General features: G+C 36.0%; 1 long non-coding RNA gene across 1 annotated transcript; it reads right to left on the bottom strand.

Annotated features, from left to right (window-relative positions):
- Nucleotides 1-41,373: 41,373 nt before the first annotated feature.
- Nucleotides 41,374-62,545, bottom strand: LOC309615501. The gene is made up of 2 exons (XR_014236882.1): nucleotides 62,154-62,545; nucleotides 41,374-52,616 (listed from the first exon to the last, which is right to left on the bottom strand). It is a non-coding gene; the product is annotated as an uncharacterized lncRNA (long non-coding RNA).
- Nucleotides 62,546-72,089: the final 9,544 nt, after the last annotated feature.

The following is a 72,089-nucleotide window of genomic DNA, read 5'->3' as shown; positions in this document are numbered from 1 at the left end:
GCACTCTTTATGAGTACTGCACTTGAAAATGATTATTCAATTATTGAATGAAATTTTGTTATCAGAATGACATTATAATAGAGAGCAATTAAATAATGTTTTGTTGCATGTTGCCTTAATGATTTGGGAGCTACTTCATGTAATAGAATGAAATATAATAGGCATGATTTTAAACTACATCTTAGTTAACTTGGTGGTTCATTATCCTGACATTTATAAGCCAGTGTTTATAAATATTTTTACATAAGTATCTTAGCTTGTAACTTATTACATGTTATTTCCCCATAGCTCTGAAGAAGGATGCATTTCTCTCTAAATTTAATACACAAAAAGGGAACAAAATATTTTAAAAATTGCTCCTCAACTGTCTAATTATGACAAATCTAGAGTGTAGGGTTGTATACATAGTTATTTTACTAAGTGCATTATCTAGTATTCATTATGATAATAATTCTTCAGGTGAAAAAAGGCAATCCATGTGCATAGGACTGAAGGCATTCACTGTCATGGAATGATATTTATTTCAAAATCTCTATAAATATCTTGAATCATCCACCATATATTGGTATTTTGTAGATTTTTTAAAGAATTCTTAATCTAAAGTTTAATATAAACTTGTAGTTAGAATATTGATAAAGGTATCTATAAAATATTTGACACATGCCACGCATCTCGGGAGTCCTATCTTAAAGGGAAATATATAAAAGTATATATTTTTAAGCAAGAAATTTACTAGTCAATGATAAACCTAAATATACATTTTAACATTATGACAAATGTTTAAGAACTAAACTGTGAATGTTTTTTCTATGAAGGAGTATACCTATATTGATATTGTTTTCAATATTGATAGATATATTTATAAATACTCATTAATAGTTATAGGTATAAAATCGTTAATTAAAAATTACCAAAATAGTCATTTTAATTCAATTATTTTTAGATAATTATAAATGGATAGCAATATTACATTTTTTAAACATTTTAAATTTAGTAAGTAGTTTCATGTGATTATTTTATAACATATAATAAATAAATTATATGATTATATGTTGCTATCTGCATTTTTCAGACACTCCAATTGAGGGTATGTGATTTTCCCAAGGTTCTATTCTTTTTTTTTTTTTAATATAAATTTATTTATTTATTTATTTATTTGTTTTTGGCTGTGTTGGGTCTTCGTTTCTGAGTGAGGGCTTTCTCCAGCCGCAGCGAGCGGGAGCCACTCTTCATGGCAGTGCGCGGGCCTCTCACTGTCGCGCCCTCTCTTGTTGCGGAGCACAGGCTCCAGACACGCAGGCTCAGTAGTTGTGGCTTACGGGCCCAGTTGCTCCACAGCATGTGGGATCTTCCCAGACCAGGGCTCGAACCCGTGTCCCCTGCATTGGCAGGCAGACTCTCAACCACTGTGCCACCAAGGAAGCCCCTATTATTCTTAAGAGGTAGAGACAGTAGCTTAACTTGAGTTGCTATGATGTCAAAATGTCATGATTATTCCATTGACCTATAATATGAATTTGTTAAGAGACTGTGTATGTAGAAGTAAATGTAATTATTTCTAGTACTATCTTTAAATTTCCACATTGCTTCTTCACTTAAAAAACAAAAGTTTTCACAACTATGCCTTTCATCACAATTCCCATTGTATTATTCTTGGAAAAGAAAGAAAAACATATCCCTGTCTACTCTGAGCTAGGGAATTTTACATATGTTATCTAGTTTAATTTTCATAATTATAAAATGTAAATGTTGCCATTTTTTATTTAATTAGCTGAAAAATGTTGATTAAATAACTCAAGGTTACAAGGGTATTAATGAACAGTACCAATAATCCAACCTAGGTCTGACTCAAAAACACAACGTTTTCTAGTATTCGTGCAAAAGATTAAAAAGTTCTAATCACATTCTCATTTCATAAATGCAAAAAGCAATAACTAAAATCATAACATATTAGAGTCTGGATATGTAGTAGATTAATTCAAATAATATTTGGAAGTACATGTCTCCAAGCATAATGAATTATGTAGGATAAAGAAAGCTTTCATTTATCGGTTTTCTATATGCTCATGACATTATTCATAAGCCTTTGAATTGCACCAGAAGCCAAACAGGCATTGTATTTGTACGTGGTATATGTACATATGCATTCCTTCAATCACCTGAATTAACAATTCTTCAATTGTTCCATTATTTCTTCTATCCACTCAATTAGCTTCTAAAAACTTGCTTTTTCATTCTGTTTGTTTTTAAGTTCTGCACTACATAAAATATCGATGCATATATTTATCCAATATGTTATTAACTACAAATTTTCAGTAAAGATATAATGACAGCAAGAGATCTTCACGTTAAGAAATTTAATACAATAGTAATGTTGGGCTTGTTTCACCAATGACCGCAGAAACATACAGATAATTTGTGATTATGACACAGTTAACCATCTATCAGTGATTGCAAATTTTTTTTTTTCCATTGTAGATATAAACTAGATTCTGTCTTGAGAGAACTAAACTCTAACCAAAAACTTGACTCTCTAATCATAATTAGCTCAAAAGACTATAATGTAATTTTTAACATAGTGTCATAGTTTTTTATTTGGAAAATTTACAGAATTTCTTTACTGGGCACATTTTGGATTTTACCATTGAAGTCAGACAATTGGATTATTTAACATAAAACTGTGCTAAACTCCACTAAAAATACAGTACAGTTTTTGTTCATCTCTATAGAGTTTATGCTTTACTAAATTATTTAATTAACACAAAACAAAATGTTAAAAAAATGAACTCTTTCTACCTTTGGTGAATGATTGATATGTTAACTCAGTATCAGTGTCTGTCATTGATTTACTCAAAATGATGAGCATTCACATTTGCCTCTACTCAGTCTATATATGAAATTTGTTAAAAAATACTACAAAATGAGAGGGGGAAAAAGCACTTTTTGATCATTTTAATATTGCTTTGAATATTCTTCTTTAAACTAACCTGCATGCATGGATATAGATCATGTGCCTTCCTATCCAAGAATGTTTGATTTGTAATTATTCCTCTTATTTGTATTACTTCTTCAGTAGGATTGAAATTTTTCTGCAAAAACTTGGATAATTTATCTGTGCCTCAGTGTACTTCTTGTACTTTTTAGAACACTCATCAAAATGCAATTTGTCTTGTGATATCCTGCCACTATGATCTTTATCTATAAGAACTATAAGATCTTTATCTATAAGAACTGAGTCATTCAGAGTTTTCTTTTTATATAGTAATAAGCATGTGGTAGAAATTCAGTCAATGACAGCATTTTTCAGAACTTCCCAGGTATCAAGTACTTCATATTTTCAGACCCCTTGTCAGCTGTTATGTCATATTTATGGGTTTCAAATACTGGGTTCCAAAAACATGACCATCTTACAACTTATATCCAAGGCCTAAATGTGTCTCAAACATGCCTGACAATGTTTTGATTCCATTAGATTATTTTCAGAAAAAAGTAGTTAAAAGGTTAGCTTCACTAGCTGAGATAATACATATGTCCCCCCCTGCCATCTTTAATGATTAGGACTGTCTAAGTACTCTACAGAGTCTCTATGCAGAAGCTACATTAATTTTTGGAATTTCAAGTGACTTATTAATTGAATTGAAGTGAATTTATTTAACAATAGTTATTAGTCATAAGATAAACCAAAGAAGTTCAAATATAGGAAGATGATAAGAAACTGAGTATTAGAGTAAGCCTAGATTTTTTTTAATCACCTCATGCTTTTTAAATTTTACATTTTACTATCTATTATATTACAATGTTTAAAATTTTGTATTGGTATCATTATATTTTTTAAATCAATTAAAAGAATAATGCAAAACATGAAACCGTATCATTTGAATTTAGCAATTAACAAACGAGTATTGCTTTATCATTAAATCAGTATTTTACTCTGTATGACTATAGATAAAAAATTATAACAACGTTCTGAAAGTGAAAAGATACTATGATCAGGGAATTTTTCCTCCTTTTTCAAATGTTATTAAATTTCAATAAAAGTGTCCAAATTAATATAATTTTTTAAAAAAACTATCTTATTCATCCTGTATTTTGAATTCTTTTTTAGTGGTCCAGTTTTAACAATTCACATTGTATGACAGATATCCTAAATTTTAAAGCAGAATGTCCTTTATAATAATTAGTAGCTAAATTAAACAATTTTAGTGTCACTATCTGTTTTGGTATTTTTGAAAAATTCTTGCCAAAGAGGGTTTATATTTTTTCAGAAGCAAAATGTGGTAAAATGATACATTCCAATTTGAGAATTATTGATATATACTTTGAAGTGGTATCTTGTCCTGTTTGATATGTTTCCATTACCTGGAAGCAAATATGTGTCAGTCCACGTTTCTGTAGCTCAACATTTTTTCAAGAAAAATGAGGTATTTTAGTTAATTCATTTCTACTGTGGTTCATACCTATCTTTCCCATCATTTCCAAAGTTTCCAGAAAAAAACCTCAAGTAATTTTGTAACACAATTATATTGAGAAATTTAAATCAAGAAAACATTATGCGCACAGCATGTATACCAAATATAAAGAGATTGCACTTTATAAAGTCAATGAGAAATTTGAAAATCCAAATTACCTCAACACCCATTCCTGGCACTCACAATTACTACAAGCTTTTTAATTTTCTTTCAGCAAAAAGTCTCATTTGATCGCTCTTCTGTTGTCATGGTTTCTGCCAACTGGAGTGCCACCTTAAAACCCCATGACTTCATGCTTTTTAAAACCTCTGATTCCAAAATAGAACACAGCAGGAATTCACCTAGAGGAGAAGCAGGGGTGGCCAACACCTTCAGTCTTGACAGTGAGTAGTTCCCAGCTTGTACCTCTCTGTTCTCTTCTCCAGCTTTTGAATTTCCTTCTCCGATCTGGTTTCTCTTTCTGCATGGTACTTCCCATATCACTCTGTATTGCTTCCTTATAGTCACTCTAGTATAGTAAAATATAACTACCTAATCAACAATTATGAAGTAAATAACTGCCAAATGTGATGCACTGTTCCAAACTTGTGGGATACAGTAAACAGGACAAATAAACTTCCTACCACATAGAGTTTACACTCTTGTCATAGCTGAATTTAATTACACATTCAATTTCAATGTATTGCAAAGCTTATTAAGATACATAGTTACAGATTATTTTAAAACATTAAAAAAAATCTACCAATATGTAAGCAATAGGCTATGTACTGCAAACATACATATTAAAAACAACTTTATTCGCATTTAAACAGTTGATAATATACTGGTCAGATGATAAAATGTGAAAAAATACTGGGATATTTATACCTTTGGAGATTCTAGACTCAAATGCTATTCTTGAATCTAAGCTCTGCTACTAATTGGTTCTTGAGACTCAACCCTCATCGATGATCATAATACTGAAAATAATAATGAGAATAAGAGTAATATTTAACTCATATTTAATGGAGTTAAATGAGTTAACTCTAACTCATAGAATTGCTGTGAAGATTAAATGGCATAAAAAAAGTTTTACATACAGTCTGGCACAGAACATGTGCTCAATAAATATATAATAACTTTTCTATCATAATGAGTTGAAAGAATAAATAAACTGAGCCATGTGAAAGTGAAATGTCCATTCCAAGCACAATGTACTTTTATCAAATAACCAAGGGGCATTTGAAGGTGAGTTATCTGAAAATCTAGTGTTTGATTTACTAGTTAGATACTCAAAGTTAAATTATAATATATTGTGAATTTTATGAGATAGCTGTGAAAAAGTAGAGAAATGGAAGCATTAGTGTCAGGAGTTTAAAATAAGAAAAGAAAACGAATTTCCATATTGCCAAATATTGGATTTAATAAATGGTGCTACATGTTCATGTTATCATTCTTTATGCCTCTCTGAACCTGAAACCCCACCTGTAAATGTGAAATAATGTCAACTCATTCAGTTGAGTTGATGAGTGGGGCTACAATGAGTTGTGCTACTCTGAACAACAAGTAAAATGCCTGCCTCATAGCAGACACTCTATTAAATGTCATATCCACTCTCATTTATTCTTTACTGCATCTTGTTGGCGGTAAGGGTGGAAGGGATGAGAAAGAATGACTGGAATAAGAAACAGGCTTCTTACAGCCACTTGAATTGCTTTCTCAGTACATAACTCTATTGCCAATATTGAAAATGCTTTTTTTCTATAAGCAAAAAATTATTTTTCCACTATAAGAAAAAACTCATAAATTTTGTTTATTTTATACATAAAGTCAAAAACAGAGAGAGAGAGAGAGAGAGAGAGAGATATCAACTTTATGTCAGAAAATATTATCACTGATACAACCATTCACCAGCCAATATACCCCAAGGTAAATCCCAGAATAAAATGCCTCATTTGTCTGGAGACACTGGGTTAAGTTTGTTATTTTCTGACAAACAATGAAATTTTCCTGGAACTGAGGAAGTACCATAAAATTTTTATTAGTATAGATATATAATTGAAATTTGTTACTTCTCTCACAATATTGTCAGAACTTGTAAATATGTATTTTCTTTGAATTTCTCTACCTTACAAACGATCGATCCATATAATGTACTGTGCATTTACTACTGATATGTCAGGATATTGTTGGCATTTAGCAAAAACTATACAGAAGAGATTTGTTTACTTTAAGTGCTTATATTTTTAAAAATTTCTTTAGTCAAGATTTTTTGAGTATATAAAATTTTTAAAAATCTTTTTTAAGTTAATATATGTTTCACCAACAAGAAGAGATCACAATTTACTAAAGGGCTAGAATATGTCTGTGATTATGTTACACAGTCTTCATGATAACCCTCTGAAGCATATGCTATCCCCATTTCATAGATGAGGACATACATTACAGCTAATGTAGAAATAAAACTGTGTATAATTGTTTAACAGTTATTTGTCTTTCTACATTGAAAATATATAAATAAAAAATGAGAGGATCAGAAGAAGAGAGGTGGAGAATGTGTCACCTCTAGTCAAGAAGATTGTGGGAAAATAGAAAAATGAGAGTTAATATTCACCTTGTGAAATCCATTGGCATAAAAGAAAAACAAAGAGGTCAAATTAATTAAATGTATCAGGAAGTTTTTACTTGCAATTAATAGAAATCCTAACCAAAACTGCACGTAACATGAAATGGGAAGTAGGTGCTACTAATTCTTAATAATTTCATTCAGGACCTCTTGGCTTTCTGTATTTCCTTTTTGCCAGTCCTAGAATCTCTTCTGTTATCCACAGGCTTGTTATATCACGATAAAAATGGCTACTTCACCTGCAGTCCACACTTGCTTATATGACTGCATCCAAAGAAAGAAAGGGGAATGTCTCTCTACACATTTTTTCAGTAATAGTGGAAATCCTTTTCCATAGACCAGACAGCCTAACACCCCTAATATATCTTTGGCCAGAACTGGGTCAACTTGCCAATCTCCTTAAACCAGTTTCTGGCAAAGGGGAATAAGATTGTCACAGTTTAGTTCAACCATCAGTTATCCCCTGGGCCTAGGAAGGGGCCCATCTTTCCTAGACACAGCACCTTCACATTCCTAAACTATATCTAAATTATTTAGCAAGAAATAAAAAGAAAATAATGGCTTCTGAATAGACAATTAACTGTGTCTGTCACTTTAGGTATGATTGTCTTGGAAACAGGATCTGATTTTGAGTTGGGGAGTTTCTGGTTTTACTCTGTTACAAGCTGACTAGGTTCAGGAAGTAATACATTGTACTACCTCAGGTGGTGCCATATATATTGTAATCTATGTGAATGATGCTGCCTGGAATTTCACACTATATAGGCTAGGTGGCTGTGTGCATCAGCTCTGTTAGGCACAGTGTCCTGTAATGGTCTTGCAAGAGGTGTTGTATAAAATACCATAAGATCCAAAAAAACTGATACTGTGTATTGAGCACTGAGTGCCACAATTCAATAACCATTTAATATTACTAAGATATATATTAAATGAAATGTGCCGCAAAATGAGATAGTCCTTTAATATGTTTTCTAATTTAATTCTATAACAGCGTTATGAAAAAAGTAATTTAATTTTCCCCACTTACAGATGAGGAAATTGAGTGCTTTATAGTTTAAGTATCTTTCCCAGTATCACAGTTATTAAGGAATAGAGATAAGGCTGCAGCTTGTAAATATCAATTACACTATCAAATCATTGCTGTCAAATCATTGCTGTTAAACACCATTCTAGCATGTTAAAGAAATATAAGTAGGGAAAAACAGGAGTAATCAACAGGCCAGAAGAATAAGAACTGGAATATAAAAGTAAATATATTGTCCATAAAAATGAGAAATAAGTAGAAAACAGTGCAGAGCTGAAAAATCCAAGGGATGTTCCTGTAGCAATACTAGCACTGATTATGAGAATGTTGGTTTCTATAAATGTTGAGAGGTGAAATGAGTCCAGAAATAGGCAATGTGTGTCTTCAATTCAAATGTAATCATAAGCAATATAAGCAAAATATTTCAGATCTCATTGCCCTTTGTATTCTATGTGATTGAAGTAGAAGCAGTGATAGCAAGAGTAGAAGCATTTACAATTTGTTTTAAAAATTAATAAATGTATTAACAAGGAAAGATAGGGGAATTTTAAAACATCTTATATCTTTATGCTTTCAGATTCAGATGATTTTAAACCACTTTTGAAAAGGCTGCTGATGCAAACTCAATCTTTTAAAGAATGGTGTCTTTTAGAAATATTGCTTTTGAGGCCTTGTAGTCCTAAATTGGAATCTTTTCTTTGTCATGTCCTAGCTCCATTACAGTAGGGCAAGTTAGCCCCTTGTGATTTCAAATTATCTGTTTATCTTGGTCATTTTGAGGCTGAAGTTCAGTAGATAATGTATGCCGTATGGCAATCCACTAGCCAGCTGGCTGCTTGGCACATACCAGGATAATTTCTCCCTCTTAATTGGAAGAAAAGCTATGAAAAAGATACCTAAATTTCTATTTGTGTTTACTTTCTTCTGTCTTTTTTTTTTTTTTAAACATCTTTATTGAAGTATAATTGCCTTACAATGGTGTGTTAGCTTCTGCTTTATAACAAAGTGAATCAGTTATACATATACAGTATGTTCCCATTTCTCTTCCCTCTTGCATCTCCCTCCCTCCCACCCTCCCCATCCCACCCCTCTAGGTGGTCACAAAGCACCGAGCTGATTTCCCTGTGCTATGCGGCTGCTTCCCACTAGCTATCTATTTTACATTTGGTAGTGTATATATGTCCATGACACTCTCTTACCCTGTCACATCTCACCCCACCCCCTCCCCATATCCTCAAGTCCATTCTCTAGTAGGTCTGTGTCTTTATTCCCGTCTTGCCACCAGCTTCTTCATGGCCTTTTTTTTTTTTCCCTTAGATTCCGTATATATGTGTTAGCATACTGTATTTGTTTTTCTCTTTCTGACTTACTTCACTCTGTATGACAGACTCTAACTCCATCCACCTCATTGCAAATACCTCCATCTCATTTCTTTTTATGGCTGAGTAATATTCCATTGTATATATGTGCCACATCTTCTTTATCCATTCATCTGTCGATGGACATTTAGGTTGCTTCCATGTCCTGGCTATTGTAAATAGAGCTGCAATGAACATTTTGGTACATGACTCTTTTTGACCTATGATTTTCTCAGGGTATATGCCCAGTAGTGGGATTGCTGGGTCGTATGGTACCTCTATTTTTAGTTCTTTAAGGAACCTCCATACTGTTCTCCATAGTGGCTGTATCAATTTACATTCCCACCAACAGTGCAAGAGTGTTCCCGTTCCTCCACACCCTCTCCAGCATTTATTGTTTCTAGATTTTTTGATGATGGCCATTCTGACTGGTGTGAGATGATATCTCATTGTAGTTTTGATTTGCATTTCTCTAATGATTAATGATGTTGAGCATTCTTTCATGTGTCTGTAGGCCATCTGTATATCTTCTTTGGAGAAATGTCTATTTAGGTCTTCTGCCCATTTTTGGATTGGGTTGTTCGTTTTTTTGTTATTGAGCTGCATGAGCTGCTTGTAAATCTTGGAGATTAATCCTTTGTCAGTTGCTTCATTTGCAAATATTTTCTCCCATTCTGATGGTTGTCTTTTGGTCTTGTTTATGGTTTCCTTTGCTGTGCAAAAGCTTTTAAGTTTCATTAGGTCCCATTTGTTTATTTGTGTTCTTATTTCCATTTCTCTGGGAGCTGGGTCAAAAAGAATCTTGCTGTGATGTATGTCATAGAGTGTTCTGCCTATGTTTTCCTCTAAGAGTTTGATAGTGTCTGCCCTTACACTTAGGTCTTTAATCCATTTTGAGTTTATTTTTGTGCATGGTGTCAGGGAGTGTTCTAATTTCATACTTTTACATGTACCTGTCCAGTTTTCCCAGCATGACTTATTGAAGAGGCTGTCTTTTCTCCACTGTATATGCTTGCCTCCTTTATCAAAGATAAGGTGACCATATGTGTGTGGGTTTATCTCTGGGCTTTCTATCCTGTTCCATTCATCTATATTTCTGTTTTTGTGCCAGTACCTAACTGTCTTGATTACTGAAGCTTTGTAATATAGTCTGAAGTCAGGGAGCCTGATTCCCCCAGCTCCATTTTTCGTTCTCAAGATTGCTTTGGCTATTCGGGGTCTTTTGTGTTTCCATACAAATTGTGAAATTTTTTGTTCTAGTTCTATGAAAAATGCCAGTGGTAGTTTGATAGGGATTGCATTGAATCTGTAGATTGCTTTGGGTAGTAGAGTCATTTTCACAATGTTGATTCTTCCAATCCAGGAACATGGTATATCTCTCCATCTATTTGTATCATCTTTAATTTCTTTCATCAGTGTCTTATAATTTTCTGCATACAGGTCTTTTGTCTCCTTAGGTAGGTTTATTCCTAGATATTTTATTCTTTTTGTTGCAATGGTAAACGGGAGTGTTTTCTTAATTTCACTTTCAGATTTTTCGTCATTAGTGTATAGAAATGCAAGAGATTTATGTGCATTAATTTTGTATCCTGCTACTTTACCAAATTCATTGATTAGCTCTAGCAGTTTTCTGGTGGCAGGTTTAGGATTCTCTATGTATAGTATCATGTCATCTGCAAATAGTGGCAGCTTTACTTCATCTTTTCCGATTTGGATTCCTTTTATTTCTTTGTCTTCTCTGATTGCTGTGGCTAACACTTCCAAAACTATGTTGAATAATAGTGGTGAGAGTGGGCAACCTTGTCTTGTTCCTGATCTTAGTGGAAATGGTTTCAGTTTTTCACCATTGAGGACAATGTTGGCTGTGGGTTTGTCATATATGGCCTTTATTATGTTGAGGAAAGTTCCCTCTATGCCTACTTTCTGCAGGGCTTTTATCATAAATGGGTGTTGAATTTTGCCGAAAGCTTTCTCTGCATCTATTGAGATGATCATATGGTTTTGCTCCTTCAGTTTGTTAATATGGTGTATCACATTGTGACCCAAGATATGATCTATCCTGGAGAATGTTCCATGAGCACTTGAGAAAAATGTGTATTCTGTTGTTTTTGGGTGGAATGTCCTATAAATATCAATTAAGTCCATCTTGTTTAATGTATCATTTAAAGCTTGTGTTTCCTTATTTATTTTCATTTTGGATGATCTGTCCATTGGTGAAAGTGGGGTGTTAAAGTCCCCTACTATGATTGTGTTGCTGTCGATTTCCCCTTTTATGGCTGTTAGTACTTGCCTTATGTATTGAGGTGCTCCTATGTTGGGTGCATAAATATTTACAAGTGTTATACCTTCCTCTTGGATCGATCCCTTGATCATTATATAGTGTCCTTCTTTGTCTCTTGTAATAGTCTTTATTTTAAAGTCTATTTTGTCTGATATGAGAATTGCTACTCCAGCTTTCTTTTGATTTCCATTTGCATGGAATATCTTTTTCCATCCCCTCACTTTCAGTCTGTATGTGTCTCTAGGTCTGAAGTGGGTCTCTTGTAGACAGCATATAGATGGGTCTTGTTTTTGTATCCATTCAGCCAGCCTGTGTCTTTTGGTGGGAGCATTTAATCCATTTACATTCAAGGTAATTATCGATATGTATGTTCCTATTCCCATTTTCTTAAATGTTTTGGGTTTGTTATTGTAGGTGTTTTCCTTCTCTTGTGTTTCTTGCCTAGAGAAGTTCCTTTAGCATTTGTTGTAAAGCTGGTTTGGTAGTGCTGAACTCTCTCAGCTTTTGCTTGTCTGTAAAGGTTTTAATTTCTCCATCACATTTGAATGAGATCCTTGCTGGGTAGAGTAATCTTGGTTGTAGGTTCTTCTCCTTCATCACCTTAAGTATATCCTGCCACTCCCTTCTGGCTTGCAGAGTTTCTGCTGAAAGATCAGCTGTTAACCTTATGGGGATTCCCTTGTGTGTTATTTGTTGTTTTTCCCTTGCTGCTTTTAATATGTTTTCCTTATATTTAATTTTTGACAGTTTGATTAATATGTGTCTTGGCGTGTTTCTCCTTGGGTTTATCCTGTATGGGACTCTCTGTGCTTCCAGGACTTGATTAACTATTTCCTTTCCCATATTAGGGAAGTTTTCAACTATAATCTCTTCAAATATTTTCTCAGTCCCTTTCTTTTTCTCTTCTTCTTCTGGGACCCCTATAATTCGAATGTTGGTGCGTTTAATGCTGTCCCAGAGGTCTCTGAGACTGTCCTCAGTTCTTTTCATTCTTTTTTCTTTATCCTGCTCTGCAGTAGTTATTTCCACCATTTTATCTTCCAGGTCACTTATCCTTTCTTCTGCCTCAGTTATTCTGCTATTGATCCCATCTAGAGTATTTTTAATTTCATTTATTGTGTTTTTCATCATTGCTTGATTCCTCTTTAGTTCTTCTACGTCCTTGTTAAATGCTTCTTGCATTTTGTCTATTCTATTTCCAAGATTTTGGATCATCCTTACTATCATTATTCTGAATTCTTTTTCAGGTAGACTACCTATTTCCTCTTCATTTGTTAAGTCTAGTGTGTTTTGACCCTGCTCCTTCATCTGCTGTGTGTTTTTCTGTCGTCTCATTTTGCTTATCTTACTGTGTTTGGGGTCTCCTTATCACAGGTTGCAGGTTCGTAGTTCCCGTTGTTTTTGGTATCTGTCCCCAGTGGCTAAGGTTGGTTCAGTGGGTTGTGTAGGCTTCCTGGTGGAGGGAACTAGTGCCTGAGTTCTGGTGGATGAGGCTGGATCTTGTCTTTCTGGTGGGCACGTCCACGTCTGGTGGTGTATTTTGGGATGTCTGTGGCCTTATTATGATTTTAGGCAGCCTCTCTGCTAATGGATGAGGCTGTGTTCCTGTCTTGCTAGTTGTTTGGCATAGGGTGTTCAGCCCTGTAGCTTGCTGGTCATTGAGTGATGCTGGGTCTTGATGTTGAGATGGAGATCTCTGAGAGATTTTTGCCGTTTGGTATTACGTGGAGCTGGGAGGTCTCTTGTGGACCAGTGTCCTGAAGTTGGCTCTCCCACCTCCGAGGTACGGCCCTGATGCCTGGCTGAAGCACCAAGAGCCTTTCGTCCACACGGCTCAGAGTAAAAGGGAGAAAAATTAGAAAGAAAGAAAGAAAGAAAGAGAGAAAGAAAGAAAGAAAGAAAGGAAGGAAGGAAGGAAGGAAGGAAGGAAGGAAGGAAGGAAGAAGGAAGGAAGGAAGGAAGGAAAGAAAGAAAGAAAGAAAGAAAGAAAGAAAGAAAGAAAAGAAAGAAAGAAGCTATAATATAGTGAAGTAAAATAAAGCTATTGCAAAGCAAAGCTATACAGACAAAATCTCCCCCAGAAGCATATACATATACACTCACAAAAGAAAAAGGAAAAGGGGAAAAATTAATATATCCTGCTCCCAAAGTCCACCTCCTGAATTTGGGATGATTCGTTGTCTATTCAGGTATTCAACAGATGCAGGCACATCAAGTTGTTTGTGGAGTTTTAATCCGCTTCTTCTGAGGCTGCTGGGACAGATTTCCCCTCCTCTTCTCTGTTCGCACAGCTCCTGGGGATCAGCTTTGGATTTGGACCCGCCTCTGCGTGTAGGTCGCCTGAGGGCGTCTGTTCCCTGCCCAGACAGGACGGGGTTAAAGGAGCAGCTGCTTCGGGGACTCTGGCTCACCCAGGCCGCGGGGAGGGAGGGGTACGGAGGAGGCGGGGCGAGCCTGCGGCGTCAGAGGCCGGCGTGACGTTGCAGCAGCCTGAGGCGCGCAGTGCGTTCTCCCGGGGGATGTTGTCCCTGGATCACGGGACCCTGGCAGTGGCGGGCTGCACGGGCTCCCGGGAGGGGCGGTGTGGAGAGTGACCTGTGCTCGCACACAGGCTTCTTGGAGGCGGCAGCAGCAGCCCCAGCGTCTCACGCCCGTCTCTGGGGTCCGCGCTGATAGCCGCGGCTCGCGCCAGTTTCTGGAGTTCGTTTAGGCGGCGCTCTGAATCCCCTCTCCTTGCGCGCCGCGAAACAAAGAGGCAAGAAAAAGTCTCTTGCCTCTTCGGCAGCTGCAGACTTTTTCCCGGTCTCCCTCCCAGCCAGCTGTGGTGCGCTAACCCCTTCAGGCTGTGTTCACGCCGCCAACCCCAGTCCTCTCCCTGCGATCCGACCGAAGCCCGAGCCTCCGCTCCCAGCCCCGCCCGCCCCGGCGGGGGAGCAGACAAGCCTCTCGGGCTGGTGAGCGCTGCTCGGCGCCGAGCCTCTGTGCGGGAGTCTCTCCGTTTTTCCCTCTGCGCCCCTGTTGCTATGGGATCCGCGCTGTTAGCTGCGGCTCGCGCCCGTCTCTGAAGTTCGTTTAGGTGGCGCTCTGAATCCCCTCTCCTCGCGCACCAGGAAACAGGGAAGAAAAAGTCTCTTGCCTCTTCGGCAGCTGCAGACTTTTTCCCGGACTCCCTCCCGGCTAGCTGTGGTGCACTAACCCCTTCAGGCTGTGTTCACGCCGCCAACTCCAGTCCCCTCCCTGCGATCCAACCGAAGCCCGAGCCTCAGCTCCCAGCCCCGCCCGCCCCGGCGGCTGAGCAGACAAGCCTCTCGGGCTGGTGAGTGCTGGTCAGCGCCGAGCCTCCGTGCGGGAAGTGCGGGAATCTCTCCGCTTTGCCCTCCGCACCCCTGTGGCTGCGCTCTCCTCCGTGGCTCCGAAGCTTCCCCCCTCTGCCACCCGCAGTCTCTGCCCGTGAAGGGGCTCCTAGTGCGTGGAAATCTTTCCTCCTTCACAGCTCCCTCCCACTGGTGCAGGTGCCGTCCCTATTCTTTTGTCTCTGTTATTTCTTTTTTCTTTTGCCCTACCCAAGTACGGGGGGAGTTTCTTGCCTTTTGGGAGGTCTGACGTTTTCTGCCAGCGTTCAGTGGGTGTTCTGTAGGAGCAGTTCCACGTGTAGATGTATTTCTACTGTATCTGTGGGAAGGAAGGTGATCTCCGCGTCTTACTCTTCCGCCATCTTCTCTCCTCCCTATCACATTGATTGATTTGTGTATGTTGAAGAATCTTTGCATTCCTGGGATAAACCCCACTTGATCATGGTGTATGATCCTTTTAATGTGCTGTTGGATTCTGTTTGCTAGTATTTTGTTGAGGATTTTTGCATCTATGTTCATCAGTGATATTGGCCTGTAGTTTTCTTTCTTTGTGACATCTTTGTCTGGTTTTGGTATCAGGGTGATGGTGGCCTCGTAGAATGAGTTTGGGAGTGTTCCTCCCTCTGCAATATTTTGGAAGAGTTTGAGAAGGATAGGTGTTAGCTCTTCTCTAAATGTTTGATAGAATTCGCCTGTGAAGCCATCTGGTCCTGGGATTTTGTTTGTTGGAAGCTTTTTAATCACAGTTTCAATTTCAGTGCTTGTGATTTGTCTGTTCATATTTTCTGTTTCTTCCTGGTTCAGTCTCGGCAGTTTGTGCATTTCTAAGAATCTGTCCATTTCTTCCAGGTTGTCCATTTTATTGGCATAGAGTTGCTTGTAGTAATCTCTCATGATCTTTTGTATTTCTGTAGTGTCAGTGGTTACTTCTCCTTTTTCATTTCTAATTCTATTGATTTGAGTCTTCTCCCTTTTTCTCTTGATGAGTCTGGCTAATGGTTTATCAATTTTGTTTATCTTCTCAAAGAACCAGCTTTTAGTTTCATTGATTTTTGCTATTGTTTCCTTCATTTCTTTTTCATTTATTTCTGACCTAATCTTTATGATTTCTTTCCTTCTGCTGGCTTTGGGGTTTTTTTGTTCTTCTTTCTCTAATTGCTTTAGGTGCAAGGTTAGGTTGTTTATTCGAGATGTTTCCTGTTTCTTGAGGTAGGCTTGTATTGCTATAAACTTCCCTCTTAGCACTGCTTTTGCTGCGTCCCATAGGTTTTGGGTCGTCGTATCTCCATTGTCATTTGTTTCTAGGTATTTTTTGATTTCCCCTTTGATTTCTTCAGTGATCACTTCGTTATTAAGTAGTGTATTGTGTAGCCTCCATGTGTTTGTATTTTTTACAGATCTTTTCCTGTAATTGATATCTAGTCTCATAGCGTTGTGGTCGGAAAAGATACTTGATACGATTTCAATTTTCTTAAATTTACCAAGGCTTGATTTGTGACCCAAGATATGATCTATCCTGGACAATGTTCCATGAGCACATGAGAAAAATGTGTATTCTGTTGTTTTTGGGTGGAATGTCCTATAAATATCAATTAAGTCCATCTTGTTTAATGTATCATTTAAAGCTTTTGTTTCCTTATTTATTTTCATTTTGGATGATCTGTCCATTGGTGAAAGTGGGATGTTAAAGTCCCCTACTATGATTGTGTTGCTGTCGATTTCCCCTTTTATGGCTGTTAGTATTTGCCTTATGTATTGAGGTGCTCCTATGTTGGGTGCATAAATATTTACAATTGTTATACCTTCCTCTTGGATCGATCCCTTGATCATTATATAGTGTCCTTCTTTGTCTCTTGTAATAGTCTTTATTTTAAAGTCTATTTTGTCTGATATGAGAATTGCTACTCCAGCTTTCTTTTGATTTCCATTTGCATGGAATATCTTTTTCCATCCCCTCACTTTCAGTCTGTATGTGTCTCTAGGTCTGAAGTGGGTCTCTTGTAGACAGCATATAGATGGGTCTTGTTTTTGTATCCATTCAGCCAGCCTGTGTCTTTTGGTGGGAGCATTTAATCCATTTACATTCAAGGTAATTATCGATATGTATGTTCCTATTCCCATTTTCTTAAATGTTTTGGGTTTGTTATTGTAGGTGTTTTCCTTCTCTTGTGTTTCTTGCCTAGAGAAGTTCCTTTAGCATTTGTTGTAAAGCTGGTTTGGTGGTGCTGAATTCTCTCAGCTTTTGCTTGTCTGTAAAGGTTTTAATTTCTCCATCACATCTGAATGAGATCCTTGCTGGGTAGAGTAATCTTGGTTGTAGGTTTTTCTCCTTCATCACTTTAAGTATATCCTGCCACTCCCTTCTGGCTTGCAGAGTTTCTGCTGAAAGATCAGCTGTTAACCTTATGGGGATTCCCTTGTGTGTTATTTGTTGTTTTTCCCTTGCTGCCTTTAATATGTTTTCCTTATATTTAATTTTTGACAGTTTGATTAATATGTGTCTTGGCATGTTTCTCCTTGGGTTTATCCTGTATGGGACTCTCTGTGCTTCCAGGACTTGATTAACTATTTCCTTTCCCATATTAGGGAAGTTTTCAACTATAATCTCTTCAAATATTTTCTCAGTCCCTTTCTTTTTCTCTTCTTCTTCTGGGACCCCTATAAGTCGAATGTTGGTGCGTTTAATGTTGTCCCAGAGGTCTCTAAGACTGTCCTCAGTTCTTTTCATTCTTATTTCTTTATCCTGCTCTGCAGTAGTTATTTCCACCATTTTATCTTCCAGGTCACTTATCCTTTCTTCTGCCTCAGTTATTCTGCTATTGATCCCATCTAGAGTATTTTTAATTTCATTTATTGTGTTCTTCTGTCTTTTATCTTTCTCCACATGTAACCTGCATTCAAAAATTATTTTTGTGACCTATATCCCCTAAGCAATTATAGATTCATTAACTTAAAGTAGCTTTTTTAAACAAAATGTTGTTCCTTGATATAGAGAAATACTTGTATACAATTTCGTCAAAAACATCACAGTCAACACATGCACACCACAGAGAGTTATGCATAAGGGAGTAAGAAAACAAAGAGTAAATTCTTCTCTCAGACTGCTAGTTGGTGTCAAGATGGCAGATAATGGCACCAGCTCTTGCAAGCAGTTAAAAAATCTTATCCATATACTTATTATATTATCTGTCTTATTCTATGTGACTGTGTGTTTACATTGCTGGCCACATTATTTGATAAGAATTATTTTTATTTTCAAGCATATTTCAAAGTTTAATATTAAATATAAACATAAAGTGTATTCCAAGTGGGTTTCCACAAAACTTTCAACTTCATATAATAGAAAAATTAAAACTGAAAAAAAGAAGCTCTAAAATATGAACTCCGATTTCTTATATTTTATGAAGCAAAATTGTTAAATGGGGGGCAAAACAAAGAGCTGCATCTCAAATAAATATACTGTACAATCTAGTATGTAAATTTCCCACTGAAGAATATGAAAGTCATAATCTCAGTGTAAGAACCTTCTAAACTATAACACTTTAAGTACATGAAGAATTTATTATGTTGTCATTAGCTTTCTCATATAGCTGTATAAAAATAAAAACTTTTACACATCAACAACAGCTCTTGGGTCTTACTATTCCAAAAGACTAAGTTGTACACTACATATATATATATATATATACTAAATGAATATGATCTTTTAATTTAAATCTTAGCAGTTTTTCAAAGATAAGGATCAGATTCAATATCTATAGATTTAAAGTTTCAAAATGGAGCAAAATAATGTTAAGAGATAAAAAAGTAAACTAGTTGTGTGAAGTACTCTGTTAAATCTCCTAATAGATTCAGTAATTTTCTTATTGTACAATATCTGCTCCTGTAATCTGGAAAACACCAGGAATGTAATCATCACTATCAATATGACAGTAGCTTCAGTAATTCCCTGGTGGTCCAGTGGTTAGGACTGGGTGCTTTCACTGCCATGGGCCTGGGTTTGATCCCTAGTTGGGGAACTAAATCCCACAAGTCACATGGTGCAGCCAAAAAAAAAAAAAAAAATGACAGTAGCCTAGATTTTGGAAGCAAAGACTTTTCCACATTGTGTTTTAAGAGTGCAAAGAAAATGAACTTTGGTGTCCAATTAACCTGGGATTTCAAGAGTTCCAATGTTGGGTAAAGTCAGTGAATTGACTCCATTCTACTTTCTAGTGCATAACTGAAGGAGTTGGCATGACCATAGTATGGTTCAGATTCAAATATCTATTTCAATTAAAAAGGAAGGTGAATTAGGGTTCATACATATGTATATATATATATAACTCACTATACGGAATTGGCTTACATGATTATGGACCCCAGGAGATTCCAAATCTGTAGTGTGGGCTGACACAGTTGAGGTAGAGGAGAGCCAATGTTCCAGTTCCAAGCCGAAGGTAATCTGCTGGAGAATTCCCTCTTGCTCAGGAAAGCCAGTCATTTCCTTCTGTTCAAGCTGATTGTGTGAGGCTCACTCACATTATGGAAAGCAATCTGCTTAACTCAGAGTTCACTGTTTTAAATATTAATCTCATCCCAAGACACTCTCCAAGCTGACATATGAAACTGACCATTACAAAAAGTAAAGATTTCAAGTGGAGGTCAGCAAAATTGTCAGATGATTTATTAAGATATGAACACTGGAATTAAATGAAGGTTAACTTCTTGCAATTATATAATTGCATAAAAATATATTTATTTTGTTACTTTTCTTCAAGTAAACTTCATTGTATGGCTCATGATTTAGCTTTTGTATACAATTTTAAAATATTGTTTATTTTTTTATTCATATCCCTAACAGAGAATGGGGTAATAAAGGCAACCAGGGTGAAATTTGAATTTACTAGCAGCTTTTTTTTTTAATTTTTAAATTATGTATTTATTTTTTAAGTTTTTTACATCTTTATTGGAGTATAATTGCTTTACAATGTTGTGTTAGTTTCTGCTGTATAACAGTTAATCAGCTATACGTATACATATATTCCCATATCCCCTCCCTCTTGCATCTTCTTACCACCCTCCCTATCCCACCCCTCTAGGTGGTCACAAAGCACTGAGCTGATCTCGCTGTGCCATGCAGCTTCTCCCCAATAGTTATCTATTTTACATTTGGTAGTGCATATATGTCACTGCTACTCTCTCACTTCATCACAGCTTACCCTCCCCCCCCACCCATGTCCTCAAGTCCATTCTACGTCTTTATTACTGTCCTGCCCCTAGGTTCATCAGAACCATTTGTTTTAGATTCCATATATATATGTGTTAGCATACAGTATTTGTTTTTCTCTTTCTGACTTACTTCACTCTGTATGACAGACTCTAGGTCCATCCACCTCACTACAAATAACTCAATTTCATTTCTTTTTATGGCTGAGTAATATTCCATTGTATATATGTGCCACATCTTCTTTATCCATTCATCTGTCGATGGACATGTAGGTTGCTTCCATTTCCTGGCTATTATAAATAGCACTGCAATGAATATTGTGGTACATGTCTCTTTTTGAATTATGGTTTTCTCAGGATATATGCCCAGTAGGGAGATTGCTGGGTCGTAGGGTAGTTCTATTTTTAGTTTTTTAAGGAACCTCCATACTGTTCTCCATAGTGGCTGTATCAATTTACATTCCCACCAACAATGCAAGAAGGTTCCCTTTTCTCCATACCCTCTCCCGCATTTATTGTTTGTAGATTTTTTGATGATGGCCATTCTGACCAGTGTGAGGTGATACGTCACTGTGGTTTTGATTTGTATTTCTCTGATGATTAGTGAGGTTGAGCATCCTTTCATGTGTTTGTTGGCACTCTGTATATCTTCTTTGGAGAAATGTCTGTTTAGGTCTTGTGCCCATTTTTGGATTGGGTTGTTTGTTTTTTTGATGTTTAGCTGCATGAGCTGCTTGTATATTTTGGAGATTAATCCTATGTCATTTGCTTCGTTTGCAAATATTTTCTCCCATTCTGAGTGTTGTCTTTTCATCTTATTTATGGTTTCCCTTGCTGTGCAAAAGCTTTTAAGTTTCATTAGGTCCTATTTGTTTATTTTTGATTTTATTTCCATTTCTCTAGGAGGTGGGTCAATTGGATCTTGCTGTGATTTATGTCATAGAGTGTTCTGCTGATGTTTTCCTCTAAGAGTTTTATAGTGTCTGGCCTTACATGTAGGTCTTTAATCCATTTTGAGTTTATTTTTGTGTATAGTGTTAGGAAGTGTTCTAATTTCATTCTTTTACATGTAGCTGTCCAGTTTTCTCAGCATCACTTATTGAAGAGGCTGTCTTTTCTCCATGGTATATTCTTGCCTCCTTTATCAAAGATAAGGTGACCATATGTGTGTGGGTTTATCTCTGGGCTTTCTATCTTGTCCCATTGATTTATATTTCTGTTTCTGTGTCAGTACCATACTGTCTTGATTACTGTAGCTTTGTAGTATAGTCTGAAGTCAGGGAGCCTGATTCCTCCAGCTCCGTTTTTCTTTCTCAAAATTGCTTTGGCTATTCGGGGTCTTTTGTGTTTCCATACATACTGTGAAATTTTTTGCTCTAGTTCTTTGAAAAATGCCATTGGTAGTTTGATAGGGATTGCATTGAACCTGTTGATTGCTTTGAGTAGTATAGTCATTTTCACAATGTTGATTCTTCCAATCTAAGAACATGGTATATCTCTCCCTCTGTTTGTATCATCTTTGATTTCTTTCATCAGTGTCCTATACTTCTCTGCATACAGGTCTTTTGTCTCCTTAGGTTGGTTTATTCCTAGGTATTTTATTCTTTTTGTGCAATGGTAAATGGTAGTGTTTCCTTAATTTCTCTTTCAGATTTTTCGTTGTTAGTATATAGGAATGCAAGAGATTTCTGTGCATTAATTTTCTATCCTGCAAATTTACCAAATTCATTGATTAGCTCTAGTAGTTTTCTGGTGGCATCTTTACGATTCTCTATGTGTAGTATAATGTCATCTGCAAACAATGACGATTTTACTTTTTCTTCTCTGATTTGGATTCCTTTTATTTCTTTTTCTTCTCTGATTGCCGTGGCTAAAACTTCCAAAACTATGTTGAATTATAGTGGTGAGAGTGGGCACCCTTGTCATTTTCCTGATCTTAGGGGAGATGGTTTCAGTTTTTCACCATTGAGAATTATGTTGGCTGTCGGTTTGTCATTTATGACCTTTATTATGTTGATGTAGGTTCCCTCTATGCCCACTTTCTGGAGAGTTTTTATCGTAAATCGATGTTGAATTTTGTCAAAAGATTTTTCTGCATCTATTGAGATTATCATATGGATTTTATCCTTCAATTTGTGAATATGGTGTATCACATTGATTGATTTGCATATATTAAAGCATCCTTGCATCCCTGGGATAAATCCCACTTGATCACGCTGTATGATACTTTTTTTTTTTTTTAAACATCTTTACTGGAGTATAATTGCTTTACAATGATGTGTTAGTTTCCACTTACAACAAAGTAAATCATCCATACATACACATATATCCCCATATCTCCCACCTCTTGCATCTCCCTCCTTCCCACCCTCCCAATCCCACCCCTCTAGGTGGTCACAAAGCACGGAGTTGATCTCCCTGTGCTATGCGGCTGCTTCCCACTAGCTATCTATTTTACGTTTGGTATTGTATATATGTCCATGCCACTCGCTCACTCCGTCCCAGCCTACCCTCCCCCCTCCCCATATCCGCAAGTCCATTCTCTAGTAGGTCTGCATCTTTATTCCCGTCTTGCTCATAGGTTCTTCATGACCATTTTTTAAATTAGATTCCATATATATGTGTTAGCATACGGTATTTGTTTTTATGTTTCTGACTTACTTCACTCTGTATGACAGTCTCTAGGTCCATCCACCTCACTACAAATAACTCAGTTCCGTTCCTTTTTATGGCTGAGTAATATTCCATTGTGTATATGTGCCACATCTTCTTTATCCATTCATCTGTTGATGGATACTTAGGTTGCTTCCATGTCCTGGCTATTGTAAATAGAGCTGCAATGAACATTTTGGTACATGACTATTTTTGAATTATGGTTTTCTCAGGTTATATGCCCACTAGTGGGATTGCTGGGTCGTAGGGTAGTTCTATTTTTAGTTTTTTAAGGAACCTCCATACTGTTCTTCATAGTGGCTGTATCAATTTACATTCCCACCAGCAGTGCAAGAGGGTTCCTTTTTCTCCACACCCTCTCCAGCATTTATTGTTTGTAGATTTTTTGATGATGGCCATTCTGACTGGTGTGAGATGATATCTCATTGTAGTTTTCATCTGCATTTCTCTAACCATTAATGTTGAACATTCTTTCATGTGTCTGTTGGCAATCTGTATATCTTCTTTGGAGAAATGTCTATTTAGGTCTTTTGCCCATTTTTGGATTGGGTTGTTTGTTTTTTTGGTATTGAGCTGCATGAGCTGCTTGTAAATTTTGGAGATCAATCCTTTGTCTGTTGCTTCATTTGCAAATATTTTCTCCCATTCTGAGGGTTGTCTCCTCGTCTTGTTTATGGTTTCCTTGCTGTGCAAAAGCTTTTAAGCTTCATTAGGTCCCCTTTGTTCATTTCTGTCCTTATTTCCATCTCTCTAGGAGGTAGGTCAAGAAGGATCTTGCTGTGATTTATGTCATAGAGTGTTCTGCTGATGTTTTCCTCTAAGAGTTTGATGGTGTCTGGCCTTACATTTAGGTCTCTAATCCATTTTGAGTTTATTTTTGTGTATGGGGTTAGGGAGTGTTCCAACATCATTCTTCTACATGTAGCTGTCCAGCCTTCCTAGCACCACCCACCGAAGAGGCCGTCTTTTCTCCACTGTACACTCCTGCCTCCTTTATCAAAGATAAGATGACCATATGTGCATGGGTTTATCTCTGGGCTTTCTATCCTGTTCCATTGATCTATATTTCTGTTTCTGTGCCAGTACCATACTGTCTTGATTACTGTAGATTTGTAGTATAGTCCGAAGTCAGGGAGCCTGATTCCTCCAGCTCTGCCCTTCCCTCCCAAGATTGCCCTGGCTATCCTCAGTCTCCTGTGTTTCCATACAAATTGTGAAATTTTTTGTTCTAGTTCTGTGAAAAATGCCAGTGGTAATTTGATAGGGATTGCATTGAATCTGTAGATTGCCCTGGGCTTTAGAGTCATTTTCACAATGTTGATTCTTCCAATCTAAGAACATGTTATATCTCTCCATCTATCTACAGCATCCTCAGTCTCCTTCATCAGGGTCTTGTAATTTTCCGCATACAGATCTTTTGTCTCCTTTGGTAGGTTCATTCCTAGATATTTTATTCTTTTTGTTGCAATGGTAAATAGGAGTGTTTTCTTAATTTCACTTTCAGATTTTCCATCATTAGTGTAGAGGAATGCAACACATTTCTGTGCATTAATTTTGCATCCTGCTACTTTACCAAATTCACTGATTAGCTCTAGAAGTTCTCTGGTAGCATCCCCAGGATTATCTATGTATAGTACCATGTTATCTACAAACAGTGACAGCCCCACTTCTTCTTTTCCAATTTGGATTCCTTTTATTTCCTTTTCTTCTCTGATTTCTGTGGCTAAAACTTCCAAAACTATGTTGAATAACAGTGGTGAGAGTGGGCAACCTTGTCTTGTCCCTGATCTTAGTGGAAATGTTTTCAGTTTTTCACCATTGAGGACGATGTTGGCTGTGGGTTTGTCATATATGGCCTTTATTATGTTGAGGAAAGTTCCCTCTATGCCTACTTTCTGGGCGGCCTTTATCATAAACGGGTGTTGCATTTTGTCAAAAGCTTTCTCTGCATCTGTTGAGATGATCATATGGTTTTTATCCTTCAGTTTGTTAATATGGTGTATCACGCTGATTGATTTGCATATAATGAAGAATCCTTGCATTCCTGGGATAAACCCCACTTGATCATAGTGTATGATCCTTTTAATGTGCTGTTGGATTCTGTTTGCTAGTATTTTGTTGAGAATTTTTGCATCTATGTTCATCAGTGATATTGGCCTGTAGTTTTCTTTCTTTGCAACATCTTTGGTTTGGTATCAGAGTGATGGTGGCCTCGTAGAATGAGTTTGGGAGTGTTCCTCCCTCTGCAATATTTTGGAAGAGTTTGAGAAGGATAGGTGTTAGCTATTCTCTACTTGTTTGACAGAATTCACCTGTGAAGCCATCTGGTCCTGGGCTTTTGTTTTTTGGAAGATTTTTAATCATAGTTTTAATTTCAGTGCTTGTGATTGGTGTGTTTATATTTTCTATTTCTTCCTGGTTCAGTCTTGGAAGGTTGTGCTTTTCTAAGAATTTGTCCATTTCTTCCATTTTATTGGCATATACTTGCTTGTATTAATCTCTCATGATCCTTTGTATTTCTGCAGTGTCAGTTGTTTCTTCTTTTTCATTTCTAACTCTATTGATTTGAGTCTTCTCCCTTTTTTCCTTAATGAGTTTTGCTAATGGTTTATCAATGTTGTTTACCTTCTAAAAGAACCAGCTTTTAATTTCATTGATCTTTGCTATTGTTTCTTTCATTTCTTTTTCATTTATTTCTGATCTGATCTTTATGATTTCTTTCCTTCCGCTAACTTTGGGGTTTTTTTGTTCTTCTTTCTCTAATTGCTTTAAGTGTAAGGTTAGGTTGTTTATTTGAGATGTTTCTTGTTTCTTGAGGTAGGATTGTATTGCTATAAACTTCCCTCTTAGAACTGCTTTTGCTGCATGCCATAGGTATTGGGTTGTTTTGTTTTCATTGTCATTTGTTTCTAGGTATTTTTTGATTTCCTCTTTGATTTCTTCAGTGATCTCTTGGTTATTTAGTAGCATATTGTTTAGCCTCCATGTGTTTGTATTTTTTACAGATTTTTTCTTGTAATTGATTTCTAGTCTCATAGTGCTGTTGTTGGAAAATATACTTAATTCAATTTCAATTTTCTTTAATTTACCAAGGCTTGATTTATGACCTAAGATACGATCTATCCTGGAGAATGTTCCATGAGCACTTGAGAAGAACGTGTATTCTGTTGTTTTTGCATAGAATGTCCCATAAATATCAATTAAGTCCATCTTGTTTAATGCATCATTTAAAGCTTGTGTTTCCTTATTTATTTTCAGTTTGGATGATCTGTCATTGGTGAAATTGGGATATTAAAGTCCCCTAGTATGCTTGTGTTACTGTTGATTTCCCTTGTTATGGCTCTTAACATTTGCCTTATATATTGAGGTGTTCCTATGTTGGGTGCATAAATATATACAATTGTTATATCTTCTTCTTGGATTGATCCCTTGATCATTCTGTAGTGTCCTTCTTTGTCTCTTGTAATAGTCTTTATTTTAAAGTCTATTTTGTCTGGTATGAGACTTGCTACTCCAGCTTTCTTTAGATTTCCATTTGCATGGAAATATTTTTCCATCCCCTCACTTTCAATCTATGTGTCCCTAGGTCTGAAGTGGGTCTCTTGCAGACAACATATATACGGGTCTTGTTTTTGTATCCATTCAGCCTGTCTGTGTCTTTTGGTTGGAGCATTTAATCCATTTACATTTAAGGTAATTATTGATATGTATGTTCCTATTATCATTTTCTTAATTGTTTTGCCTTTGTTATTGTAGGTCTTCTTCTTCTCTTGTGTTTCTCGCCTAGAGAAGTTCCTTTAGCATTTGTTTTAAAGCTGGTTTGGTGGTGCTGAATTCTCTTAACTTTTGCTTGTCTGTAAAGGTTTTAATCTCTCCATCAAACCTGAATGAGATCCTTTCTGGGCAGAGTAATTTTGGTTGTAGGTTCTTCTCTTTCATCCCTTTATATATGTCCTGCCACTCCCTTCTGGCTTGCAAATTTTCTGCTGAAAGATCAGCTGTTAACCTTATGGGTATTCCCTTGTATGTTATTTGTTGCTTTTCCCTTGCTACCAGCAGGTATTTTTAGTTCAAATATGATTTCAGTAAAGATTGGAGTTATTGGCTAAAATGAAATTTAGGTCGTAGGGTAGACTTCATATTGATCTTATTTAAATAACCTTAAGAATCATTTTTAAATAGCTATTTACTTCTTGTGTGTTCAGCATTAGATTAAATGTAGAGAAAAAACACTCTACCTTTTCAAAAACTAGGTTACAAAATTAGACAATATACAACAAGAGCACTGCAATGCATTTTTTAAAATGTGAGTTAGTTAAAATTAGGAAAGAGAGTATGAACAGTGTGGTAAGAGAGCAACCAAGAAACAGTATCAAACGTATGAACAGTGAAAGAGACTACACAACACACATGAAATCCACATTTCTGATAGGACTACTGAATTTTACATCCTTGCCAAGTCATAAATGATAGAAAATTGGAGACAGATTGATCTTTTCCATCCTTCAACTGTGCAGCCCTCTATTTCCAATCTCCATGACAACTTCTGGTAGAATTCAGTTTAAACAAAAAAGCTGTTACAGTAATTACATTTGACTAACCTAGAATAAAAAACAAACACAGAAATTTATTCTTGGGGAATATTTTTACCATTTTTTTTCTAAAATTTCTCATTGTACAAATCAGTTAGGTGTAAAGGCAATTTAACTTTGTGTTCTTCCTATTTTCTTAATCCTAACTGTATTCTTGTTTCTGGAAAGAAGAATATTATGCCAGAGGATACACAACATCTGCTTATGACCTTAAGTGGGGTTTGCAGATGGTCAGAAGTAAAACAATGACTCCCAATGCCCATGGAAATGTGAGAAATACAGCTGTGTATAGCCATCACAGCTTGTTATTTTCTGATGGTTGGTTGTCTGTGATTCCCCCTTTTGGAAAATTTAAATTATAAAAGCAAACTCCTGTTTAAATAACTCACAGCACATCATTAATTCAAACTACTACAGGGGAAAAGCTATGTTCTTCCTTGAGATTTAGCTTTCCAGATGATACACAATTCAAGTAGTAACAAAAGTAAATAAGAATGATTAAAATATCATTCTCAGCTTATAACTGAAAATGTTCACTGACATCACAATAAAAAATGATTCTTCATGTGTTTTTCATATACAAAAAGGAAAATCTATATCTTTCTTGTAGGGGGTATCAGTCATTAAAGTCTATTTTTTAAAGGAACTGTGCTATTGTTTACATATATAGGGCATTTTATATAAACACTAATATGCTTGTATTTTGCCTAAATCTTAAAAAATGCATTATCACTAATTTATACACACAAAATGGCTTTTTAGGAGGTGGACAGCTCTCCATAGAATTCATTAAATTACTGGTTATAATTTCACTTCAGATGACCTATTCAAGTCTGAAAGTTAATTAAATGACTATTTCTCAGTTTTTATAACTGTAGGAAGTTCTACAGCCTCAGAATCGATTTGATTGTCACTTGAACCTTCAAAACCACAATAGTTTACAGAGTTGAAACATTTTTATCTAATTCTTTAAGAATTGGTAGGCTAATAAATATATAGTTATACTTAGGACTCAAAAAGTTATACTTAATCATTATTTTGTTTGCTTAAAACATGTAAATGTACATTCACATATCAGATTTTGAATGTGGATCCAAAGACTTTTCTTCATGTATGGGTTTCTCTTCATACGTGAGTTGGAGTCTTGAGTGGTAAATTTTGCATAAACAATATTCAGAAATTTCATTTTTCATTTTAAAAATTTGAAAGTACACATGGATCAATTTTAAAGCAATCCAAGCCTAGAATCCTTTTAGATTTTCACACTTTACCAATTTTTTTAGTCAACTCACTCACTCACACCTACAAAGATGCTTTAGCAGTTCCCCTTTATTGTGTGTTTCCACAGTTTTCATGGACAAAATTATTTGTCTTTCTTATGGATATTTAACTTATTTATGAAAAATTTAACTAATCTAAATTATTGTAAAAACAAGCACAACATAAACAGCGGACAGCACAAACACCTAACCTTAAGCACTCTGTTCAGCTGGGGAAAAAAGGGAAAGCAGAGGTGTTTAGACTTTTTGGAGGAAACTTCTGCCAGCAGTTCACCTTTGTATAAAAATCAATCAGTGTGTTTTCCAAGGCAATGGAAAGTGACCAGAGTTTGGCAAAGAGGCTTTTTAATGTGATTTGATCATTAATTGTTTTATCAATTCAGATGTTTTTATATTGGGGAATCTGAGTAAAGTAATTGAATTCGGGTTACTTGCTCTTCTTTGGTGCAGTGCCTACCAGGTATATTTCATTAATTCAGGAAACTGTTGTTTATGTTCTTAGGCAGTAAAACTTTGTGTAATGTAGGTAAATGAATGGATCACTAGTAATCTGACACTGATGTTATCCTACTCATCCTTCCAAAATCAGCCCCATCACATCTTTCCTGACCCATTCAGACAGAGATCAGTGAAGAGTCCATCTGCTCTCATAGCATCTTGTGCATACTCTCACTTAGCAGAGGTAAATCTTTGCTTAGTCCACTTCCCAAATCAGTGATGAGCATCTCCTTTGACTCCCTTGTGATTTGTAATACAGAAGGTGCCCAGTCATTGATGGTGTATATCATTATGTAGAAATGCAAAGATTGTAATCTTCCCATGTTGTTCTGTTATGATAACTAATGTGGAATTAACTTTATGGTTCTATTAATTCTTCCAATCAAATGTGGCACAAACTAATAGGATACACCCACATGCCTAAAATGTATGGATATAATAAGCTTAATTTAATCAGGTTAATTTATAAAAAGTTTTAATATATAGAATATATTATACTGTGGTTACAGAACATGGTTTTCTTGGGTTAAAATTCTCCAGTACAATATTTTATTTAAAATCAATGTAGAAATTTAAAATATATGTGGAGAGTTAACTTTTTAAAATTTCTGGTATAATGATGGTAATAAATTCAAGATAAATTAAAACATGGATGTTTAACATGAGAAACAATATTTTTAAAGGCTGTGGCAAGAGATCTCCTCAGAAAAAGTACTGGACCAAAGGTATAGAAATTGGGTTAAGATTTAGAAGTGGCGGGCACAGACAGTTTTGATGCATGGATTCAAAAATGTCCAGGGAGCTCTCTCTAGAGCAGTGTTTTTCTACCAGGATTGATTTTGTAGCCCCAGGTAACTTTTGGCAATATTTGACCTTTTCAGGTTGTCACAATTGTTGGGGGGTGAGGGTTGTTACTACTACTATATAGTGGGTAAAGGGCAGAAATGCTGCTAAATATCCTAAAATGCTCAAGATAGCCAGCCACACTGCCCCGTAAAAAGAATTATTCAGCCCAAGGCACAAACAGAGCCACGTTTGAGAAATCCTGCTGTAGAGGTGATGACCACAAAGATGACAATGATGATGTTTATTTCATTATTAATCTTCCCTGAAAAGACCATGATATGTTTCTATCAATTATAATTATAATATATTTCTATATTTTAAAAGATGTCAGATTGTGAAATTTATTTTTAAAACGAATTCATTTATTTACTGTTATTCCATAAGAAAACATTTTTGCACTCATTCATATTCTAATACCGTTTCCTGAGTATGAAGGAAATGGATGAAATTGTAACCAACTCACTAAAAATCATACATACTCCTAGATGTACCCTTCAATCATATGAATACCACTTGAATTGCAGATAATAATTTATATCCTTTGGTACTTAGCATTGTGAATAAATTGCGTTAAAATACTTGGAGGACTTTCTGTTCTTCTTCCTTCAGACTTCAGGCAGTTGGCTGGATAGCTGAAGTCACCTAACTATATTTTTTATGTCCCATCTCTTGACATGACTCGAGGACTTCAGTATACATCCACAATAATATTTTTTCTCTCCTTCAATCCTACTCATTTTTACATCAGCAAGTGTTCATATGTTCCTGGGTATGGAACCTGTTTGGTGAACACACACACACACACGCACATACATGGCTGTTTGTACATACATATATATTTTCTCTTTTGTAAACAATGCTTATACATATGAAAATTAGAGTACTTACCATGAGATAAAAATTAATGCTTTAAATTTACAATTTAGTAATGTTGAAACCAAACTCTCATTTCATATTTCTTGAACTTTATCATTTCTTATTAATTCAGTGTTATTTTTAATAACTGAAAGTAAAAGAAACAAAAGAGTGATGATATTTAGACCTGTGGGAGGGTACAGCATTTAAATCTATTGTTTTACATTTTTATACACAACATTCAGATCATATATATGAATATTCAATAGACTATATTATTTTAATTGCATGCTACATAAAATTATAGCCTAGTTTGGTGCTAATATTTTATTCCATTTAAAAAAAATAAAATTTCTCTGAGGTACATAAAATTTTCCTAGAATGAATCATTGAAAACTGTAAACAATTTTTAAGAATATTTTAATATGATAAATCATGGGAATGTTATAAATGTTTTCTCAATAATGAGGTACTGATTATCACACATATTTTGGAAGGATAAACATAAATACAGGATTTGTAGAGGCTAGTGAACTTGTGTCTGACTTCACAACTGCAGGTAAATCTTGGATGAATATACTGCTAAAAGGCAGCTGAAGATCTTAGGACATTTGGAAAAGCAGTCAGGGGTGAAGTAACAATTGCTTTCTTTCAGTGGAGCATGGATATTTCATGATGATACATATTAATCTTTGATATTAGTAAAAAGAATCTCATTTCTCTTATTACATCATGAGAATTTTTTTTCTTTTTTTAAACTAATTAACCCTTTAGGTGCCTTAGTGCAGTGGGCTAGTATCATCTTTTTTTTTTTTTTTTTTTCCTAAAATAAGATGTTCTTAATGGCAAGATAAAATTTTTCCAAATAAAGTTGAGCAAATTATGTTCTATAAGAATTGTTTTCACGTAAGGAATGAAGATAGTTCAGCTATAAAATTTATCCAGTATCTTAGTTATATTGCTTTCCAATCATAAAAAGAGGGAAAAATACTTAATTTTTACATTCATCAAACATTTATAGACAAGAAATCATTGTTCAGATGAGTGAAATATTTATGTATTTGTTTTAAAATATTTATTTAATATACACTATGTATAATATAGAGTGTGAAATGCTAGATTTCTATATTTTAAAAAACATGCACAGACTTCGCCCTCACAAAGCTTAACTTTAGCAGGAATCACAAACTTTAAACAAGTATTTATAACAAAGTAGAAAGACATTGACTGGTTTAGACTTTAGGGAAGACATTCCCGCAGAAGTTAAGTTTTCCAAGAGAAAATCAAAATGAGAAGAGTGTTCTCTTCAGCGAAAACTGTAGGTAAATGCATTAAGGCAGAGATACCATGATGTAGTAGAGAAATGATATTTCCAGTATAGCTAAACACAGAAAGATGGAGAGACAGGGTTAGGGGAGAGGGTATGTAACTAATGTAGTAAGATATCTGGATTCATCTAGATTCAATTTTTATGTCATATTTGCAGTAAAATGTACTAAAAGAAAACCCCAGACCCTTATAATAATGCTTAAATTGAATGCACTTTGCTCAATTTAAGTATTTTTTTCCATTTATAATATGCTAGCCTTTGGATAAGTGCTGTAGAAATATTTTCAAGTTTAAGTCTCTCATAAAAACCTGAGTTTCATACGATTATTACCTTAATATACAATTAAGGGAACTGAGACACAGGAAGCTAAATCAACAGTGCTGGAACTGGGATTTGAACCCATAAGATTTGTATTGACACACTGTTAATTACTATGCAATTCAAGATTGCACAAAGTTTAATTCAAATAATATCCAAATTACATAGATGGTCTTTCTCAATTATTTTTCTATTCAACATCCATCCATGAACTGTCCCCTATTTCTTTCCATACAATTATCAAACAATCTTTGAGTAAGTACCTGATATGTCCCAGGACCTGGGTTAAACCTGAGGCTCAGAGATGCATGACAGAATTCCAACATTTTAACAATTTGAAGAAGAGCTGAGACACAGACAAGTGATCAGACAAGTGAAAGTGAGAAATAAGAGGAGTGGTTTAAAAAAAATGATAGAGAAGCATCACTTACTTTTTGTTGATTATCAGGAGATGCTTATCCAAGAAAGTCAGGCCTGAATTGGTACTTGAAGAATAAATAGCAGTGAACCAGGAAAATAAGATTGTGAGGGGCATTCCTGACAAGGGAAAAGGCACATGCCAAGATTTAGAATTGTGAGAATGAATGATAAAAGCGGAGGAGATTTAGAGAATTGAATTATTTGCTGTGATTTTCAGGAAAAATAGGGGGAAAAAAGACATGATTTTGTAATAGACTGTATGGTGAAAATGGAGAAAAGGAAAAGAATAAGAATTCCCCCAGTCTTGGAAACTAAGACAAATAAGGGATTCATTCTTTAGAAGTTTATTAGTCACATTCTCAGAGAAATAGAACCAGTATGATATGTGTGTTTGTGTTTATATAAATACATATACATATATATACATATGAATATATATATACATATGTGTATATATATATATATTTTAAAGGAATTGTGTCATGCAATTGTGGAAGCTTGATAAGTTCAAAATCTGGATGAGGCTGGTAGACTGGAGACTTAGGAAATAGGTGCAGTTCAAGTTCAAAGGCAGTCTGCTGGAGAATCAGGAAGAGCTGATGTTGTAGGTCAAATGTGAAGGCAGTCAGCTAGCAGAATTCCCTCTTTCTCAGGGGAAGTCAGTCTTTTATTCTACTCAGGGCTTCAACAGACTGAATGAGACCCACCCATACTAGGGAGGGCAATCTGCATTGCTCAGGGTCCACCAAATTAAATGTAAATCTCATCCAAAAACATGCCACAGAAACATACAGAATAATGTTTGTTGGGGGGGGAGGGGGTAGTGATGGTGGGATGAATTGGGAGATTGGGATTGACATATATGTATAAAATAAATAACTAATAAGTACCTGCTGTATAAAAAATAAAAAATAAAAACAATAAAACATTTGAAAAAAGAATTTGAAAGCTTACTACTACAGTAAATAGTATTACAGAAAATTTTAAAGATTTGATGTATTCTTAAATCATTTTTCCTGTCATTTCTATTAGATCAAGTTTCACTAGGGAAACTATTCCATCTACCTTGTTTTTCTTTCTTTCTTTCTTTCTTTTTTAACATTTTTAAAGTAACTTGCCCTAATATGCCCTAAATAAAGAGTGAATAAATGCATTAAAAGCACTTATCCAATTTTTCTTAGATCTTGCTTTAGGAGAAAAGTTTTGGCAACTAGCAATGCAGTTAATTTGGGAGAATTAGGATAAACAAATAATGATAAAATCTCTATGCCTTTAAATATGAGACAAATTAGTTTATGGCAAGAAAGTTCTCAATCTAGGAAATCAACAGCTTCCTCTTATTCTGTGGCAATTCTTGGAACCCCAGAAAATTATAGATATCAATATTAAGAAGACTAAATATATATATATATATTTTAAAAGATGAAATGCCCTTTCTATACATCTCTTGTCATTGTATTGTTCAAATAGTTAATACTATATAAATATTTAGTAAGTATTTAAAGAATTCAATGAGTTATTAGAAATTTGTCTCTCAGTCAAATAGAAATCCACCCCTCTCTACTCTTTCATGGTAGGGCTAGAATTCTACAAACTACATCTCTTCATGGCCAGCTGATTTTCTATTGGTTAGGTTCTGCCAACAGTGAGTATTACAGAGAAGATGGCAAGCGGCAGGATATGGAAGAAGGAACTTTCTCTTTTTTCTTACACTGCTGTTCCTAACAGTATTGTCCCAGCATGGACCCTCACCCTGCAGTGATCGGTTCTAGTTTCCAGCTTATTCTCACATTCAAAGAATTAGGTTCATGAAATTGTCTCTGCAATATCAACACTAGCTGGATGGACTCTTCCTCAGAGGTCCAAGTCCCAGCTTTGTAGGCCCCTCCTCCAAGTTTATGGGGTCTGGCAATAACGGCCAGTCTTCTTTGTTTCCTCAACACTAGGGGAAGGGCTGCTCTCTGCATTAACATTTTTGTTATGTCAGTTTTCATTTTTATTTTTTTGAAGTTCTCCACTGTCTATTTAACCGATTCTTCTAACACATTTCCCTGCTAAAATAATGTGTGGTCTATGTTTCCCTGACTAGACCCAGAATAATGGAGATCACTTCCAGCAGTTCTAGAGCCCTTCTAAGAATTAGCCTCCTCAGCAGCATGGGAACATGCCTGGCAACTAATCTAAAATTTTTGCAATCATAGATTCCCTGAAAAACATAAACACACACACATATATACTGTATAGATTTTACATAATTGAATTATACAATATCTGGAATTTCTTTTTACCTCCCACTTAATAACATATATAAAAATAATCTCATATATATAATATAATATATCATACTTATATACAACTTTTTTTCTAGCTTAACACCATTTTAATAGGCAGATTGAAAAAAAAATGCTAGGTTATAAAATCAGACAGAAGTTTCTCTATGTTCTCTATGTTCCTGAGGCACTTTCTATAGACTTTTATTATCTATATTCTCATTTTATATCATAATACCATTTTTTTAACATCTTTATTGGAGTATAATTGCTTTACAATGGTGTGTTAATTTCTGCTTTATAACAAAGTGAATCAGCTATACATATATATATATCCCCATATCTCCTCCCTTTTGAGTCTCCCTCCCATCCTCACTATCCCACCCTTCTAGGTGGTCACAAGCACCAAGCTGATCTTCTGCTATGCAGCTGCTTCCCACTAGCTATCTATTTTACCTTTGATAGAGTATATATGTCAATGCCACTCTCTCACTTCATCTCACCTTACCCTTACCCTTCCCCATGTCCTCAAGTCCATTCTCTATGTCTACGTCTTTATTCCTGTCCTGCCCCTAGGTTCTTCAAAACCATTTTTTTTTTTTTAGATTCCATATATATGTGTTAGAATGCAGTATTTGTTTTTCTCTTTCTGACTTACTTCACTCTGTATAACAGACTCTAGGTCCATCCACCTCACTACAAATAACTCAATTTCATTTCTTTTTAAGGCTGAGTAGTAGTCCATTGTATATATGTGCTACATCTTCTTTATCCATTCGTCTGTCGATGGACACTTAGCTTGCTTCCATGTCCTGGCTTTGTAAATAGAGCTGCAATGAACATTGTGGTACATGATTCTATTTGAATTATGGTTTTCTCAGGGTATATGCCCAGTAGTTGGATTGCTGGGTCATATGGTAGTTCTATTTTTAGTTTTTTAAGGGACCTCCATACTGTTCTCCATAGTGGCTCTATCAATTTACATTCCCACCAACAGTGCAAGAGGGTTCCCTTTTCTCACACCCTCTCCAGCATTTATTGTTTGTAGATTTTTTGATGGTGGCCATTCTGACTGGTGTGAGGTGATAACTCATTGTAGTTTTGATTTGCATTCCTCTAATGATTAGTGAGGTTGAGCATCCTTTCATGTGTTTGTTTCAATCTGTATATCTTCTTTGGAGAAATGTCTATTTAGGTCTTCTGCCCATTTTTTGATTCGGTTGTTTGTTTTTGTGATATTGAGCTGCATGAGCTGTTTGTATATTTTGGAGATTAATCCTTTGTCATTGGTTCATTTGCAAATATTTTCTCCCATTCTGAGGTTTGTCTTTTCATCTTGTTTATATTTTTCTTTGCTATGCAAAAGCTTTTAAGTTTCATTAGGTCCCATTCGTTTATTTTTGTTTTTATTTCCATTTCTCTAGGAGGTGGGTCAAAAAGGATCTTGCTGTAATTTATGTCTTAGAGTGTTCTGCCTATGTTTTCCTCTAAAAGTTTTATAGTGTATGGCCTTATATTTAGGTCTTTATTCTATTTTGAGTTTATTTTTGTGTATGGTGTTAGGGAGTGTTCTAATTTCATTCTTTTACATGTAGCTGTCCGGTATTCCCAGCACCACTTATTGAAGAGGCTGTCTTTTCTCCATTGTATATTCTTGCCTCCATTATCAAAAATAAGGTGACCATTTGTGCATGGGTTTATCTCTGGGTTTTCTGTTCTGTTCCATTGATCTATATTTCTGTTTTTGTGCCAGTACCATACTGTCTTGATTACTGTAGCTTTGTAGTATATTCTGAAGTCCAGGAGACTGATTCCTCCAGCTCTGCACTTCCCTCCCAAGATTGCCCTGGCTATCCGGGGTCTTCGGTGTTTCCATACAAATTGTGAAATTTTTTGTCCTAGTTCTGTGAAAAATGCCATTGGTAGTTTGATAGGGATTACGTTGAATCTGTAGATTGCCTTGGGTCGTATACTCATTTTCACAATGTTGATTCTTCCAATCCAAGAATGTGGTATATCTCTCCATCTGTTTGTATCATCTTTAAAATCTTTCATCAGTGTCTTATAGTTTTCTTCATACAGGTCTTTTTTCTCCTTAGGTAAGTTTATTCCTAGGTATTTTATTCTTTTTGTTACAGTGGTAAATGGGAGTGTTTCCTTAATTTCTCTTTCACAGTTTTTGTCATCAATATGTAGGAATGCAAGAGATTTCTGTGCATTAATTTTGTATCCTACTACTTTACCAAATTCACTGATTAGCTCTAGTAGTTTTCTGGTAGCATTTTTAGGATTCTCTATGTATAGTATGTCATCCGAAAACACTGACAGCTTTACTTCTTCTTTTCTGATTTGGATTCCTTTTATTTCTTTTTCTTCTCTGATTGCTGTCTAAAACTTTTTCTTCTCTGATTGCTGGTTAAAACTTCCAAAACTATGTTGAATACTAGTGGTGAGAGTGGGCAACCTTGTCTTTTTCCTGATCTTAGAGGAAATGGTTTCAGTTTTTCACCATTGAGAATGATGTTCGCTGTGGGTCTGTCATATATGGCCTTTATTATGTTGAGGTAAGTTCCCTCTATGCCTACTTTCTGTAGAGTTTTTATCATAAATGGGTGTTGAATTTTTTCGAAAAATTTTTCTGCATCTATTGAGATATCATATGGATTTTATCCTTCAATTTGTTAATATGGTGTATTACATTGATTGATTTGCATAAATTGAAGAATCCTTGCATTCCTGGGATAAACTCCACCTGATCATCGTGTATGATCCTTTCAATGTGCTGTTGGATTCTGTTTGCTAGTATTCTGTTGAGGATTTTTGCATCTATGTTCATCAGAGATATTGAGCTGTAGTTTTCTTTTCTTGTGACATCTTTGTCTGGTTTTGGTATCAGGGTGATGGTGGCCTTGTGGAATGAGTTTGAGAGTGTTCCTTCCTCTTCTATATTTTGGAAGAGTTTGAGAAGGATAGGTGTTCGCTCTTCTCTACATGTTTGACAGAATTCCCCTCTGAAGCCATCTGGTCCTGAGCTTTTGTTTGTTGGAAGAATTTTAATCACAGTTTTAATTTCAGTGCTTGTGATTTGTCTATTTATATTTTCTATTTCTTCCTGGTTCAGTCTCAGAGGGTTGTGCTTTTCTAAGAATTTGTCCATTTCTTCCATTTTATAGGCATCTACTTGCTTGTAGTAATCTCTCAAGATACTTTGTATTTCTTCAGTGTCAGTTGTTACTTCTCCTTTTTCATTTCTAATTCTGTTGATTTCAGTCTTCTCCCTTTTTTTTTTTCTTGATGAGTCTGGTTAATGGTTTATCAATTTTGTTTATCTTCTCAAAGAACCAGCTTTTAGTATTATTGACCTTTGCTATCATTTCCTTCGTTTCTTTTTCATTTATTTGTGATCTGATCTTTATGATTTCTTTCCTTCTGCTAACTTTGGGGTTTTTTTGTTCTTCTTTCTCTAATTGTTTTAAGTGTAAGGTTAGGTTGTTTATTTGAGATGTTTCTTGTTTCTTGAGGTAGGATTGTATTGCTATAAACTTCCCTCTTAAAACTGCTTTTGCTGCATCCCATAGGTTTTGGGTTGTTGTGTTTTCATTGTCATTTGTTTCTAGGTATTTTTTGATTTCCTCTTTGATTTCTTCAGTGATCTCTTGGTTATTTAGTACTGTATTGTTTAGCCTCCATGTGTTTGTATTTTTTACAATTTTTTCCCTGTAATTGATATCTAGTCTCATAGCATTGTGGTTGGAAAAGATACTTGATATGATTTCAATTTTCTGAAATTTACCAAAGCTTGATTTGTGACCCAAGTTACGATCTATCCTGGAGAATGTTCCATGAGCACTTGGGAAGAAAGTGTATTCTGTTGTTCTTGCATGTAATGTCCTATAAATATCAATTAAGTCCATTTTGTTTAATGTATCATTTAAAGCTTGTGTTTCCTTATTTATTTTCATTTTAAATGATCTGTCCACTGGTGAGAGTAGGGTGTTAAAGTCCCCTATTGTGATTGTTTTACTGTCGATTTCCCCTTTTATGGCTGTTAGCATTTGCCTTATGTATTGAGGTGCTCTTGTGTTGCGTGCATAAATATTTACAATTGTTATATCTTCTTCTTGGATTGATCCCTTGATCATTCTGTAGTGTCCTTCTTTGTCTCTTGTAATAGTCTTTATTTTAAAGTCTATTTTTGTCTGATATGAATATTGCTACTCCAGCTTTCTTTTGATTTCCATTTGCATGGAAGATCTTTTTCCATCCCCTCACTTTCAGTCTGTATGTGTCCCTAGGTCAGAAGTGGGTCTCTTGTAGACAGCATATATAAGGGTCTTGTTTTTGTATCCATTCAGTCCAGTCTATGTCTTTTGGTTGGAGCCTTTAATCCATTTACATTTATGGTAGTTATCAATATGTATGTTCCTATTATGATTTTCTTAATTGTTTTGGGTTTGTTATTGTAGGTCTTTTCCTTCTCTTGTGTTTCCTGCCTAGGGAAGTTCCTTTAGCATTTGTTGTAAAGCTGGTTTGGTGGTGCTGAATTCTCTTAGCTTTTGCTTGTCTGTAAAGGTTTTAATTTCTCCATTGAATCTGAATGAGATCCTTGCTGGGTAGAGTAATCTTGGCTGTAGGTTTTTCCCTTTCATCACTTTAAATATGTCCTGCCACTCCCTTCTGGCTTGCAGAGTTTCTGCTGAAAGATCAGCTGTTAACCTTATGGGGATTCCTTTGTATGTTATTTTTTGTTTTTACCTTTCTGGTTTTAATATTTTTTCTTTGCATTTAATTTTTGATAGTTTGATTAACATGTGTCTTGGCATGTTTCTCCTTGGATTTATCCTGTATGGTACTCTCTGTGCTTCCTGGACTTGATTGACTATTTCCTTTCCCATATTAGGTAAGTTTTCAACTATAATCTATTCAAATATTTTCTCAGTCCCTTTCTTTTTCTCTTCTTCTTCTGGGACTCCTATAAGACAAATGTTGGTGCATTTAATGTTGCCCCAGAGTTCTCTGGGACTGTCGTCAGTTCTTTTCATTCTTTTTTCTTTATTCTGCTCTGTGGTAGTTATTTCCACTATTTTATCTTCCAGGTCAGTTATCTGTTCTTCTGCATCAGTTATTCTGCTATTGATTCCTTCTAGAAAATTTTTAATTTCATTTATTGTGTTGTTCATTATTTGTTTACTCTTTCCTTCTTCTAGGTCCTTGTTAAACGTTTCTTTTATTCTCTCCATTTCATTTGCAAGATTTTGGATCCTCTTTACTATCATTACTCTGAATTCTTTTTCATGTAGACTGCCTATTTCCTCTTCATTTGTTTGGTCTGGTGGGTTTTTACCTTTCTCCTTCATCTGGTGTTTGTTTCTCTGTCTTCTCATGTTGCTTAACTTACTGTGTTTGGGGTCTCCTTTTCTCAGGCTGCAAGTTCATAGTTCCCGATGTTTTTGGTGTCTGCCCCCAGTGGCTAAGGTTGGTTCAGTGGGTTGTGCAGGCTTCCTGGTGAAGGGGACTGATGCCTATGTTCTGGAGGATGAGGCTGGATCTTGTCTTTCTGGTGGGCAGGACTGTGTCCAGTGCTTTGTTTTGTTTTGTCTGTGAACTTATTATGATTTTAGGCCGCCTGTCTGCTAATGGGTGGGGTTGTCTTCCTGTCTTGCTAGTTGTTTTTTTGGTATAGGATCTCCAGCACTGTAGCTTGCTGGTCGTTGAGTTCAGCTGGCATAAGGTGTCCAGTACTGTATCTTGCTGGTCGTTGAGTGGAGCTGGGTCTTAGCATTGAGATGGAGATCTCTGGGGGAGTTTTTGCCGTTTGTTATTACATGGAGCTGAGAGGTCTCTGTGGACCGATGTCCTGAACTGGCTCTCCCACCTCAGAGGCACAGGCCTGACACCTGGCCAGATCACAAAGATGTTGTCAGCCACACGGCTCAGAAGAAAAGGGAGAAAAACGAAAGAAAGAAAGAAAGAAAGATAAAAAAAAATTATTAAAATAAAAAATAAAATTATTAAAAATAGAAAAATTAAAAGGTAATAAAAAAATGAATAAGAAAAAGAACAAAAATGGAAGAAAGAAAGAAGGAAGAGAGCAACCAAACCAAAAAACAAATTCACCAATGATAACAAATGCTACAAACTATACCAAAAAAAACAAACAAAACAAATGACAGACAGAACCCTAGGACAAATGGTGAAAGCAGTTATATATACAGACAAAATCACACAATGTCCACCACCTCAATTTTGGGATGATTCGTTGTCTATTCAGGTATTCCAGAGATGCAGGGTACATCAAGTTGATTGTGGAGATTTAATCCACTGCTCCTGAGGCTGCTGGGAGAGATTTCCCTTTCTCTTCTTTGTTCGCACAGCTCCTCGGGTTCAGCTTTGGATTTGGCCCCGCCTCTGCGTGTAGGTCACCTGAGGGCATCTATTCTTCGCTCAGACAGGACGGGGTTAAAGGAGCAGCTGATTAGGGGGCTCTGGCTCACTCAGGCCAAGGGGATGGATGGGTACGGAATGCAGGGTGAGCCTGTGGTGGCAGAGGCCAGTGTGACGTTGCACCAACCTGAGGCGCACCATGTGTTCTCCCGGGGAAGTTGTCCCTGGATCACGGGACCCTGGCAGTGGTGGGCTGCACTGGCTCCCAGGAGGGGAGGTGTGGATAGTGACCTGTGCTTGCACACAGGCTTCTTGGTGGCTGCAGCAGCAGCCTTAGCATCTCATGCCCATCTCTCGGGTCCACGCTGATAGCTGTGGCTCCTGCCCGTCTCTGGAGCTCGTTTAGGCGGTGCTCTGTATCCCCACTCCTTGCGCACCCTGAAACAATGGTATCTTGCCCCTTAAGCAGTTCCAGACTTTTTCCTGGACTCTCTCCCGCCTAGCTATGGTGCAGTAGCCCCCTTCAGGCTGTGTTCACGCAGCCAACCCCAGTCCTCTCCCTGGGATTCTACTGAAGTCGGAGCCTCAGCTCCCAGCCCCCACCCGTCCCAGCCGGTGAGCAGACAAGCCTCTCGGGCTGGTGAGTGCTGGTCAGCACCGATCCTCGGTGCAGGTCCTGTCCCTATTCTTTGTCTCTGTTTTTCCTTTGCCCTACCCAGGTACATGGGGAGTTTCTTGCCTTTTGGGAGGTCTGAGGTCTTCTGCCAGCATTCGGTCGGTGTTCTGTAGGAGTTGTGCCACATGTAGATGTATTTCTGATATATTTGTGGGGAGGAAGGTGATCTCCACATCTTACTCCTCCGCCGTCTTGAAGGTCTCCCTCCATAATAACATTTTTAGGTTTCTGACTCACTGGAATGTGAGCAAATTGAAGATAATGGTGACCTATCATTGTATCTTTATGCCTAAAATAACACAAAACATAATGTAGGCGCTCCAAATATGTTTAGAAACATTAAATTAAATTGAACTGAGCACACCGTAAACTGTAAAATGGTATAAACAACGCGAACTGTTATTATTTCAATGGTACTGGAGATTCATGTGATAAGGAATTTGAATCAATTTTTATTATGAAGTTATATACACAAGAAATTTTATATGGAGACTAACTTGTCTTCTCCCTGGCAAAAATGTGTTTCATGATTTTCCAGGAAAAAATTTTGAGGGATATAGATTGGTAGCATATTCTCTATTCATACTATCCGTAAAATGGTTTGATGGACCAAACACAATTATCTCAGAGATCAATTAGGATGTGTAATTGTCTTAAGGTGCTGTATAACAACAATATGATATATCCAGTGTCATAATGATTGCTTCTGTGACTTTCATATTGAAAATAAAACAATAAAGACAGCCATTAAAATGGCATTATTTTTCTTCCCTGTAAATACAAAACTTTCGGTGCATTTCCAATTTTCTTCACCTGTTAACTTCCCCAGAAAGTAATACTACCAATAGATGTAAAAACAGGTAGAGAACTTTTATCTCCTCTCAGTTAAATTTTTTGCTCTCTCCTCTGCTGCTGCTAATCTCATTAATTGGATCATCAATCTCTAATATTTTCAATTTATCTCTCAAAAATGCAATGGTTGCACCGACACAATGAAGCATGTATGTCATACACACTGCAAAATTATATGGATTACTACTCACCAGGGACTTAAACTTCATTGAACAAATTCCCTCCAAAGTAGAAGAAACTGGTTTATTTTGCTGGAGGTCTTCATCCTCCTATCTATTATATTTTGTTCTTCTTGTCTTTTCTGGAAAACAAGTTCTCAACTTGACTGCTATTGCTTCAGAAGTTCTATTTCATTACTATGCCTTCTGGTCTCACTAAGAAATCCTTTTTATGTAAATATAAAAAGGAAACCATGAAAAGCTGCTTACCTTGCAAATGAAAAGTCAGATGATACTTCAATTACATTCCAACACTTTAGGGACATTCTACACTTCTCCTTTGTGGTATGCTTTAAGTCAGCCATCTGGATTTCAACAATATTTAGGCTCAAAACTTTGAATGGGGAATTAAACATTTCCATAACAGCTCTCCCATTGCTCAAATCCTCATACTGATTGTGCTTTGCAGCATGCATTACACTGTGTTATGCTCCATGCTGAAAATCGTATGTCTTTACTAAGCTGATGGGAAAATCACTGTAACATTTATCAGTATCACACCAGGCTGTTATGTTAGGTGTTCACTCAAATGTCCATTCCTAGAGTCTTTCCTCAATCATACTGTATGAAATTTCACTACTCACCTCAGTCAACTTCCATCCTATTATCTTGCTTTATTTCCTTCGTAATTCTACTATATGAAATTCCTTCCTTCTCTTCTCTTTCCTCCCTACCTCCTTTCTTCTGATTTTCTTCCTGCCTTCTTTTCTCTGTCTTTACCTCTGTTTCTCTCTGGTTCACTTTCTCTAACATCATGTTTAACTAATATTATACTGTTTTACTTGCTTATTAACATTTTCCCTCTCTCTGAGGGGGTACTTTCAAGAAAAAACAGAAACCACACTGGTTATTTCAGTAGAGAATTAAATATAAGGAATTATTTCATAGGTATTGGAGAACTGGAAAAGCAAAAAGACAACACTGAAGTAACATAGACATTGCAACTGCAGGCATCAGACTACTACCCCTACAGCTGACATTAAAAATTTAAAAAAAAAGAGACAGAGAGTACGAGAACCTAAGAACTCACAGAATGGGCCCTGCAAAGAAAGGCTCAAACTCCGAGGAAGACACTAAACTGGCTGTTGGTAGTGCTTTAAGAACTTGGAGAAATGGGCCCAATGGAAATGAGACTTAGACTGATAAGCATGGGATGCTATTTGGCTAGTGGTTAAGAAGCTGGGGAGCAAATGATATGATGCAACAGAGAGAAAATGTTTAACAACCAGTATATCTCATCTTTTTGGTACACTGTATCCACACATACATTTATTATAATGAACTTCCATCCAATAACAAATACAACTTTATCCTTTTGCCTAACAAGATGTAACTATTTTTCATGCAAACAGAGAAGTTATTACCCTCTTTCCAAAAGACGGGGCAAGATGCTAAGACTCATTTTATTCAACTCACAGAGAATATCATATCATCCACCTCTGATTTATTTTAAATAGTCCACTAATGGTGTTACAGTCCCCCCACATATGAATATATTGAAATCTAAATGCTACACGAAAAGTTAACTAACAGACAACGTTCCATTTACACAATAATAAAAGAAAAATAGGAGGTAGAAACAAAAAAATTGTGTGGTATATTCACTAGTGTGTGTGTGTGTGTGTGTGTGTGTGTGTGTGTGTGTGTGTAACAAGTAGAGGGGGGAATATGCATACCTGCTACAATCCTGTTTTTTTTTTCTCTAAATGTAAGCCCATAATCGACAAAGCTGATATTTTTTCATTCTTTTTTTTTAACTACCAATTCATTGTTCTAGGCAGGTTCAAGTTCTTTACCTTATGGGGTGACCACAAAATTCATTTCTTTTTTTTTTTCAAAATTCATTTCTGAAAGATCTAACATTTTTTTGTTCTGGCTTTTATTGTTTGCTGTAGTTTTTCATTAATGTTTACTTTTAAACATGGAAGTACTAAGAGACACCTCAGATAAATCTGTGGGTTCTAAGCACACTCCTCCTTATCCCTAATGTGTATCAGTAACGTATTTACCTCATAGGTATCACAATCATTAACATCACCCCATAACTATCGTGTTCTTTGACTATTCAGTGGAACAAGGAGATCAAAATGGCCAAGTGATGACTTCAACCTCCAGTTCAGTGGGCCTTTTTTCTGTGCCCTAGTGGTAAGAGCACAACAAACATTTCTGGTACAGGGAAAGCTTTCTAAATGAATTATTAGGTGCAATAGTGTGACAGGCAGGATTATAAAAGTGTCTTCCCCTATCAAGATGCTCATCCTCTAGTTATTCAACAAATATTAATCTTGGTAGTTCTGTGAAAGGACTTTGGTAATGGAATTAAGATTACTAATCAGATGACCTCAACGTGGCATTATCTTAGATTATCTAGGTGGGTTCAATGTATTCATGTGAATCCTTAAAAACAGAAAATGAAGGCAGAAGCGTCATTCAGACAGGTGCAGAGGAGAAATGAAGCATAAAGGGAGGTCAGAGAGATTGAAATTTTATGAATGAGAATACAACTCATTGCTGGTTTTGAGACGGAGGAGAGATTCAATGAGATAGAGTATGGGGGTAACCTGAGATGAGAAGATGAGAAGAAACCCTGGCTGACAGCCAGAAAGAAAATGGGGACCTTAGTCCTACAACCAAATTGAACTGGATTCTGACCAAAAAATTCTGCATGAGCTTTGAAGTGGATTTGTCTCCAGAACCTCCAGAAAAGATTGCATAGAAAATTGGTAGAAAATCTTGCTACCACAAGATTTCAGTCCTCTTAGAAGCTAAGCCAAGAAACCAGCCAAGACCACCAGACTTCTGACTGACAGAATTCTGAGACAATAAATTTGTGCTATTTTAAGTGAATGTTTCAGTTTGTGACTTTTTTTATGGCAGCAATAGAAAACTAAAGCAATAGTAATTTGATCCTCCCTCATTTCACTCCATGATTCTAAGATCTATATTTTCTGGCAATGGAAAAATATTGTCCATATTTCGATACTTATCTTAAAGCAAAGATCACATATCTGTAAGATAGAACAGTAAACTTTCATGGAATTAATTCTCAACTGACACTGTAACTGAGCCTTTAGTAGGTCACTCCTCTTTTCTATGAAGGCAGCTGCTTGGGATGATAAAGTATGTGAAAAAAAAACCCTGAATTTTATGGCACATGCCCATTTCCACATTTATTTGCTGCAAATAATTCCTTTGTTCAGAAGCAATAAGTCCATAGATGGTGGTGCTATTAAACATTATGTGCAGGAAAAGCAAATCCATAAATAAGGTATCTTTCTAAACCAGTGAGGACAAATCATTGCCCTTCCCATGAGATGGTATCCAATGAAATCATCCCTAGGAATGGTGCCATATCAGGGCCTCGGTATTTTTTTCTCTGATGTTGCAAAGTTAGGTATTTAGCAGTGGAGACAGCAAAATGAGTCTTAGAGAGGAAATTCCACATTGTTTAGCCCATGCAGAGCCGCTATCCTTTCTACCACGGCCAATTTATAAATAAGTATCAAGTTGGTTGGAGAAAGACATATCCAAAAGAGAGGTCATGTTGTCCATCCGATTATTGAAAGCCTCCTCTGAATTAGATGAACATTTGTCAGGTCAGCATTCAATGGTAGACAAATAGCTTCATACTCTTCTCATTCCAATAGGTGTATTTATATAGTCCTATGAACCCATTGTCACTAATTGTTCAATTCTGTCTTCTACTCATTTTCCAAATTTCTGATCATACAGCCAAACCACTAACTACTGCCCACATACAAATGCATATACATCTATACATCTATTTATTGATTGATCCAGACAAAGGATCTACAAAAATATTGTAGATTGATGTTCTGCCAACTGAGATGATTTCCATTTATCGTTGCCTTTCAAGGACACACTTCTGATCGAAGTTCTATTGCTGCAGTAGTCTGTTTATGGTTAGATACACTGTATGGACAAAAGGCCTAAGATATTTCCTCTTTCCTCTTCAGTCAGTTTGTCATAAGGAACTCTGCAAGAGGCCATGAGAAGAGGAGTGGTAATGTTTTGAGAGAAGATATTAAAGGAATCTGAGCCAGATTCTCATTAAACTTCTTTGTATCTTATTTACCTGCTAGAACCTGATCTCTAATGCATCATTTACATAAGATGATTGATGGCTTCTGTGAATGTTCTGTCTTAACGATTTGGTAGCCAGAAGACGCCCAACCAAATTGTTAGGTCAAGCTGCATGATCTCTTGATGTTTTGTGATCATTTTTCAATTTATACAGGGCCCAGTAACAAGCCAGAAAGTATTTCTCATAAGGAAATTTAAAAATGTTATATGCAGAAGAGGGAAAGATGTCGCTTCATAACAGTCCTAGAAGTTCTCAATGCCCTATTGGCCTTGCTAAATATTTCACAGAACAGCCCTTTCTTTGCCACAGATATTTTATATAACAATGGAACTGCTTTGCAAAAAGTTCATATGACATCATAACTTTTATTGCAGATGGGACTTTCTAAAGAGTTTTCTCTTGCCCTTGGCCTCACTCACTGAACATTGTCAGTCTTATTTGTTATACAAAGTATGTATAACATATTGTTTTTGAAGTAGATGATGCAAAGTGCCATAGGAGGGGTTATATTTATATGCTCTAGTTCAGTGAATACTCACATCATTTAATGAGATGGCAAGACCCCTCATTTTTGTGGGGTTTAACTCCAACCTTTGGCTCACACTTTTCTTACTAAGCATTTTATGGCCATTGCTACTTCCTGCCATTATATTTAATAAGCAAAGTCTCATAAATATAGGTGAACAGTGTAAATTGTTCTGTGGTTTTTTAATACTACCAAGGTTCTTGCAGACTAGATTATGGCAAAAAGCAGGAAAATTGATATAGCCTTGAAAAAAGACCATGAAGGTATACTATTGTACCTGTCAGGCAATAGCAAGTAAAACTTGTCTCCCTAGACATTGGAGAGCATAGACCTCTTTAGAGTGGGTATCCTTCTGCTAGCAAAAATGGCTCAGAGAGATTTGGGTATTAAATATTCTCAGCTCATCTGATTCTATCTATATGTCTATAATCTTAGAGTGTTATTCTTTCAAAATAAATACTTCACTGAGAGAGAGGAGAGATCTATGAATTCAACATATGCTGTGATTCTGAAAGCTATACGATTACAATTTGGTTCTGGTATTCTGTGAGCTCTGTCTTAAAACTATAAGGAATACAAGATTGTTAGGTGGTTCTTTTGAGGCTTCCATGGAAGCTCTCTGCTTCTCAATTATGTGAGCTGAGAATGCAAAGTTGTAAGCTTGGATTTTCTTTACATAAACTCTTTGGTGCATTCAGAATCAGAGATTGCACTGATCAGATCCTGTAGTCATCATTATAAACGTAATGGTCATGTACAACAGCCTCTTGCTCCCCGGTGCGCTTGCTTCAGCAATCATTACTTCACAGTCAATAACACGTATTAATTTAATAAATTTTATTATCAGGGAAATCCACTGATATTCCATTTTTCATTGTCAATGAATTCATTACTGCCTTAAGACAAAACATAACAAAGCAGTTTCATAATCACATGTGTATGGTTCTGTTTTCTTTGGACCATTTCTAATAGCAAGTACTGAATCTAATACCAATTAGAACCCAGTCAGGGAAAGTGAAGCCACATTAAGTATTTCAACAGAGAAAATTTAGTATAGGATATTAGTTATATAATTTTGGGATGTCTGGAAAAATAAACTGAAAACACTTAAGTAAAACAGAGATAATATTGGGTTATCCAAGGATAGACACTCAAAGGAAGAGTCCCTGTCAACCTGGGGTCAGACATTGAAGAAGGGTACTTCCTATCTGGTGCTGATACCTCAGGAGCGATAAGCCTACAGATCTGGGCTCTGAGCAGGGGTCACTGTCTGGCTAGTAATAGTAATTTCTCAGATAGTTCTGAGAAAGTATAACAAGATTGGTTGTGAGTGCTAAAGGAAGTTGGAAAATGGATCAAAGTGGTGTTACTTCCAAGGCAAAGATCCAATGACATAGAGATGCCAACTGAAGCAGCAACCAAAGAGAAAGGAAAAAGTACACCCATCTTTTTCCTTCCTACCTTCCTATAGTGTGTTCATTTGGCAGGAGATAAAAGAAGTCAGCTGATGAGAAAAAAAAATTGGTTTGAAGAATCCTAGTCCAAGTATTGCAAAGTAGAATATCAAGGGGTTGATTGGAAGCTAAATGACGAGAGCTTAATTACTGATATAATTCCGAACTAGAATATACATTGTGTAATAGTGAGACTTTGCTAGTCTAATTTATTATGTTCCCAGAATCTTTGGACTCTCAGTGGAAGGGCCTCAGTACTTATTTGTTGAGTAACTTGTTATAGAAAAATGCCTTGATACATATGTAAAGTGATAAAATATACTAGCATGTACCACCTTAGATCATTTTACTGGAATATGATAAAAAATTTATAAAATCAAAATAATCACAACAAAAATGTATTAAGGTATAATATTTATATACTAAATTAATATCTATATGATTACATGCATTATATTTTATATTATACTTTAGTTCATATAAAAAAGCAAATACAAATGCCTATTATTTAATTTGAAAATAAAATATTAAAAAGACTTTGGATCTCACAGATGAAGTTTCACTAGCTTATTTCTTTCCTTTAAACTTCTATTCAATATTTATACATACTTTATCTGAAATATTTTATAGCAAGTGTTTGAGCTGATTTTCCTCTTCTAAATTAGTCATTCACAAAATAATAATGTATAAAAGCAAATTATATATATGAACAGGTTCCAAAAATATGTGTTCAGTTTTCTCATCAGTTAATTAGTTAAAAAATTAATTCATACATCATTCATTGGAATAATTGGAAACTTATTGTATAACAAAAAGAAATAAATATGGAATGTGTGATAAAATTTGGTAAGAGCTATAATCATCATTTGTACAGAATGTTAAGGGAGCATGGAAATGTGAGTAATTTACTCTGGCTGCACAAATTGAAGAAAACTTTGTAAGAAGAGACCACACTAAGATTTTAGCAAATTATTTTTCACAATATCACTTCACTTTTCACTGGACCTTTTATTTTTATTTTTTTATTTTTACTTTTAAGCCACATTCTATATGCAACTTGCAACATTTAACTGGGTGGCGAGGTTACCTGGGTTATCATGCCAACCCCATGGTCTCCCAGGGACTATTCTGTCCTTCGTATGCAACCATATCACTTTTGATTTTGTTCCTCTTTGTTTAGAAAGGTATATGATGCAAGGTACGTTTATTCCCATTTATTTTAGTCCCTGGTTTGATCACAGTTCCTTTTCAGTGCCTCACTTGCAGTTTTTCGTGTTCTTAAATATTTTAAAGATAGAGTATGGCAGTCTCTCCTGAGCATGTTGATATTTCTTGCAGAGTTCAAGTCTTATTACAGTTTGTAAATAATAAGAATTAGCAGGTGAAAGACCCAATTAGCAGTAGTACCACTTGACCCTATCTGCTATAAAATCTTTGTCTCACAAACAGATAGAGTTAGGGAAGTTTTGATTGATATATCACATGGTTTAGAGAATGGTGTATGTCTTTCTCTCCTCCGTAATTCTTCATATTTGGTTCATTGACCTAGAATGTTATTTTACTCCAATTCTTATTTTTAGTTATCTTTCAGTGCTTGCTTCAGCATCTTTTTCTACAGGAATATTTCCCTGAACCTTAGTAGACTTGGCTTGATTGTTCTTAACTCCTGGGCTTACTTCTACCAAATAACATGTAAATTACAGATAAATTTTTATTTTTCTGCATCCCACACAGTACTGCATACTCTGTGTTGGTAAGGACTACATCTTGATTTCTGTTTCCTATTCACTTAGGAAAGGGACTTGGAACATACTATAAATTCTCCATATTTGGGCTGAGTGTATAAATGAAAAATTAGGTAGTTATATTGGATCTTGAGTGTGGTAGACAAGAAAAGTTAGCAGGTGAAAAATCCAAGTGTTAAGTTTAGAAAAGAATCCGTGGCAAAATATTGCAGCTACAATGTGGATTGAGGCAGTTCACGAATAATCACTTTTTTGTGTACTTGTTCATACAACATTTTTTTTTCTCTTTTCTATCTATGGACTTCCTAAGCCAATTTTAAGTCACTAATTTAGTTAAACTTTCACTATTCCCAGTTTAAAATAACTGACACTTTCCTGTGTTCTTTTACTATTTAATTTCTATTTGTTTACATCATAGTTTCTATCATGCTAGCTTTACAACTTGACAGAGTATAGCATAGTGGTTGAGAGACAGTAGAGCATAATGTTTAGGCAGTACTTACCTGAAGTCAGAATAACCACAATTATCAACCTTATCAAGGTTGATAATTACATATGATACTACAGACAATTTATTTAAAGTCTTTTCATCAGGTTCCCCAAGAAAGAATGAGGACAATAATAACAGCTACCTTAGTGAGCTATTGTAAGGATTAAAAGATATAATATTTACAAAACACTTAGATCATTACCAAACATATGACATGTTATCATGTACTTATTCTCCCCTTTGAATAGTAAACATGTTGAGGACATCAATAACTTTTTTTTTTTTACTTTTTTGTTGTTGTTTTTAACATCTTTATTGGAGTATAATTACTTTACAATGTTGTGTTAGTTTCTGCTGTATAACAAAATGAATCAGCTATACATATACATATATCCCCATATCCCCTCCCTCTTGCATATCCCTCCCACCCTTCCTAACCCAACCCTCTAGGTGGTCACAAAGCACGGGCTGATCTCCCTGTGCTATGTGGCTGCTTCCCACTAGCTATCTATTTTACATTTGGTAGTGTATATATGTCAATGCCACTCTCTCACTTCGTCTCACCTTACCCTGCCCCCTCCCCATGTCCTCAAGTCCATTCTCTATGTCTACATCTTTATTCCTGTTCTGCCCCTAGGTTCTTCAGAACAATTTTTTTTTTTTTTTTTTTAGATTCCATATATATGTGTTAGCATATGGTATTTGTTTTTCTCTTTCTGACTTACTTCACTCTGTATGACAGACTCTAGGTCTATCCACCTCACTACAAATAACTCAATTTTGTTTCTTTTTATGGCTGAGTAATATTCCATTGTATATATGTGCCACATCTTCTTTATCCATTCATCTACCAATGGACACTTAGGTTGCTTCCAAGGACATCAATAACTTTTTATTTAGCTTTTTATGCTGCAGTAAATAATACAAATTCTATCAAAATTCCTTGTTTTGTTGTTGTTTTTACCATTTGATCTTTGAAATATGCTCTTTTCCTTACAAAGTTATATTTATTTTCTTTCCCCTTCCTTATCTGAAATTGTTTCTTTTCCCCTTTCATAATACCCAGAAGTTTAAAAATACAAACTCAACATCACCACTTTTATTGTGTGTTGCTTTTTAAACTGGTCACACTAAGCCCTCTTAGTAATAATTGTGTTGCCTTAGTATAACTATGTCTACATTATGCTTTTGTGACTAAGCTGCTGACTATTGTATGCTGGTATTTCAAGAATTCATAAGGGAACAAAATAACATGTCATTAACTCTCAGGGAATGTTCACCAGAACTGTTCTGAAAGCTTTGAACCCCTGAGTTATTCACTAAACTCTGACAACCAACCCACCGAGTCCCATTCATTCTTCATCTTTGTATTTGCTCTCACTGAGAAGAATGGTCCAAATAGGGAAGTAGAGCACTCTAAAAGATAATGTACCAGATTAGTTTCCAGGAAACTGGGGACCAGTTCCTGGCTCTGACATTAATTACCTGTGTGAAAAAATCAAAGGGATTTAATGTCTCTTGATCCTAATAGCTTCAGCTACTAAATAAGGAGGCTTGTCTAAGTCAGTGGTTTTCACTTTTTGGAACACAAAAGTAACAGAATGGGTGTCAGTATTTTTTTAAGTTAGTAAGTATTACTGAATGCCTGTAGAAATATAAACATGTTCAACACAAAATGTACTTTTTGTGATACCAGATCCCAGTTGGATTTTTGTTGTTACTGTTGTTTGAAGGATTAAGGGAAGCAAATGTAAATGTACTAATTACTGTACCAATTATTCCTGAGGTGTTTTACATTGTATTCTAAAGATCAAAGGGATTTTAATTTTGATCATTCATTCAATGGATTCATTTACTTGTTCATTCAGTACATAATTAAAGAAAATATATTTGTTAATATTAGGGATATAAAAATGAATAAAGCATGGCTCCCAAATTTGGAATACTCTGGAAATATCATGAGTGAAGATACATTATAGTGCACAGAAGGGGAGAATGATGTACCTGAATGCCTTCTCTGGAGATACAGGTTGCAATGAAATATATAATGTAGTACTTTACATCTCAACCCTCTAGAAGCTCTCTAAACAAGGAGCATGGCTATTTAACCAATAAGAATTTCTGCAACTTAAAAGAAGTGAATAATTTACTCTGGGTTGTGTTTAAGAAGCTGTTGACTTTGAAGTTTCTGCCAGATAATTCTGATCTAAAAATTCACCAATTTCTTAAATACATTAATGTGCCCCTGTGGAAAGGAATTTACTCTGATACTTTTAACACTTTATTGGTACCTCATGAAGCCTAAAACAACTGATAAAAGGTGGTTTTTGTTTTCCAAACTTTGGTTTACTAGTTCTCTTAGGAATCAATGTCAACACTTCCAATGAGGTATTTTGTTTTTGGGTAGTGGAATGGGTGCTTTCAATCCTGATTCAAAAGAATCAATTAAATATTATTTTTAAATGGTGCAATTTTAAAGATATTATTATCTCTACATTGTATTATAGACAATTATCACAGTTATATAGACCATTTCATATTTCAGCTTTTGTTTACCAAATGTGAAGCAAATTCATTATTTTAAAAATTGCATTTGACTCACAGAGTTTTAGTTTTTAATCCCAATTTTCCATTCTAAATCCCCAAATCCCCAGGGGCAAATAGACACATAACATTTATGTTTTAAGCCATTTCTCATTGTCCAATTAGGGGAAAAAACACACTGTACAATTGCTTTCTTTCCTTTTGAACACATGCCAAAAACCCCCTTATTTCATTCATTGTAGTAAGTGGAAATTTACCAAACAATGTGTCAAAGACAAATCATTTAGCAGCAAAAGAATGTCTCTAGGGCTTCCCGTAAAGTGAGGACAAAGTGCTTCATAGCTCTATTTGAAGCTGGTTAATAAGACACAAATGTAATAGGCTTCACTGCATTTAACTTTAGAAAAAGCACCAATATCTTCAAAGGTAAACCTCGGATTATTGCCTCTGCAATTTGTTTAGGCAGCCAACGCACCACAACTCATTCCCAGCCTACAAAGTGCTTTTGTTAGTGGGAAACAGCATACAATAAAGCTATATTTCCTGGTGCTTTATTGACTCATGATCAAGTAGATGTTGAGAATTTTTTTGTCTTCTTTCAATGACTCTCTCAAATATTCTAAATGTTTTCAAAATAATAACATCTTTAAGTACCTTACGGTTTTTTAAAGATGATTGTAATTCTTTGGAGTTTTTGTTTCCTTAAAATGTTTTACTATTCTATATTCAGATTGCCTATGTTTGTATGAATTTTAGAACTACTAAATTATTTATTCCTCTAAATGTGGAAGTTACACATTAATGTCAATACATCAATGTTCCTAAACTTCATGATTATATTTATTCTGATGGAAGTGAAGCATTACAATTTCTCATAAACATTAACTTAAAGTATGCCATTATAGTGTGTTTTGTCAGTTGTATTTTGCATTACTTTGTAAGTATTATATAGTCTGATGAGCATATCTGGAATGCAATATATTAGTACATGCTACCAACATAACTGATTTCCCTAGCATTCTTAGATTCCATAAAGTCTGCTCATTAAACATGATTTAACAAAGAAACATTAATAGTTTATTTAGTTTCCATTTAGTTCCTTAACAGTTTCCATTTGTTAGGTGAATAATAAAATATTTGAACATCAAGGTTACTATGGAAGTATAGGACAAATATTTTTATATCAAGCTTCAAATTATAGAAATATTTAAAGACATTTATTTTAATAATAATATTAATTTAGAATTTTCTTTATAAGCATATATCAACCATTGTTTTTAATTCTTTTTAATTTACCTGTAATTATAAATAAATTATAAAATAAATATTAAAATTAATGTTACTGGCACTGAATAAATTTTGTGTTAAACTGATGATTGAATTTTAAAAACAAACATATAAAACTCGCATATTTTAAAGAGATCATTACATCACTTTATAATAACATTATCCCTGAGGACAACATAATAAATGGAGTTCTATTACCTGTGATATCTGAGTACTAGAAGTGTCCAGCTTTATTGACAACTTGGAGGCAGTATTCTGGCAAGGCATCAGGCTTAGCTATAAGATATTAAATCATCCAAACTGCAGGAAAATCTTGACTTGAGATATGAAGAATATATCCAAGAATCAAAGATATAAGCAGATGTGGAGTTCATTTTATAAGAAGGAAATGGAAATCAAGTACATGCAAGTATCCCTTACACCACAGGAGCATCTTGTCACAACTAAGTATTTTTTTTTTGATAAATGCTGCTAAACCATAAAAAATTTAATGTGTTGATTTAGTTTTATTACCCCTGTGTGTTGATTTCCACTTGAGATAAAATTGATCATAAAGTTGAAATCCTTGCTGTCAAATAAACTGCACAAAAAAATGCCAGTGTTCTAAAGAATAAGCTACAGAGCACACTTCCTAAAATTATCCTAATAAAGAAAGTGGAACTGATCAATAATGTAGATGCCTAAACAACTTGAAGTCTTTTAGTTCAAGGACACATAATAGAAACTTAAAAAGAAATCCATTTCTTATTTTGATAAGTGCAAAGCAAAATTGCTCCTAGCCTTTGAAATCAAATGCTGCTGACAGTGAACTGAGTACCCTCAAATCAACATACACACCTTATATTTACATGTAACCCAGAAGCCTCTAAAATCAATATGAATGCTTTAAATTTATATGCAATCTAAAGTTGAAGATTTAGGTGGATTTTGAACAGATGCAGAGAATAAGAGATTGATCTAAATTTGCAGATGCATTCTCTATCTGTCTCAAAGGATGGTTTTCTCCTAAGAAATGATCTGCAATTGAAAACACTCTCTCTTTTAATCATTTTCATTCATATATTATATGTATAAATGAATGAATGAATGGACAATGAATGATTGATGTATGAATTAGCAAATAAATGGACATGGAATATTAACCTTATATATATATTTTATATAATATATATCAGATAAAATATATACCTAATTACATATATACCTAGTATATTATATATATCTGAATAATATATATAGTATTATTAATCACTTACTAATTGAGCAGCTGTTATCCACTTATGGTGCACACAATGGTGCACAAAAGACAATTGTTGTGCCTTTATCATGTAACTTATAGCCTAGAATGATACTAATTGTAAAGCTACTGTAATGTCAAGAGATTATAGAAATTTATATTATTAATAAAAAGAACTGGATCTAAAACACCCAAAAAATTAAAACAGAAAATATAAAATTGAAACAGTTCTCGGTTCAAGATGGCAGAGTAGAAGGACGTGTGCTCACTTCCTCTTACGAGAGCACCAGAATCACAACAAACTGTGGAACAATCATTGACAGGAAGACATTGGAACTCACCAAAAATGACACCCCATTTCCAAAGACAAAGAAGAAACTTCAATGAGATGGTAGGAGAGGCACAATCACAATAAAATCAAATCCCATAACCGCTGGGTGATGATTCACAAACTGGAGAACAATTATACTACAGAAGTCCACCCACTGGAGTAAAGGTTCTGAGCCCCACGTCAGGCTTCCCAACCTAGGGGTCCAGCAATGGGTGGAGGAATTCCCAGAGAATCAGACTTTGAAGGCCAGCAGGATTTGATTTCAGGACTTTGAAAGGACTGTGGGAAAGAGAGAATCCATTCTTGGAGGGCACACACAAAGTAGTGTGCATATCAGGACCCAGGGGGAAGGAGCAGTGACCCCATAGGAGACTGAACCAGACCTACCTGCTAGTGTTGGAGGGTCTCCTGCAGAGGCAGAGGGCAGCTGTGGCTCACCACAGGGACAGGACACTGTCAGCAGAAGTTCTGGAAAGTACTCCTTGGAATGAGCCCTCCTGGAGTCTGCCATTAGCCCCACCAAAGAACCATACAGTGCTGGGTCACCTCAGGCCAAACAATCAACAGGCAGGGAATGCAGCCTCACCCATCAGCAGACAAGCAGATTAAAGTTAAACTGAGCTTTGGCCACCAGAGCAACGCCCAGCTCTAACCACCACCAGTCCCTCCCATCAGGAAGCTTGCACAAACGATCCTCTTAGATAGTCTCATCCACCAGAGGACAGAGAGCAGAAGCATGAAGAACTAAAATCCTGCAACCTGTGGAACAAAAAGCACATCCACATAAAGATAGACAAAATGAAAAGGCAGAGGACTATGTACCAGAAGAAGGAACAAGATAAAACCCCAGAAAAACAACTAAATGAAGTGGATATAGGAAACCTTCCAGAAAAAGAATTCAGAATAGTGATAGTGATGATGATCCAAGACTTCGGAAAAAGAATGGGGTCAAAGATCAAGAAGATGCAAGAGATGTTTAACAAATACCTAGAAGAATTAAAGAACAAACAGAGGTGGACAATACAATAACTGAAATGAAAACTACACTAGAATGAATCAATAGCAGAATAACTGAGGCAGAAGAACGGATAAGTGACCTGGAAGACAGAATGGTGGAATTCACTGCCACAGAACAGAATAAAGAAAAAAGAATGAAAAGAAATGAAGACAGCCTAAGAGACCTCTGGAACAACATTAAATGCACCAATATTTGCATTATAGAGGTCCCAGAAGGAGAAGAAAGAGAGAAAGGACCCAAGAAAATACTTGAAGAAATTATAGTCAAAAATTTCCCTAAAATGGGAAAGGAAATAGCCACCAAAATCCAGGAAGTGCAGAGAGTCCCAGTCAGGATAAACCCAAGGAGAAACACACCAAGACACATAGTAATCAAATTGGCAAAAATTAAAGACAAAGAGAAATTATTAAAAGCAACAAGAGAAAAATGACAAATAACATACAAGGGAACTCCCATAAGGTTAACAGCTGATTTCTCAACAAAAACTCTACAAGCCAGAAGGGAGTGGTATGATATATTTAAAGTGATGAAAGGGAAGAACCTACAACCAAGATTACTCTACCCAGCAAGGATCTCATTCAGATTCGATGGAGAAACCAAAAGCTCTACAGACAAGCAAAAGCTAAGAGAATTCAGCACCGCCAAACCAGCTCTATAATAAATGCTAAAGGAACTTCTCTAAGTGAGAAACACAAAAGAAGAAAAGGACCTCCAAAAACAAACCCAAAACAATTAAGAAAATGGTAATAGGAACTTACATATCGATAATTACCTTAAATATGAATGGATTAAATGCTCCAACCAAAAGACACAGGCTCGCTGAAAGGAAACAAAAACAAGACCCATATATAGGCTGTCTACAAGAGACCCGCTTCAGACCTATGGACACATACAGACTGAAAGTGAGGAGATGGAAAAGATTTTCTATGCAAAAGGAAATCAAAAGAAAGCTGGAGTAGCAATACTCATATCAGATAAAATAGACTTTAAAATAAAGAACGTTACAAGAGACAAGGAAGGACACTACAGAATGATCAAGAGATCAATCCAAGAGGAAGATATAACAGTTATAAATATATATGCATCCAACATAGGAGCAACGCAATACATAAGGCAACAAATATTATTACATTAAATCATGATTATAGTACATAGGCCAGGAAAAATGGCTGGAATCTTTGGAATTCCCTTCACCCACTAACTCAACAAAACCCAGATTTGCTGTAGTTTAAAACACTGAGACACATCTTCTTGAGCTACCCAAGCATAGCTGCTTTTCACTGATTAAATTGTTCACGATGTAATTGGTCATTTGCATATCATACAAGGTTTGTGCACCTTAAAGACTAAGAGTGGGGGAAACAGCAAATCTGTTAAGAAAATACAGTTTATATTCAAAACTAGAGCTACTTTTAGCATAATATATTGAATGGATATGTGCCAACATTTTTGTTAAAAGTTTTTGCAAATTCTCCATCTGCCAGAATTGAAAATATGAGCTTCTGGCCTTTAAGAGCTGTGTGACAAAGATCCAAAATTGGAGAATAGAGTATTAAAAAACTGAAATTAATTCACATCTGATTATTTAGAAAGCTGTTAAATGTGAATGTGAATTTTTGATATCTAAAATAACGTCACTAAAAGCAGGCAATTAGGAGACATCTGTGTAAGAAAACAAAAACAGCAAAAACTTTTCCAAAACTAGCACAACAGTGATTTAATTAAATTTAATTCTATATTTAGGATTAAAATTGACTTCACAGATTGCAATCAAGACCACCAAAAATGTACTTCAACAAAAATATTATAATCAGACCACAATTTAAGACTAAATATACTTAAGATGTCATTCTTCACTTGAATTTCTCTCAAAAGCTTCAGATTGCGAATTGCATTATTTTTATTGCTTTCCTTCTTATTTAGCACAAAATTGTCTCTTTTTAGTTTATGTGCCCATTAACAGACAAATGGATAAAGAAGATGTGGTGTGTACATATGATGAATATATATTACTCGGCCATGAAAAAGAATGAAAATTTGCCATTTGCAACAACATCAGTGGAACTAGAGTGTATTATGCTAAGTCAGACAGAGAAAAACAAATACTGTACGATTTCACTTATATGTGGAATCTAAAAAACAAAACAAACGAACAAACCTAACAAAACAGAAACAGATTCATAGAACAAACTGGTTGTTGCCAGAGGGAACAGGGGTGGGGGGATGAGTGAAATAGGTGGAAATTAAGAGGTACAAACTTCCAGTTACAAATGAGTCACAGGGATGTCATGTACAGCACAGGAAATATAGTTCAATAATACTATAATAACTTTGTATGATTACAGATGGTAACTAGACTTATCGTGGTGATAATTTTGTAATGTATAAAAATATTGGATCACTATGTTGTACACCTGAAACTAATATAATATTGTAAGTCAATCATACTTCAGTTAAAAATTGACACAGTCAATGGCATTAAAAAAATGTTTTAAACATTGTATTAAGTTAAAAACATTAAATCCCACATATAATCTGTGGCACAAATGGCACCTGTTCTTCCACAGCATGTACTGCAATGAATACAAATAGGCACATCTTCATGTTCTTGGTATTTCCTTATTACGCTTATCAAGTCCAGAATAGAATTAAATGATGAAGGAACATCATGGTCTGGCCAGTTCACATAATGAAACTGATACAGCCTATGAGATTCATCTTGAAATTCAAGTAAGAGTGTCCTAATGAAGTAGTATGTTCTTGTTTGTTCAGCTTCATAAGAAATTTTAAATGGTGCAAAATGTTATAGGGTCTTCTCCATACAAAGGCCAATAGTGCTCACATTTTTTCTTTCCCATCTCAAATTCACAACAGGCCATTACAATGATTACAACATTGTACTCCCATATCATCCTCCAAAAATCTATTACTGTATTTGCTAAAAGTCCTTGGGTTGACACATATGCTTTTGGCCTATAAACAGCCTTAATATAATTTGCATTGATATAGTCTGAATCTTGAGAAGGAGTCTTTAAAGTCAATTTAACTTGGCTGTGATCAAATGGCAGTATGTCCTTATATCTGTTCTTTTTAACATTTTCTTCTTTTTTCTCCAGTGGCTGTGGGATAAATCTTTTCTGTTCTATACTTGGTTGACAATCTTCTTAGTTGCTTGCCCACTCCTGAGACCAGCTTGAGCAAAGGGCAAGGTTATAGATTTTTGATAAATGGTATCTGGTAAAATAAATATGATGTTAGGAGAAGTCATCTCTAGCTAACATTCTAAGTATTAACATCATGAATTCACAAATTTGTAAAGTCTTGCTTTAAGGGTTGTAGGCTTAAAAAAGTTAATTTCAAGATACATTGAGAATGACTATATTACCTATGCATGACCTCACACCAGCAACCTCAGAAATAATTTATCTATAAACCAGAATTCAAGTTTAACTATTCACAATGAGAAATGTAATAACTATGGATATAGGATAACCTTATCTAATTTATTCTTTCCATGAAATTATGTTTTATTATAGGGCCCTATGTGTGTAGATTAGCTATATGCACACATCTCCTTAATAGATACATACTTAATACCAAAAATAGTAAAAATCTTCGGCCATCTTAATTCTCTGAATAGGGATGGACACAGAACATAAAATGCAGGGCTTCTTTTAAATAATCCTTCAACAACTACCGCTCCTCACAATCTTCCTTGAATCATTGGTTCTGTGTTCTTTGGGAATTTGGCATAGGCTATGGTGATTCTCAAAACCTTCAATTTTTCCTCAGAAGAAAATTTTTTTACTAAGTTCTAAAAGAACAAACAAAAATTCTAAGATAAGAAAGTTATTTTTCTGTGATTCTTTGGAAAAGAATACACTTATTATGATTTATTTGTTTGACTCACTTTTTTTTTTTTAAACATCTTTATTGAAGTATAATTGCCTTACAATGGTGTGTTAGCTTCTGCTTTATAACAAAGTGAATCAGTTATACATATACAGTATGTTCCCATTTCTCTTCCCTCTTGCATCTCCCTCCCTCCCACCCTCCCCATCCCACCCCTCTAGGTGGTCACAAAGCACCGAGCTGATCTCCCTGTGCTATGCGGCTGCTTCCCACTAGCTATCTATTTCACATTTGGTAGTGTATATATGTCCATGACACTCTCTTACCCTGTCACATCTCACCCCACCCCCTCCCCATATCCTCAAGTCCATTCTCTAGTAGGTCTGTGTCTTTATTCCCGTCTTGCCACTAGCTTCTTCATGGCCTTTTTTTTTTTTTCCTTAGATTCCGTATATATGTGTTAGCATACTGTATTTGTTTTTCTCTTTCTGACTTATTCACTCTGTATGACAGATTCTAACTCCATCCACCTCATTACAAATACCTCCATTTCATTTCTTTTTATGGCTGAGTAATATTCCATTGTATATATGTGCCACATCTTCTTTATCCATTCATCTGTCGATGGACATTTAGGTTGCTTCCATGTCCTGGCTATTGTAAATAGAGCTGCAATGAACATTTTGGTACATGACTCTTTTTGAACTATGGTTTTTTCAGGGTATATGCCCAGTAGTGGGATTGCTGGGTCGTATGGTACCTCTATTTTTAGTTCTTTAAGGAACCTCCATACTGTTCTCCATAGTGGCTGTATCAATTTACATTCCCACCAACAGTGCAAGAGTGTTCCCTTTCCTCCACACCCTCTCCAGCATTTATTGTTTGTAGATTTTTTGATGATGGCCATTCTGACCGGTGTGAGATGATATCTCATTGTAGTTTTGATTTGCATTTCTCTAATGATTAATGATGTTGAGCATTCTTTCATGTGTCTGTAGGCCATCTGTATATCTTCTTTGGAGAAATGTCTATTTAGGTCTTCTGCCCATTTTTGGATTGGGTTGTTCGTTTTTTTGTTATTGAGCTGCATGAGCTGCTTGTAAATCTTGGAGATTAATCCTTTGTCAGTTGCTTCATTTGCAAATATTTTCTCCCATTCTGATGGTTGTCTTTTGGTCTTGTTTATGGTTTCCTTTGTTGTGCAAAAGCTTTTAAGTTTCATTAGGTCCCATTTGTTCATTTGTGTTCTTATTTCCATTTCTCTGGGAGCTGGGTCAAAAAGAATCTTGCTGTGATGTATGTCATAGAGTGTTCTGCCTATGTTTTCCTCTAAGAGTTTGATAGTGTCTGCCCTTACACTTAGGTCTTTAATCCATTTTGAGTTTATTTTTGTGCATGGTGTCAGGGAGTGTTCTAATTTCATACTTTTACATGTACCTGTCCAATTTTCCCAGCACGACTTATTGAAGAGTCTGTCTTTTCTCCACTGTATATGCTTGCCTCCTTTATCAAAGATAAGGTGACCATATGTGTGTGGGTTTATCTCCAGGCTTTCTATCCTGTTCCATTGATCTATATTTCTGTTTTTGTGCCAGTACCAAACTCTCTTGATTACTGAAGCTTTGTAATATAGTCTGAAGTCAGGGAGCCTGATTCCCCCAGCTCCATTTTTCGTTCTCAAGATTGCTTTGGCTATTCGGGGTCTTTTGTGTTTCCATACAAATTGTGAAATTTTTTGTTCTAGTTCTATGAAAAATGCCAGTGGTAGTTTGATAGGGATTGCATTGAATCTGTAGATTGCTTTGGGTAGTAGAGTCATTTTCACAATGTTGATTCTTCCAATCCAGGAACATGGTATATCTCTCCATCTATTTGTATCATCTTTAATTTCTTTCATCAGTGTCTTATAATTTTCTGCATACAGGTCTTTTGTCTCCTTAGGTAGGTTTATTCCTAGATATTTTATTCTTTTTGTTGCAATGGTAAACGGGAGTGTTTTCTTAATTTCACTTTCAGATTTTTCGTCATTAGTGTATAGAAATGCAAGAGATTTCTGTGCATTAATTTTGTATCCTGCTACTTTACCAAATTCATTGATTAGCTCTAGCAGTTTTCTGGTAGCATCTTTAGGATTCTCTATGTATAATATCATGTCATCTGCAAATAGTGACAGCTTTACTTCGTCTTTTCCGATTTGGATTCCTTTTATTTCTTTGTCTTCTCTGATTGCTGTGGCTAACACTTCCAAAACTATGTTGAATAATAGTGGTGAGAGTGGGCAACCTTGTCTTGTTCCTGATCTTAGTGGAAATGGTTTCAGTTTTTCACCATTGAGGACAATGTTGGCTGTGGGTTTGTCAAATATGGCCTTTATTATGTTGAGGAAAGTTCCCTCTATGCCTACTTTCTGCAGGGCTTTTATCATAAATGGGTGTTGAATTTTGCCGAAAGCTTTCTCTGCATCTATTGAGATGATCATATGGTTTTTCTCCTTCAATTTGTTAATATGGTGTATCACATTGATTGATTTGTGTATGTTGAAGAATCCTTTCATTCCTGGGATAAACTCCACTTGATCATGGTGTATGATCCTTTTAATGTGCTGTTGGATTCTGTTTGCTAGTATTTTGTTGAGGATTTTTGCATCTATGTTCATCAGTGATATTGGCCTGTAGTTTTCTTTCTTTGTGACATCTTTGTCTGGTTTTGGTATCAGGGTGATGGTGGCCTCGTAGAATGAGTTTGGGAGTGTTCCTCCCTCTGCAATATTTTGGAAGAGTTTGAGAAGGATAGGTGTTAGCTCTTCTCTAAATGTTTGATAGAATTCGCCTGTGAAGCCATCTGGTCCTGGGCTTTTGTTTGTTGGAAGGTTTTTAATCACAGTTTCAATTTCAGTGCTTGTGACTGGTCTGTTCATATTTTCTGTTTCTTCCTGGTTCAGTCTCGACAGTTTGTGCATTTCTAAGAATCTGTCCATTTCTTCCAGGTTGTCCATTTTATTGGCATAGAGTTGCTTGTAGTAATCTCTCATGATCTTTTGTATTTCTGCAGTGTCAGTGGTTACTTCTCCTTTTTCATTTCTAATTCTATTGATTTGAGTCTTCTCCCTTTTTCTCTTGATGAGTCTGGCTAATGGTTTATCAATTTTGTTTATCTTCTCAAAGAACCAGCTTTTAGTTACATTGATTTTTGCTATTGTTTCCTTCATTTCTTTTTCAATTATTTCTGACCTAATCTTTATGATTTCTTCCCTTCTGCTGGCTTTGGGGCTTTTTTGTTCTTCTTTCTCTAATTGCTTTAGGTGCAAGGTTAGGTTGTTTATTCGAGATGTTTCCTGTTTCTTGAGGTAGGCTTGTATTGCTATAAACTTCCCTCTTAGCACTGCTTTTGCTGCGTCCCATAGGTTTTGGGTCGTCGTATCTCCATTGTCATTTGTTTCTAGGTATTTTTTGATTTCCCCTTTGATTTCTTCAGTGATCACTTCGTTATTAAGTAGTGTATTGTGTAGCCTCCATGTGTTTGTATTTTTTACAGATCTTTTCCTGTAATTGATATCTAGTCTCATAGCACTGTGGTCGGAAAAAATACTTGATACGATTTCAATTTTCTTAAATTTACCAAGGCTTGATTTGTGACCCAAGATATGATTTATCCTGGAGAATGTTCCATGAGCACTTGAGAAAAATGTGTATTCTGCTGTTTTTGGGTGGAATGTCCTATAAATATCAATTAAGTCCATCTTGTTTAATGTATTATTTAAAGCTTGTGTTTCCTTATTTATTTTTATTTTGGATGATCTGTCCATTGGTGAAAGTGGGGTGTTAAAGTCCCCTACTATGATTGTGTTGCTGTCGATTTCCCCTTTTATGGCTGTTAGTATTTGCCTTATGTATTGAGGTGCTCCTATGTTGAGTGCATAAATATTTACAATTGTTATACCTTCCTCTTGGATCGATCCCTTGATCATTATATACTGTCCTTCTTTGTCTCTTGTAATAGTCTTTATTTTAAAGTCTATTTTGTCTGATATGAGAATTGCTACTCCAGCTTTCTTTTGATTTCCATTTGCATGGAATATCTTTTTCCATCCCCTCACTTTCAGTCTGTATGTGTCTCTAGGTCTGAAGTGGGTCTCTTGTAGACAGCATATAGATGGGTCTTGTTTTTGTATCCATTCAGCCAGCCTGTGTCTTTTGGTGGGAGCATTTAATCCATTTACATTCAAGGTAATTATCGATATGTATGTTCCTATTCCCATTTTCTTAAATGTTTTGGGTTTGTTATTGTAGGTGTTTTCCTTCTCTTGTGTTTCTTGCCTAGAGAAGTTCCTTTAGCATTTGTTGTAAAGCTGGTTTGGTGGTGCTGAATTCTCTCAGCTTTTGCTTGTCTGTAAAGGTTTTAATTTCTCCATCACATTTGAATGAGATCCTTGCTGGGTAGAGTAATCTTGGTTGTAGGTTCTTCTCCTTCATCACTTTAAGTATATCCTGCCACTCCCTTCTGGCTTGCAGAGTTTCTGCTGAAAGATCAGCTGTTAACCTTATGGGGATTCCCTTGTGTGTTATTTGTTGTTTTTCCCTTGCTGCTTTTAATATGTTTTCCTTATATTTAATTTTTGACAGTTTGATTAATATGTGTCTTGGCGTGTTTCTCCTTGGGTTTATCCTGTATGGGACTCTCTGTGCTTCCAGGACTTGATTAACTATTTCCTTTCCCATATTAGGGAAGTTTTCAACTATAATCTCTTCAAATATTTTCTCAGTCCCTTTCTTTTTCTCTTCTTCTTCTGGGACCCCTATAATTCGAATGTTGGTGCGTTTAATATTGTCCCAGAAGTCTCTGAGACTGTCCTCAGTTCTTTTCATTCTTTTTTCTTTATCCTGCTCTCCAGTAGTTATTTCCACCATTTTATCTTCCAGGTCACTTATCCGTTCTTCTGCCTCAGTTATTCTGCTATTGATCCCATATAGAGTATTTTTAATTCCATTTATTGTGTTTTTCATCATTGCTTGGTTCCCCTTTTGTTCTTCTACGTCCTTGTTAAATGTTTCTTGCATTTTGTCTATTCTATTTCCCAGATTTTGGATCATCCTTACTACCATTATTCTGAATTCTTTTTCAGGTAGACTACCTATTTCCTCTTCATTTGTTAAGTCTGGTGTGTTTTGACCCTGCTCCTTCATCTGCTGTGTGTTTTTCTGTCGTCTCATTTTGCTTATCTTACTGTGTTTGGGGTCTCCTTTTCACAGGCTGCAGGTTCGTAGTTCCCGTTGTTTTTGGTATCTGTCTCCAGTGGCTAAGGTTGGTTCAGTGGGTTGTGTAGGCTTCCTGGTGGAGGGAACTAGTGCCTGAGTTCTGGTGGATGAGGCTGGATCTTGTCTTTCTGGTGGGCACGTCCACGTCTGGTGGTGTATTTTGGGGTGTCTGTGGCCTTATTATGATTTTAGGCAGCCTCTCTGCTAATGGATGGGGCTGTGTTCCTGTCTTGCTATTTGTTTGGCATAGGGTGTCCAGCACTGTAGCTTGCTGGTCGTTGAGTGAAGCTGGGTCTTGATGTTGAGATGGAGATCTCTGAGAGATTTTTGCCGTTTGGTATTACGTGGAGCTGGGAGGTCTCTTGTGGACCAGTGTCCTGAAGTTGGCTCCCCCACCTCAGAGGCACGGCCCTGATGCCTGCCTGGAGCACCAAGAGCCTTTCATCCACACGGCTCAGAGTAAAAGGGAGAAAAAATAGAAAGAAAGAAAGAAAGAGGCTATAATATAGTGAAGTAAAATAAAGCTATTATAAAGCAAAGCTATACAGACAAAATCTCACCCAGAAGCATATACATATACACTCACAAAAAAAGGAAAAGGGGAAAAATTAATATATCCTGCTCCCAAAGTCCACCTCCTGAATTTGGGATGATTCGTTGTCTATTCAGGTATTCAACAGATGCATCACATCAAGTTGTTTTTGGAGTTTTAATCCGCTGCTTCTGAGGCTTCTGGGAGAGATTTCCCCTTCTCTTCTCTGTTTGCACAGCTCCTGGGGATCAGCTTTGGATTTGGACCCGCCTCTGCGTGTAGGTCGCCTGAGGGCATCTGTTCCCCGCCCAGACAGAACGGGGTTAAAGGAGCAGCTGCTTCGGGGGCTCTGGCTCACTCAGGCCGGGGGGAGGGAGGGGTACAGAGGAGGCGGGATAAGCCTGCGGCGTCAGAGGTCGGCGTGACGTTGCACCAGCCTGAGGCGCGCAGTGCGTTCTCCCGGGGAAGTTGTCCCCGGATCACGGGAGCCTGGCCGTGGCGGGCTGCACCGGCTCCCGGGAGGGGCGGTGTGGAGAGTGACCTGTGCTTGCACACAGGATTTTTGGTGGTGGCAGCAGCAGGCTTAGCGTCTCATGCCCGTCTCTGGGGTCCGCGCTGATCGCCGCGGCTCGCGCTAGTCTCTGGAGTTCGTTTAGGCGGCGCTCTGAATCCCCTCTCCTTGCGTGCCGCGAAACAAAGAGGCAAGAAAAAGTCTCTTGCCTCTTCGGCAGCTGCAGACTTTTTCCCGGTCTCCCTCCCGGCCAGCTGTGGTGCGCTAACCCCTTCAGGCTGTGTTCACGCCGCCAACCCCAGTCCTCTCCCTGCAATCCAACCGAAGCTGAGCCTCAGCTCCCAGCCCCACCCGCCCCGGCGGCTGAGCAGACAAGCTTCTCGGGCTGGTGAGTGCTGGTCGGCGCCGAGCCTCTGTGCGGGAATCTCTCCATTTTTTCCTTTGCGCCCCTGTTGCTGTGGGGTCCGCGCTGATAGCCGCGGCTCGCGCCGGTCTCTGAATTTCGTTTAGGTGGCGCTCTGAATCCCCTCTCCTCGCGCACCAGGAAACAAAGAGGGAAGAAAAAGTCTCTTGCCTCTTTGGCAGCTGCAGACTTTTTCCCGGACTCCCTCCCGGCTAGCTGTGGTGCACTAACCCCTTCAGGCTGTGTTCACGCCGCCAACCCCAGTCCTCTCCCTGCGATCCGACCGAAGCCCGAGCCTCAGCTCCCAGCCCCGCGCGCCCCGGCGGGGGAGCAGACAAGCCTCTCAGGCTGGTGAGTGCTGCTCGGCAACGAGCCTCTGTGCGGGAGTCTCTCCGCTTTGCCCTCTGCACCCCTGTTGCTGCGCTCTCCTCCATGGCTCCGAAGCTTCCCCCCTCCGCCACCCGCAGTCTCTGCCCGCGAAGGGGTTTCCTAGTGCGTGGAAATCTTTCCTCCTTCACAGCTCCCTCCCACTGGTGCAGGTGCCGTCCCTATTCTTTTGTCTCTGTTATTTCTTTTTTCTTTTGCCCTACTCAAGTATGGGGGGAGTTTCTTGCCTTTTGGGAGGTCTGACGTTTTCTGCCAGCGTTCAGTGGGTGTTCTGTAGGAGCAGTTCCACGTGTAGATGTATTTCTACTGTATCTGTGGGAAGGAAGGTGATCTCCGCGTCTTACTCTTCCGCCATCTTCTCCACCTCCTGACTCACATTTTTAAATGTAATCTTTGAACGTTTAGAAAGTATATCGCTCCATTGTAGATATTTGTATCATGTACTTTGAGTTGACACATTGCAATGATATCACGTTGCCCTCCTGCTGTTACAAATGAAGAACTTTACAGAAAATTTAAGGATCTTGAAATAGGGAAATTATACTGAATCATTCAGGCAAATTCTGTGTAATTATAGGATCCTAATAAGATGGACACAGGAAGGTCAAAGTCAGAGACGATGGAACAACGGAAGCAGAGGAAGCAGAGATCGAAATGTCATAACTGCTGGCTTGCAGATAGAAGAAGTGACCACAAGCAAAGGATTACAGTCAGCCTCTAGAACCTGGAAAAAACAAGGTAACAGACTCTCTCCTGGAGCCTTTCAAAGGAAGTCCTAGATTTTAGCCCAGTGAAAACCATTTAAGATTTTTGTCCTCCAGAACTATAAGATAAAGATGAAAGAAAATATTAATAAATTTGAGTTCTTTTAAGCCACTAAGTTTGTGGTAGTATTTCACAACAGCAACAGATAATTAATACAGATAGTTAACCAAAATAAGTCCTCGTAAGTGGAATAAAGAAAATTAGAAAGTTAATTTCTAACTAGAAAAACATAAATAAAACATAAAAGCATTATCCTGAGCAAAAACTATATTATATAAAAATATTCCTTTACTTATGCTAAAGAACTAGGTACTGAGTAATGTTTAATCATGTTGACAGATCCTTTCTGAACCTCAGCCCCACTTTATGTGACCTTAGATAAGCCTGAGATTCCTTTTCTACAAAATGAGCAAAATGTTTATGAAAAGGGCTAGAACAGTACCTCACACATTATAAACAATCAACAAATGCTACTCATCTATTTGTTTCTGGTTATTATTACATTTTATTACATACCTTGCAAATAAAAGCTATATTTGTAAAAGATAACATATAAACTGTGACAAATTTCTAGATCACCATTCAGTCTTCAATCTGAAAATTTCAAAATTCTGTGAGCATGATAGACTATAATATCTAGTTATTTTATGGCATTATAGTTTAATTAACATGGGAACTACATAATTACATCAGATCAATAATAAAAAAACATAATCCCCCCAAATTAAAAAACAAGACAGAAAAACACAGTAAGCATTCTAAATAAATTGCCTTTCTTAGTATACATATTGTAATATGTCAAGCCTGAATTAACAACAAAATCTAAACTCCTATTTAATGCCTCTGAAAACATACAGTTTCCTTCATCTCCCAGCTTAATAGAAATCAGATATAAACATGATGTTAGGCTATAAACTGAAAATTCAGAAACCTAAAACAGAGTAATAAATTTCTTTTTAACATCATGCTACTGTCAGAGTAGTCAATAATAATTGTTTGTAGAAAATTGCTTAGCCTTTCCTCAACTATGGCTTAGAAAGTAATTTCATCTGAAAGTATTGTATTTTAGCTGACACTAAGGACCTGCCTTTGTGAGTTCTATTAAATTCTTATGTACTGTGGAATTGTACTTCAGGGTAATTTACAAACTATATGTGTGATTGGTGATTAAAATTATCTTCAAAGACAGAGTTCTGTATTGATAACAATTTTCTGCCTATTCAAAGAAGAAATGAACAATCAGGAAGGCAATAAGCTATTCTTATGTGTTCTTACACAAAGGTGCTCAGTAGATCTCTTCACAAGATAACTGCAGTCAATTGAATTAATTTCTATAGAGAACCTGTATAAAGTTTTTATTATTATCATCATCATTACCATTATCATTATTATTTTACTTTGTCTCAACAATAGACAATAATTCTGTTCCTCTATTTATCCCTTTTTTACCAAACACATAAAAAAATCAAATATATTTTGGATAGTGAAGTAATTTTGTATGCAGTTTTAAAGTGATCCCTGAAATTAATTTAGGCACAATAAGATATAAATATTATAATATACATGATATTGTATGAATATTATAAAACTATTAGAGAAAAATATTATAAGATAAATATTAAAATATTATAATAAATATATAAATTTTCAAACTTTATAGAGTAGTGTTGAGTATGACATCTATATTGAATCTAAGTAGATTGCTCATTAGCTTTTTTTTTGATTGAAAAAACTATTTTAATAGGCACACATTTGCTTTTTTTTTTATAATCTTCAACTTTCTTTTTTTTCCTTGAAGTATAGTTAATTTACAATGTTGTGCTAGTTTCAGGTGCACAACAAAGTGATTCAGTTATACAGACACACACATATCAATATATTCTATTTCATATTCATTTCCCTGCTCTTTAGCTTTTTGATTGCAGGCAAGTTATGTATTCTTTTATAAGCCTTAACATAGATCCTGGCAAATAGAAGATGGTCCATATGTCTCTCTCTGTCTCTCTGACTCTCTTTCTCTCTTTCTTGCTCTATGTGTGTGTATGTATATATATGTTTCTATATAAAATATATACATACACATAAATATATGCTTATAGACAGGCATATGTATGTTTATATAATTATATATTATATT

Source organism: Balaenoptera borealis (genome assembly GCF_965194805.1).
Source record: "Balaenoptera borealis genome assembly, chromosome: 18".
NCBI classification, from domain to species: Eukaryota; Metazoa; Chordata; class Mammalia; order Artiodactyla; family Balaenopteridae; genus Balaenoptera; species Balaenoptera borealis.
Note: the sequence above shows the minus strand (reverse complement) of the source record. Positions and strands in the feature narration are given on the sequence as shown.